A 71,874-nucleotide genomic window follows, 5' to 3' on the forward strand; every position below is an offset into this window, starting at 1 on the left:
TGTACAAGAATATAACTACTATAATCCTGCCCCCTATGTACAAGAACATAACTACTATAATGCTGCCCCCTGTGTACAAGAACATAACTACTATAATGCTGCCCCCTATGTACAGGAATATAACTACTATAATACTGCCCCCTATGTACAAGAATATAACTACTATAATCCTGCCCCCTATGTACAAGAATATAACTACTATAATACTGCCCCCTATGTACAAGAATATAACTACTATAATCCTGCCCCCTATGTACAAGAACATAACTACTATAATCCTGCCCCCTATGTACAAGAACATAACTACTATAATGCTGCCCCCTGTGTACAAGAACATAACTACTATAATACTGCCCCCTGTGTACAAGAACATAACTACTATAATACTGCCCCCTGTGTACAAGAACATAACTACTATAATACTGCCCCCTATGTACAGGAATATAACTACTATAATACTGCCTCCTATGTACAAGAATATAACTACTATAATACTGCCCCCTATGTACAAGAATATAACTACTATAATACTTCCCCCTATGTACAGGAATATAACTACTATAATACTGCCCCCTATGTACAGGAATATAACTACTATAATACTGCCTCCTATGTACAAGAATATAACTGCTATAATACTGCCCCCTATGTACAAGAATATAACTACTATAATACTGCCTCCTATGTACAAGAATATAACTACTATAATACTGCCCCTATGTACAGGAATATAACTACTATAATACTGCCCCCTATGTACAAGAATATAACTACTATAATACTGCCCCCTATGTACAGGAATATAACTACTATAATACTGCCCCCTATGTACAAGAATATAACTACTATAATACTGTCACCTATGTACAAGAATATAACTACTATAATACTGCCCCCTATGTACAAGAATATAACTACTATAATACTGCTCCCTATGTACAAGAATATAACTACTATAATACTGCCCCCTATGTACAAGAATATAACTACTATAATACTGCCCCCTATGTACAGGAATATAACTACTATAATACTGCCCCTATGTACAAGAATATAACTACTATAATACTGCCCCCTATGTACAAGAATATAACTACTATAATACTGCCCCCTATGTACAGGAATATAACTACTATAATACTGCCACCTATGTACAAGAATATAACTACTATAATACTGCTCCCTATGTACAAGAATATAACTACTATAATACTGCCCCCTATGTACAAGAATATAACTACTATAATACTGCCCCCTATGTACAAGAATATAACTACTATAATACTGCTCCCTATGTACAAGAATATAACTACTATAATAATGCCCCCTATGTACAAGAATATAACTACTATAATACTGCCCCCTATGTACAGGAATATAACTACTATAATACTGCCCCCTATGTACAAGAATATAACTACTATAATACTGCCCCCTATGTACAAGAATATAACTACTATAATACTGCCCCTATGTACAAGAATATAACTACTATAATACTGCCCCCTATGTACAGGAATATAACTACTATAATACTGCCCCCTATGTACAAGAATATAACTACTATAATACTGCCCCCTATGTACAAGAATAGAAGTGTAATAATACTTTTAGTGTTAGAATAGAAAATCTGGACATGAATCTCCTGAGATGTGGTCCTGCATGGTTGGTCACACATGTAATCATCCAGACATGACAAGTATTGGTTCTGGTTCCGGTGCTGACTTCCTGTTTGTATAAACATTGACAATTTTAGTTGCTTATCCAAATCTATAACTAACTCTATAAGCAGAGGTGTAATTCTCCAATTTAGGCATTATACAGTCTTGCTGGGGAGCGGCTCCATACGCCCTCTGCAGGGGGAATGCAGCATTTCACGGTCATGTCTAATTATATGTATGTATCAACACCAGGGGATAAACCATAGGAGCATGGAAGAGGGCTGGGGGGTTACACTATAGTGTGAGATAATAGATAATCCCTGTACTGTGACATCACTGCGTGTATTATCCCTGTACTGTGACATCACTGCGTGTATTATCCCTGTACTGTGACATCACTGCGTGTATTATCCCTGTACTGTGACATCACTGCGTGTATTATCCCTGTACTGTGACATCACTGCGTGTATTATCCCTGTACTGTGACATCACTGCGTGTATTATCCCTGTACTGTGACATCACTGCGTGTATTATCCCTGTACTGTGACATCACTGCGTGTATTATCCCTGTACTGTGACATCACTGCGTGTATTATCCCTGTACTGTGACATCACTGCGTGTATTATCCCTGTACTGTGACATCACTGCGTGTATTATCCCTGTACTGTGACATCACTGCGTGTATTATCCCTGTACTGTGACATCACTGCGTGTATTATCCCTGTACTGTGACATCACTGCGTGTATTATCCCTGTACTGTGACATCACTGCGTGTATTATCCCTGTACTGTGACATCACTGCGTGTATTATCCCTGTACTGTGACATCACTGCGTGTATTATCCCTGTACTGTGACATCACTGCGTGTATTATCCCTGTACTGTGACATCACTGCGTGTATTATCCCTGTACTGTGACATCACTGCGTGTATTATCCCTGTACTGAGACATCACTGCGTGTATTATCCCTGTACTGACATCACTGCGTGTATTATCCCTGTACTGTGACATCACTGTGTGTATTATCCTTGTACTGTGACATCACTGTTTGTATTATCCCTGTACTGTGACATCACTGTATGTATTATGCCTGTACTGTGACATCACTGTATGTATTATGCCTGTACTGTGACATCACTGTGTGTATTATCCCTGTACTGTGACATCACTGTATGTATTATCCCTGTACTGTGACATCACTGTGTGTATTATCCCTGTACTGTGACATCACTGTGTGTATTATCTCTGTACTGTGACATCACTGTGTGTATCATCCCTGTACTGAGACATCACTGTGTGTATCATCCCTGTACTGTGACATCACTGTGTGTATCATCCCTGTACTGTGACATCACTGTGTGTACCTTCCCTGTCCTGTGACATCACTGTGTGTATCATCCCTGTACTGTGACATCACAAGCCACTTACTATAAACTCAGGCAATTCTAGAAATTGGTGATGCTACTCTTTAAGCCCGTTAACCTACAGAACTTCCATATGGGAGCACAGAGTCGCCTCTGTGTATGTAGCACAATGGAGGCAGCTATTGTACCAGTACTTACCTGCGCAGCATGGGCAGTCAGGGTGCATTCAGACGGCCGTGTGCTCGCCCAGTCTGGATCCTGGGCGAGCAGAGGACCGGGATTAGGAGGACTGAGCGCTCTTTACCCCTCCTCCCTCCCTTGGCAGAAAAGAGGCCCTGCCACAGTATGTCATTTTGTGGCGCGGCCACCGCCCCCCGAACGGTCGTGTAGAAGAGTCCTTATACAGGACACAAACAAGGATCCCGTGGACCTCTCAATGCACGCCGTGTGTCATCCGTGGGTAAACTCCGCTCACACACCAGTGACCACTGAAAATGGCCCAGGACGCTAACACCTGCTCTATCTTTTGCCTCACGGGCAGTCAGTTCATGCGCCGGGCTGTAAAATCCACGGACCGATGTATGACCCCATAGACGCAAATGAGGACGTGTGCAAGTTGTGGTAACTACAAGTAGCCCACGCCCTCATTTCCTCGTCGGGTGAAAGTGGCCTTAATGATACTAGGTTTCAGCGCCTGAACGCAAAGAAGAGTGATTCCATTCTATGACAGTGAGCAGAGTTCCTAAAAACGCCCATGAATTAATATAGTTAATGTTACATTATGGTGCTGCCAGGAAAAGTCACAGCTGAAGGTGTGGTGTCGTAATAATGGCCATGAGCCCGGAGGAGAGCGCGCACCTGTAGTATAATATACATTATTACATACATTAGAGGACTTAAAATGTATGTCACCCTATCACCACCGGTGCTGCAGGGACACTGAGGGGCATCTCCTCCATCACTGGGTGCAGCAGCACCTCTGCTCTTCCTCCACAGACATCACATTACTGCTGACAAGTCTCTCCCCGGCTCCTGCCATTACATGAGGATAAATCCAGGGCGACACCAGGCCACGCCCCTCCGCCCGGAAGGCGTCACGTGGTCGGCTGCTTCCCTTGCCCCGCAGCACGTGACGCGCCTCCTTTACTCACACACACCCTCGGCCAACCGGCTGACGACTAGTAGGAGGCCCCTGCGTGGTGATTTCTCATTGGCCAACGTCGCGTCCAATCAAAACTAGCCATCTGGGTGCCTTGAATGGCAGAATACGCTGCCCAATCAAAAGCGGACACCGGTAACGGAGCGGCCAATAGGAAGGCTCCTGCAGGGAGGGTACGCTGATTGCATATAAGAGCGGTGGTCGCGCAGTCCGCCGTGCTCAGTGGTTCTTCTTCTCCGCTGGTGACAGGTCTCTCAGGGCGGCAGCATGGCCCGCATCGTCCTCCTCGCCCTCCCTCTGCTGGCGGCGCTGCTCTGTGTCTCCGCAGACCCCAATGTCTTATTCAAAGAAGAATTCGCAGATGGAGGTAAGAAAATAAAATTGCAATGACTACATCTCCCATCATGCTTTGTCATGCGTTCCTATTGCAGGGAATTCTGGGATTTGTAGTTGTTTTGTCTATATAACTGTATTTGCTTAATAATAGGTTGTAGCTGGTGAGATTGTTGTGTGAGCCCCAGGAGGGCAGGGGAGGGCACTGGGGGTAATTAGTCAGGTGTAATAACAGTAATTCTGCTTGATGTTAATACTTCCGCTGGGGGTTATCCTGCGCCTCTTATATGTATATACTGGTTATTCTACTGCTTTTAGTGGCCTCTATAACCAGGGTACAGATTTGAGCTTCTTATTGGCTTTGGATGGTTGTCTGTTCTCTAGTCTCCTTCCAATCTGTGTTAATGTTGCAGCTTTCCCAGTATTTGCATGTAATCCAGTATTCTGGAAGCTTCCGGCTTCATCCCAGAGGCTGATACGTATAGCTATTACATATGCAATGTCTGGGTGACATCACAGTGCTCTGTGCAGGGTGTAGCCCCTCTGTACATGTCTCTGTATTCGCCATGTTACAATAGAGGGAGTTTCACCCCCAGGATGCAGTCTAGGGTCCCCCAGTTGGAGCAATCTGTCTGACTGGTTCTTTCCCTTCTCCTGTGCAGATGTATGAAGTAGTTGAATCTTCTGGAAGCCGGAGGGGGAGGGAGCATGCTGCTGCAGCGTCTGCTTCTCCCCCTCCTCCCTCCATAGTCGTATAGAAAGGGAAAGCAATGCCGGGGGATCACGCTGCCCTGGACTTGTAGTTTGCAGGAAGTGCACATATGCCGCACCTACTACAACTCCCAGCATGCTCTGAGGTATTAGAATAGGGAGTTATAAGTTTTATTTATTATTATTTTATGTATTAAAGGGCTTGTCCAGGGTTGATGCCCATCAAGCAGATTAGTTAGGGGTCCCCCTTAATAACCAGTTTGGACGTCTGAACTCTGCATTGATCTCAATGGGTACAATGGTGTCACTCCCTGTTCTCCACTCCATTCAGTTACACAGCGGAGGCCATATTGGGTAATGCCCCCTCCCTCCAGGTGATGGCGTTACTGATAAATCTGCTTACAAGGTGCAGTCTCTTATGATTTTGTCTAATGTCTTGCAGATGATTGGCAAAAGCGCTGGGTACAGTCCAAGCACAAGGAAGACTACGGCCTGTTCAAGCTGAGCGCCGGCAAGTTCTACGGAGACGCCGAGAAAGACAAAGGTGAGTGATGCAGCACAAGATGGAGAGATTTGCCTTTTTTTGAAACTACAACCCCCATGTTTCATAGATTGTCCTGTTGTAATACATTGGTCTTCCCTCCTCAGGACTGCAGACCAGCCAGGATGCCCGTTTCTACGCCCAATCTGCCCGCTTTACCCCTTTCTCTAATAAGGACAAGACATTGGTCATCCAGTTTAGCGTCAAGCACGAGCAGAACATTGACTGCGGAGGTGGATATGTGAAGCTCTTCCCCAGCAAGCTGGACCAGTCTGACATGCACGGGGAGTCCGAGTACAACATCATGTTTGGTAGGTGGAGTCTATACAGAGGGCTGGCCACTCCCACTAATAAGTCCACATTGGAGACTAGTAATAATTTGTAGGATATGTCACTAATAGCAGGTTTGTGAGTCAGTGTGCTGGGAGGGGAGGGAGGGGTGTTCACATTTTTTACAAATTTCCCACTATGGATGCATCTGGAAACCAAGTGCCCTCTCATAGAAGTAAGTCTTTTGGTGAGCCAGGAAAGACTCTATGCTACATGTTGTGATGTCATCTTCTAGCTCTGTCTATGGTGTGAAACAGCTTATCTTTGGGGTGCAGCACCCACATGGGATGATTAGGTTCCTAGTAGTTTTAGTGTAGGAAATGCCTTCAACTGCTTTTAGATGGCTCAGTTCAGCTGTCTAGTGTATAGGGGTCTTCAGAAATTCTTAGAAAATAAGATGGGGTTCAGTGGTGGCTTGCTTCCCTTCATAATGATAACTGTTAGTGTCTTTAGCTGAACACCATGGTTCTGGTTGGCCCCTTGAGAACATGTCTGCAGCCTATGTGACTAAATAAGAATTGATTACATATCGAGCGTCTGCAGAGGCCTGGGGCACCAGTGGTAGACTGGCATTACGGCACAGTTTGTACCAGCACCACTACATTATTAATGCCCTGGTTACATAGAACTAGTGAGGCCAGAAGTATTATTCTGTCTGATATGTAGCTCAGGAGGAGGTGTGATTCTGCTCCACCAATAGTGGCAGTGATTTAGGACTTTTCCTTTAATTCATCTTAAGATCTATGTGACGTTTTGCAGGTCCTGACACTTGCGGTCCTTCTACAAAGAAGGTGCATGTAATCTTCAACTACAAGGGAAAGAACCTGCAGATCAACAAGGACATCCGTTGTAAGGTGAGTGATGGCCCCTTGTAATGGGTACTAGATGGTGGTTTGGTGGGTGGAGAGATGTAGGTTATGCATCTGTTTTCCCTTTAAAACCCTAACTTGGCACATGTCCACATTGGAAAAGCCTTGAAATAATTGCAATTCCCGTCACACAGCCATGAAATGCTATTAATTTCTTCATATACTAACTGGATGCAGAGTGGGAAGGAGCTATAGCACCATCTGCACCAGGCTCTGCCTTGCTTAGAATTGACCAGCAGCACAGCTGCCTCCTGTATCCTCCTGATAAATCCATCTATGGTGCCAGGCTAACATCTCATGTTGGCGCTCATTGCACTAGCATACTATAAATCTTCCTGATTGGCTCCATCCGCTGTAGAAAAACTCTGCTTGTGCCCCCTAGGATGATGTCTTCACCCATCTGTACACCCTGATTGTGCGCCCTGACAACACCTATGAGGTGAAGATTGACAACAGCAAAGTGGAATCTGGAAACTTGGAAGATGACTGGGACTTCCTTCCCCCCAAGAAGATCAAGGACCCTGAAGCCAAAAAGCCTGATGACTGGGATGAGCGCCCCAAGATTGATGACCCAGAGGACAAGAAACCAGAGGTGAGTTGTGGACTCCTCCTGTAGTGAGGTCATAGGTTCTCTCAATGTAATGGGGGCTGATGACCTTCTTGTACAAACCTTGTAGGACTGGGACAAGCCTGAACACATTCCTGACCCAGATGCATCCAAACCTGAAGACTGGGATGAAGAGATGGACGGAGAGTGGGAGCCCCCTGTAATCCAGAACCCTGAGTATAAGGTGAGCCCGGTCATATACTATACTATGGCATTCATTAGTATGACACAAGGCTCTTATTGACCTTTCATACTAATAATGTATAACTTGTCCCTACAGGGAGAGTGGAAACCCCGTCAGATTGATAACCCTGACTACAAAGGAAAGTGGGTTCACCCAGAGATTGATAACCCAGAATACACCCCTGATTCTGACCTGTATTTCTACGAGGACTTTGGTGTGATCGGCTTGGATCTCTGGCAGGTAAGCCTATAGATGAGCGTTGCCTCCCACTCCTGGCACTGCTGCTCTTTATCCCATAGTAATAAATCTCTGCTCCTGCAGGTGAAATCCGGAACCATCTTTGACAACTTCCTGATTACACACGATGAGAAATATGCGGAAGACTCTGGCAACCAGTCATGGGGGGTCACCAAGGTGAGGTCTCGCTTGGCATCATGTGTCATTTTAGTAAATTTTTGGTGTTGTAAAGGATACATCCTCAATGCTGGTAATAGATTCATGATAATGTGAAAGATCCTATTGCTGACTGTTTCCTTCCCTAATACTTAGGAGGCAGAGAAGAAAATGAAGGAACAGCAAGATGAGGAAGAGCGCAAGAAGCAGGAGGAAGAGGAGAAGAAGAGGAAAGAGGAAGAACCCCAGGAAGAGGAAGCTGAAGATGATGATGAAGACGATGATGAAGAGGAAGACAGAGAAAAGGAGGAGGAGAAGGAAGAGGACGAGGATGAGGAGGACACTCTTCAGAAGGATGAGCTTTAAAGATGAAGACTTGTTTCTGTCCTCCCTACCAGCGCTCCCCTTCCCTGGGCGTCACGTCTTAGATAGGAGAGGGGAAATGGGATCGTTCTGTCTCTATGAGACTCTAAATTTATATATATTTTTTACAGTTTTTGTTTTAACCCCTTTATTTGGAAGACGGTCTGTCAATCTCTCCCCTTCCCACCCTCCTCCCCCATCTCCTCTCTCCTCTGATTTGCCTGTCCTCTTCTGTCACCCCCTCTACCCCCTCCTCACACAAGTTTCCATTGCAGTAAATGTGTCCTGACTGCAGTACTTGGTGGTTCCACAGGAACTGCTCCCCCTCTGTTCCCTGTTTTAACAATCTGAGGGGCTTGAGGTGCATAGAGCAGTCATGGCACCTGGTGTGTGCTGCCAAATTCCATTATCATTCCATGAACCCCCCCAAGACCCGGGTCATTGCAGTATCAAGGTTATTCAGTGTTCTGCCCTATGTGCTTAGGGCTTCTAGCATTAGTCAGACCTGCAGTGGGGATGCCAATCTATCATCACACCATGCACTAGTACCCAGGAGAAGGGCTGCTTCTTATGGGCCCGAATGGTTCCCCCACCAAGGTGACAGGTTGGCTCTAATTTTTTTTTGCCTACCCTTTGTAGATCATCAGGACTTGGCATTTGATCCACTCTTTAAATGCCAGCCCCGCAGTAGAAGAGCTTGCTCTCTATTTGTCAGCAGTGTCGAGCTGACATCTCAATCTAAGACTTTCCACCTCTTGACATCTGACCACAAGTGTTTAATTTGACTTGCCAACACATTGCCCCTCTGTCCTGTGATGTGGTGAGTCCACCCTGCTTCGGGCTGTGTGCTTCTAATTTATATTGATGCAGGGCTCTACGCCAGAATGTATGAATGGGTTATGTTTTGGAATGTACAGATGTCAGTAAAAAGAAACAATTTCTAATTAAATACATTGTGTCCAAACTGTGTCCCTGCGTGTTTAAATAAAATTCAGACGAAACCCTTTGGGGAAGTTGGTGGTAATGCTGAACCTGTGTGACAACTCTCTGCAGCAGCTGTAATGTGAGGTTGTCCTGTGGATGTTACAGCGCCCTCTAGTGGCTGGTCATAAGGTTTTAAACTTAATGCTTTTGCACTTTGGTAAAATCATGTAGCACAAGTTTACCAGAATTTGACACTTGATGAAACAACCACAAATTTTTGAAGTAGAAATGGGAGGGTGAGGTAACATGGGATGAGCTGTGTAGCAGACCATACAGAAAGTTACAGTAGTCTTCTCAACCTCCAATATCAAGGATTATTGGGTTTAATATTTGAGGATGACAAAGATTTCAACACCTACAGGGAATTGTCCCTTTAACTTGCCCAAATATTGCCCTTTAATCTACAGTGCCCCAGCAAAGCCCTGACTTCATCCCCTTATTGGACTCCTCAGATAGATGTAAAAGCTGTGCCTCAAGGTTATCGCCTCAATGCTTGTGTTGTAGCCAGCGATGGTATCTGCATGTGGGTTCGATTACTAGTATTTGTAAGTTGTGGTTGGCCTAGGTTAACAAGGGCAAATCCTGCAGGGCTGCCATCGGGGTGGGGTAACTGACTCCAATAATGGGCTCCAGACACAAGTGGCCTGGAGTCAAACTCTTCTGTTGATGGCTGTAATGTCAGTACTTCCCTGTGATGAGGAGCAGCAGATCATTGAGCTAGATGTCAGCCCCAGAACATGGAGCAGATGATGCTGCTGGATGGTTAGCCGTGTGATCTAGGGGGGGTCTTCAGCCTCTGCACAGGGGAGGAGGTCCGGTGCTTTGTCACCTCTGTCTGTGTAAAGTCATTAGGATTATACTTTTGCCTGGCTGTTATCGAACATCACATCACCTGTCCCTCCTGCGCTGGGCCAGTACATGGCATTACAGGACCAAAATCCCTGCCTAGCGATGCAGCATCTTGGGTATCCTGAACTCCCATCCTAGACTGAGTCCATGTGTACATTGAGTAAAATCAGGAGTCCAAGTCGTCAGTCGCCTGCTGTGATGTGAGAAATATGCCATGTTATCTGGATTTCATAGCAAAATATTACTGAGTCGCTCCATAGCGCTGCATAACATTTTGTAGGTCTCCACTTCTGCAATAGCCGCCCCCCCCCTTACTGAAGGTAAGCAGTATCTTATCCTCGTATTTACATCGGATGTGACTAGACATTAATTTTAAGTGTCAGGAACTGCTTTGTTGACAGCACCCCTGAGGCCCCTTATCTTGTTGCAGGGGGTGCTGCCTGAGGCGAGAGGCTCAACTGGCCTCATGGCTGGTGCACCCCTAGCTGCACATCTCTGACACGGTATGGAGGGCAATGCGGCTTTTCAAATGGATGTAGTAGCGGCGTAGCACACGGGCAAACAACATTTGTGTACAAATGGTCATAGGGTGCATTTGGTTCACTTTGCTCTCCATAAGATAAGAAGGCGTAAAAAAGGTCTCAGCGCCATTCGCTGGTGGACATTTTGTTTATATATTTTGTAGAGCCCAATTGACACCTCTCTGATTCTTTGGGTCATTACAATCCAAATTTTTTAGTTTTTGTTATAGGTTAATACCACATTTTTTCGAACTGGATGATCTTTTCATCACTTTTTATTGAGGTGAAATTATGGTGTTCACCAGATGGGATAGTATTTAATATTTTCATGCTCCTGGCATTATGGGATGCTAATTTTAAATGATTTATTATGTTATTTTAGTTTTTATCTCTGTTCTATAGAAAGTAGGATGATTTGAGTTTTTTCCCACCATTTTTTTAACTTTTAATATTGTTTTACTATGTTTTTTTTTTTTTTAAGGCCCTTAGGGTGTTGAGTCACAAAAGGGGTGACACAAAATTCCTAGTAGTGCTCCTGAATTCCTGTAACATCACATATGATGCTGACACATGGGTGGTACACAGCCACCTAGTGGCTACATTCAGTACTTCACCCACTTACCAGCTAGTTAAGTGGTTCTCAAACTTTATAAAAAGGAGGACCCTTCCGCCCCTCCAGAACTTACTTTCTTTAGGACCTGCATTTATCCTCTCTATTTGGTATTTCTTCCTATATTCTGCTTATCCCCCTAATGCGGACACTGAGGACAGCAGTTAAAGGGGTTGTTCAGAATTTGAAAGACATGGCTGCTTTCTCCCAAAAAATAACGGTATTGCAGTTCAGCTCCTTTAATTAAAGGCGTTGTCCGGAGATTGAAAATACAGCTGCTCCCCCCCCCCTCCCCCCACAAACAGCACCACACAGGACGCTGGTGTGTGCTGGTATTGCAGTTCAGCTGTACAGAGAGGATTGAAGCCGAGCTGTAATACCACACATAACAAGGAGCTGTATTTGGAAAGCAGCCATGTTTTTCAACCTGTGGACAACCCCTTTAAGTGTAATTGAGCTGCAATACTACACATCAGCCATGTATTAATAATCCTGTCCAACCTCTTTAATGTAATTTGTGGCCAAGGGAAGCTTCTAGTGCTCTGTGGGGCATGCGTTGGACAGGACCTGCAAATATTCTCCCATGCAACAGACTGGATCTGCAGTTATTGGTGCATGCAATGGTTCTTCAATGGTTAATGCATGTGCCAAAAAGCACCTGCAATGACTGATTAATGCGCTAGACAGGACCTGCAGTGATTTATGCAGGACCTGCAATTATTGGAGCATGCAGTGGACATGACCTGCAGTTATTGGGACATGCATTGGACAGGACCTACAGTTATTGGGACATGCATCGGACAGGACCTACAGTTATTGTGACATGCATCGGACAGGACCTACAGTTATTGTGACATGCATCGGACAGGACCTACAGTTATTGTGACATGCATTGGACAGGACCTACAGTTATTGGGGCATGCATCAGATAGGACTTGCAGTTATTGGGGCATGCATCAGATAGGACTTGCAGTTATTGGGGCATGCATCAGATAGGACTTGCAGTTATTGGGGCATGCATCAGATAGGACTTGCAGTTGTTGGTGCATGCATCAGTTAGGACTTGCAGTTATTGGGGCATGCATCAGATAGGACTTGCAGTTATTGGGGCATGCATCAGATAGGACTTGCAGTTATTGGGGCATGCATCAGATAGGACTTGCAGTTGTTGGTGCATGCATCAGTTAGGACTTGCAGTTATTGGGGCATGCATCAGATAGGACTTGCAGTTGTTGGTGCATGCATCAGTTAGGACTTGCAGTTATTGAGGTATGCATCAGATAGGACTTGCAGTTATTGGGGCATGCATCAGATAGGACTTGCAGTTATTGAGGTATGCATCAGATAGGACTTGCAGTTATTGGGGCATGCATTGGACAGGACCTGCAGTTATTGGGGCATGCATTGGACAAGACCTGCAGTTGTTGGCGCATGTGTTGGAAAGGACTTGCAGTTGTTGGTGCATGCATCAGACAGGACATGCAGTTATTGGGGCATGGGGCATACATTGTACAGGACCTGCAGTTGTTGGCAAGTGTGTCAGGCAGGACCTGTGGTTGTTGGTGCATGCATCAAACAAGACCTGCAGTTATTGAGGTATGCATCAGGTAGGACTTGCAGTTATTTGCGCATGTAGCGGACAGGACCTGCAGTTATTGGCGCATGTAGCGGACAGGACCTGCAGTTATTAGGACCTGCATCAGACAGGACCTACAGTTATTGGGGCATGCATTGGACAGGACCTTCAGTTATTGGGGCATGCATTGGATAGGATCTGCAGTTGGCGCATGTGTTGGAGAGGACCTGCATTTACTAATAAAACTAAAACTGCACTATGTGCGAATCCAGCTCACCCTTCTAGCTGCTGTAGCCTTCAATTGTATGCAATTACTGGGGGTATTGTGTTGGAGAGGACCTGCAGTTACTGGGGCTTGTGTTGGAGAGGACCTGCCGTTACTGGGGCTTGTGTTGGAGAGGACCTGCCGTTACTGGGGCTTGTGTTGGAGAGGACCTGCCGTTATTGGGGCATGTAGTGGACAGGACCTGCAGTTACTGGGGCTTGTGTTGGAGAGGACCTGCCGTTACTGGGGCTTGTGTTGGACAGGACCAGCAGTTATTGGGACATGTAGTGGACAGGACCTGGCGCTATTGGGGCATGTAGTGGACAGGACCTGCAGTTACTGGGGCTTGTGTTGGAGAGGACCTGCAGTTATTGGGGCATGTAGTGGACAGGACCTGCAGTTACTGTGGCTTGTGTTGGAAAGGACCTGCAGTTATTGGGGCATGTAGTGGACAGGACCTGCCATTATTGGGGCTTGTGTTGGAGAGGACCAGCAGTTATTGGGACATGTAGTGGACAGGACCTGCAGTAACTGGGGCTTGTGTTGGAGAGGACCTGGCGTTACTGGGGCTTGTGTTGGAGAGGACCTGGCGTTACTGGGGCTTGTGTTGGAGAGGACCTGCAGTTACTGGGGCTTGTGTTGGAGAGGACCTGCAGTTACTGGGGCTTGTGTTGGAGAGGACCTGCAGTTACTGGGGCTTGTGTTGGAGAGGACCTGCAGTTATTGGGGCATTTAGTGTTGGAGAAGACCTGCAGTAACTGGGGCTTGTGTTGGTGAGGACCTGCAGTTACTGGGGCTTGTGTTGGAGAGGACCTGCAGTTACTGGGGCTTGTGTTGGAGAGGACCTGCAGTTATTGGGGCTTGTGTTGGACAGGACCTGCAGTTGCTGGGGCTTGTGTTGGAGAGGACCTGCAGTTATTGTGTGTTCCGCTTATCTGTACTGCTACTGTTGGCACATTGTTCTGCGGATGCAGAGGTATCAGTCACAAAATCAGTCAGAAATGCAATTACTGGGGTATTATGTTGGAGAGGACCTGCAGTTACTGGGGCTTGTGTTGGACAGGACCTGCCGTTATTGGGGCTTGTGTTGGAGAGGACCTGCAGTTACTGGGGCTTGTGTTGGACAGGACCTGCCGTTATTGGGGCTTGTGTTGGAGAGGACCAGCAGTTATTGGGACATGTAGTGGACAGGACCTGGCGTTATTGGGGCATGTAGTGGACAGGACCTGCCGTTACTGGGGCATGTGTTGGAGAGGACCTGCTGTTACTGGGGCTTGTGTTGGAGAGGACCTGCCGTTACTGGGGCTTGTGTTGGAGAGGACCTGCCGTTACTGGGGCTTGTGTTGGAGAGGACCTGCAGTTATTGGGGCATGTAGTGGACAGGACCTGCAGTTACTGGGGCTTGTGTTGGAGAGGACCTGCCGTTACTGGGGCTTGTGTTGGAGAGGACCTGGCGTTACTGGGGCTTGTGTTGGACAGGACCTGCCGTTATTGGCGCTTGTGTTGGAGAGGACCAGCAGTTATTGGGACATGTAGTGGACAGGACCTGGCGCTATTGGGGCATGTAGTGGACAGGACCTGCAGTTACTGGGGCTTGTGTTGGAGAGGACCTGCAGTTATTGGGGCATGTAGTGGACAGGACCTGTAGTTACTGTGGCTTGTGTTGGAGAGGACCTGCAGTTATTGGGGCATGTAGTGGACAGGACCTGCCGTTATTGGGGCTTGTGTTGGAGAGGACCAGCAGTTATTGGGACATGTAGTGGACAGGACCTGGCGCTATTGGGGCATGTAGTGGACAGGACCTGCAGTAACTGGGGCTTGTGTTGGAGAGGACCTGGCGTTACTGGGGCTTGTGTTGGAGAGGACCTGGCGTTACTGGGGCTTGTGTTGGAGAGGACCTGCAGTTACTGGGGCTTGTGTTGGAGAAGACCTGCCGTAACTGGGGCTTGTGTTGGAGAGGACCTGCAGTTATTGGGGCATTTAGTGTTGGAGAAGACCTGCAGTAACTGGGGCTTGTGTTGGAGAGGACCTGCAGTAACTGGGGCTTGTGTTGGTGAGGACCTGCAGTTACTGGGGCTTGTGTTGGAGAGGACCTGCAGTTACTGGGGCTTGTGTTGGAGAGGAGCTGCAGTTACTGGGGCTTGTGTTGGAGAGGACCTGCAGTTACTGGGGCTTGTGTTGGAGAGGACCTGCAGTTATTGGGGCTTGTGTTGGAGAGGACCTGCAGTTATTGTGTGTTCCGCTTATCTGTACTGCTGCTGTTGGCACATTGTTCTGCGGATGCAGAGGTATCAGTCACAAAATCAGTCAGAAATGCCCCCACAATCCGACCCACAGGGGCAATGCCAATAATGTACAAGGTCTACCTGCCCACCCTCAGGGGCTACACTGGGGCCCCACCTTCCTGTATGAGATACTTATGATAGTAGAGGGGTTTTCATGCCACCTATGGCCCCCTGTAGCTCTGCTGCTGAGCTCTGCGGTGACACAAGTGATGTGAAGGAGTTAATGCCGTGCGGTCTGTCCGGCCCCTGCATCCTGGAGAATCCGGTTCGGGAAGTTTTCTGAAAATACAATGATCGGGAGAAGAACGGAGTGAAGACACCTGTAACATGTGACCAGGGGCAGAGTGCACTACACCACCCAGCGGGGGAATATACATATGGTATATCATAGCATCAGTTATATGTATTGTATTATACACATATTACAGAGCATATGGGGGCCAATGTCAGGTGATCATATGACCTGAAGCGGCACACTGTACAGCTACACCCCTGCAATCCAATACACATGTACCCTATACAGCTGCACCACTGCACCCTATATACCTGCACCCTATACACCTACACCCTATACACATACACCCTATACAGCTGTACCCCTGCACCCTATACACATACACCCTATACAGCTGCACCCCTGCACCCTATACAGCTGCACCCCTGCACCCTGTACACCTACACCATATACAGCTGCACCCCTGCACCCTATACAGCTGCACCCCTTCACCCTATACACATACACCCTATACAGCTGTACCCCTGCACCCTTTACACCTACACCCTATACAGCTGCACCCCTGCACCCTGTACACCTACACCATATACAGCTGCACCCCTGCACCCTGTACACCTACACCATATACAGCTGCACCCCTTCACCCTATACACCTACACCATATACAGCTGCACCCCTTCACCCTATACACATACACCCTATACAGCTGCACCCCTGCACCCTATACAGCTGCACCCCTGCACCCTGTACACCTACACCATATACAGCTGCACCCCTGCACCCTATACAGCTGCACCCCTTCACCCTATACACATACACCCTATACAGCTGTACCCCTGCACCCTTTACACCTACACCCTATACAGCTGCACCCCTGCACCCTGTACACCTACACCATATACAGCTGCACCCCTGCACCCTGTACACCTACACCATATACAGCTGCACCCCTTCACCCTATACACCTACACGCTATACAGCTGCACCCCTTCACCCTATACACCTACACCCTATACAGCTGCACCCTATACACATACACCCTATACACCTACACCCTATACAGCTGCACCACTGCACCCTATATACCTGCACCCTATACAGCTGCACCACTGCACCCTATACAGCTGCACCCCTGCACCCTATACACCTACACCCTATACAGCTGCAGCACTGCACCCTATATACCTGCACCCTATACAGCTGCACCCCTTCACCCTATACACCTGCACCCTATACACCTATACCCCTGCACCCTATACACTTACACCCTATACAGTTGCACCTATACAGCTACACCCTATACAGCTGCACCCCTGCACCCTATACCCCTGCACCCTATACACCTACACCCTATACTGCTGCACCCTTTACACCTACACCCTATACAGCTGCACCCTATACATATACCCCTGCACCCCATCAGTGACTGGTACTATGGGGCATGCTCCGTACACATTACATGCAGCACACGTGCCTGTGTCATACATGACTCCCCCTACATACACATTACATACATTCCTGTCTCCTGGCAACACATTACAGCTTACACCTGCACAGCTCCGGGGGCGTGGCTCTCACCTGGACGCTCTACGTGTCACTGGGCGTGGCGGAGGGCAGCCCCTCCCCGGCACAGGTGTCAGTGGGCGGGGCCGCGGCACAGCAGGGAGCAGGATCCTCGGGGCAGGCGGCGTGTGATGTGTCATGTGTGGCGGGGGCTGATCACCTACCTGAGCGCTAAGTAGTCACACACTGCTCTGCCGCCCGGCCGCATTGACTCCTCTAAGGACCAGACTATGATGTGGGTAATATCACCTGTCCTATGTCTTCTCCATTACTGAATGTTCTGCTTTCTGTTACAATCTGTCAGTGTGAAGTTTGTTGTTAAAGGGATTTGTCCTGCACCTCCTGACCCTGATCCACAGACACCACAAACACCTCTATGTCTGGATGAGTGCGGATTTCTATAGCCACCAGCTGTGATCTCCATTACATCCTGCCACTCCTGTTATTCCTGATACATCTCCCTCCTACCCTGCTACACAACCTGCCCTCTCCACACCCAGCACCACTACAGCAGGGTCACACATCACCCAAATACCTGACATTCACTGCACAGGGAATGATGTCACATGTACCCAGGTAACCCCGCACCTCATCTCCTGTACATCATCTTATTACAGTAACCTGGCTCCTGATCCTCCTATTACCCCTGTAACATCTTATTACAGTAACCCGGCTCCTGATCCTCTTATTACCCCCGTAACTTCCTATTACAGTAACCCGGCTCCTGATCCTCTTATTACCCCCGTAACTTCCTATTACAGTAACCCGGCTCCTGATCCCCTTATTCCCCCTGTAACATCTTATTACAGTAACCCGGCTCCTGATCCTCTTATTACCCCTGTAACATCTTATTACAGTAACCCGGCTCCTGATCCTCTTATTACCCTGTAACATCTTATTACAGTAACCCGGCTCCTGATCCCCTTATTCCCCCTGTAACATCTTATTACAGTAACCCGGCTCCTGATCCTCCAATTACCCCTGTAACATCTTATTACAGTAACCCGGCTCCTGATCCTCTTATTACCCTGTAACATCTTATTACAGTAACCCGGCTCCTGATCCTCTTATTACCCCTGTAACATCTTATTACAGTAACCCGGCTCCTGATCCTCCTATTACCCCTGTAACATCTTATTACAGTAACCCGGCTCCTGATCCTCTTATTACCCCTGTAACATCTTATTACAGTAACCCGGCTCCTGCTCCTCTTATTACCCCTGTAACATCTTATTACAGTAACCCGGCTCCTGGTCCTCTTATTACCCCTGTAACATCTTATTACAGTAACCTGGCTCCTGATCCTCTTATTACCCCTGTAACATCTTATTACAGTAACCCGGCTCCTGATCCTCTTATTACCTCTGTAACATCTTATTACAGTAACCCGGCTCCTGCTCCTCTTATTACCCCTGTAACATCTTATTACAGTAACCCGGCTCCTGATCCTCTTATTACCCCTGTAACATCTTATTACAGTAACCCGGCTCCTGATCCTCTTATTACCCCTGTAACATCTTATTACAGTAACCCGGCTCCTGATCCTCTTATTACCCCTGTAACATCTTATTACAGTAACCCGGCTCCTGATCCCCTTATTACCCCTGTAACATCTTATTACAGTAACCCGGCTCCTGATCCTCTTATTACCCCTGTAACATCTTATTACAGTCACCCGGCTCCTGATCCTCTTATTGCCCAGTAACATCTTATTACAGTAACCCGGCTCCTGATCCTCTTATTACCCCTGTAACATCTTATTACAGTACCCCGGCTCCTGATCCCCTTATTACCCCTGTAACATCTTATTACAGTAACCCGGCTCCTGATCCTCTTATTACCCCTGTAACATCTTATTACAGTAACCCGGCTCCTGATCCTCTTATTACCCCTGTAACATATTATTACAGTAACCCGGCTCCTGATCCTCTTATTACCCCTGTAACATCTTATTACAGTAACCCGGCTCCTGATTCTCTTATTACCCCTGTAACATCTTATTACAGTAACCCGGCTCCTGATCCTCTTATTACCCCTGTTACATCTTACTTGGCGTTTTGTTGGTTTGTTCTGTTTTTCAGTGTTTATTGTATTAGATATGTAATGACCCTTCATTAATGATTATATGTGTGAGACTTTTTCATACTCCACCATCAGTAAACATGGGTGATACCCAGGAACGGATTAAGACTGCCATGGGCCCTGGGCTGTATGAATATTATAGCCCCATCCAGTCTGCACTTCACATTATAAAATATGGTTGTGGAATCAAGTTTTTGGGGAATGGAGGATGTGTCGCTTCTGTCTGCTTTCAATATGTGGTTTTAGGACCTTCAAACGTCCTGAAATGGTTCTTGGTTGAATATCTAATAAGATTCCTTGACTGACAATTGATGACTTTTATATAACTTTATGATTTCGCTGCTTATATTGAAAGTCGGGATGTTCCCACAGATGGTCGGGGTATGAAAGCGTCAGTAATGTCTCAGAAATGTCTCTTGTGTTATTAGTAGCAGCAGTAGTACTAGGACAACTACTAAAACAAGTTTTATATCCAATTTGGTAACTTCTCCACATGTACCTTTATGTCCTCACACTGCTGTGCTCCCAGATCCTTGTTTTATGCTGTTCCACTTCCGCCACAGTAAATGGTGTAGTACACAATTGTGAACCTGACACAACTTTTACCAGTGAAAAGTGCGCAGCAGTGTGAGCCTAGTGCGCAGCAGTGTGAGCCTAGTGCGCAGCAGTGTGAGCCTAGTGCGCAGCAGTGTGAGCCTAGTGCGCAGCAGTGTGAGCCATTTATACAGTATTACCATTACAATCCGCCTTTTCAAGGGAACCACAGAGCTGAACATGTACAGGCAGTCCCCGGGATACATACAAGATAGGGTCTGTAGGTTTGTTCTTAAGTTGAGTTTGTATGTAAGTCAGAACTGTATATTTTATCATTGTAATCCCAGATAGAACTTTTTTGGTCTCTGTGATAATTGGATTTTAAAAATGTTGGGTTGTCATAAGAACCAGGATTAATAATAAAGCTTCATTACAGACGCCTGTGATAACTGTTACAGCTGATTATTGTAGCCTAGGACTAAAGTACAGTAAATTACCAACATCCAGGGCTCCGTTTGTAACTAGGGGTCGTATGTAAGTCGAGTGTTCTTAAGTAGGGGACCGCGTGTAGTTAAATAACCTGAGACGCCTGCATTGCCAATATATGACCACATGCAGCAACCAGTGGTGGCCGTGGCCCCCACACAGTAGCCAATGGGCACCTTGGCCCTACGCAGTGGCCAATAGTCACCAACTTTAAGTCTATACTTTTCTGTAGTCCGATCCTTTATAATAGTCCATTTTCTATAGCCCCTTATATAGAATGCCCCACTTTCTGTAGACCCCCCCCCCCCCTTCAATGTATGTGAACCCTATTAAAATTCCCTACATTAAAAAATAAAACACATTCTCTTTACCTGTTCCCCCGAAACAGCAGCGCCATTTCTGACAGTTCTTCTATGCATTTTCTACTATGTGTGGCTGTAGGAGGCTCTGAAGCCGGCAGATAGAATGACCTCATCAAATTGTGTCTAAAAGTTTAAATAATTCCCCTTTTCCCCAGAACTGAACTAAAAATAAACGGACAAAAACATGTCCGAAAAAATTGTGCCCAAAGGTCCGGATCAACCCTATTGCACAGCGCACAAAATTTTTTAATGAAGACAAGCTGGACAGTCTCTAAAATACTAGCAATGAAAACACTAGCTCCTCCCACAAAAATGACACTGGAGTGTGAAAAGATTTAAAATATATCAAAAAATAATAAAACCTGTATCAATCAGAGGAGAATATAGAGGAGATGTCATTTGGAGCGCACAGTGAAAGCCGTAAAATCAAATCCAACAAGAAAATGGCGCAAATGCGTTTTTAAAAAAAATATATATATATATATTTTTTTATATATCAGTTGCACTACAGCTTCCAGTACACAACATTGGATATAACACGGTGACTTATGGCTTTTGAGCAAAAAAACTGATAAGTAAAATGAATAAAGGGCATCTGGGGGGGGGGGGGAAGGGGTTAAACAAAGATCTGCTCACCAGGGACAATAACTAACACTGTAATCTGCATGGTCAACATTTGACACATTCCCTTTAAAGCAAACTTCCCCATATTGACTTAGTTGCCTTTCGGACTCTCTCTAAGTTCTCGTTTGCACATAATCTATGTAATGATTATATTTGTAGAGTATAAATTCACATAATGCTCGTCAGTAGAGTTCCCCTTTAAGAGAACGTGTTGTTTGATGTCTACAGGGCTAACATGGACCTCTCCCGGGACCTCGCTGACTGTATGGACGCTCTGAATCTGTTCCTGAACAACCGCTTTAATGAAAGTCTGGATCTCCTGCAGCCAAGGTGATGGAGCTCAAGAGATGCCGTAAAGCAAATCTCTGAACTGCTGTAAACCAGCAAGATGGCCGCCTCCATAACCTGTACAGAAAACAGGACCCAAAATAATAATAAAAACAGATAAAATAATAAAACATCCTTCCTAACATGACCCTCTCGCTTCCCGTAGGGCTAAGGACAGTATGTACCACAGCCTGGTGTACGGCACTATCCTGGAGATGCAGGCCATGATGACCTTTGAACACGATGACATCATCAACGCCGGGCAGGTCATGAAGGAGGCACAAGAAATATGTCAGCGGTAAAACTTGTTCATTTTTTTTTCGAGGGGAGCTCCACTTTCCAGTATGTGATTGCTCTTTGTCTTATGGGGATGAGTTTCATGTTTCAGATTCCGGAAAAGAAGTTCCCTCATTAATAAATCCGGAGCGGAAACCTTTACAGAAGGTGAGATGTTTGCTACGAGATACAATGGTGCAAATCCTCAGCTGTGGGTAGGTTGTACAGGTCACCCCCGATTCATCACGGATTGTAAGCTCTTGCGAGCAGGGGACTCATCCCTATCATTTCACCTGAGGACTATTTATGACTCTGTAATTATCTTGTCTGTATAAGTGCCCCTTGTCCTGTACAGCGCTGCGGAATATGACGGCGCTATATTAATCAAGATTTATGTATTGTTTATAGTGGAGGCACACGCAGAGGTTTGCTATGCCGAATGTTTGCTACAGCGAGCGGCTCTGATCTTCCTGCAGGTACGTCATGATGTTCTTCAAGTAAAACTCTTTTTAAATTCTTTGAGTGTCATCTATGAGAGAACAACCCAAAAATACAACTTCATGTGTTTTTTATCTCGAGAAATTCATGTAAAATGCTGAATAATGATTCCTTAGCTTGGATTCTGCTGTATCATAATGTTCCTCTTATACTTCAAGACAAAACTACTATAATACTGCCCCCTATGTACAGGAATATAACTACTATAATACTGCCCCCTATGTACAAGAATATAACTACTATAATACTGCCCCCTATGTACAAGAATATAACTACTATAATACTGCCCCTCCATGTACAGGAATAGAACTGCTATAATACTGCCCCTCCATGTACAGGAATAGAACTGCTATAATACTGCCCCTCCATGTACAGGAATAGAACTGCTATAATACTGCCCCTCCATGTACAGGAATAGAACTGCTATAATACTGCCCCTCCATGTACAGGAATAGAACTGCTATAATACTGCCCCTCCATGTACAGGAATAGAACTGCTATAATACTGCCCCTCCATGTACAGGAATAGAACTGCTATAATACTGCCCCTCCATGTACAGGAATAGAACTGCTATAATACTGCCCCTCCATGTACAGGAATAGAACTGCTATAATACTGCCCCTCCATGTACAGGAATAGAACTGCTATAATACTGCCCCTCCATGTACAGGAATAGAACTGCTATAATACTGCCCCTCCATGTACAGGAATAGAACTGCTATAATACTGCCCCTCCATGTACAGGAATAGAACTGCTATAATACTGCCCCTCCATGTACAGGAATAGAACTGCTATAATACTGCCCCTCCATGTACAGGAATAGAACTACTCTCCTTAAGTCCATAATTATAACCCCTGTTGGTTTCTTTATACAGGATGAGAATATGATCAATTTTATTAAGGGTGGAATGAAGGTTCGAAACAGTTACATCATCTACAGGTAAGATCTGTGATTGAGAATAGCGGGTTTATTATTCTGTAGCGCCTCCAGGTGGTGGGGGGTTTCTGCTTGTGGTGATGATCTTTGGTCCTCGGGGGTTATTAAAATAAAATTTATTTCCAGGGATCTAAATAACTTCATCCAGTCTAATGGCTTCCAAAAGGGCGATTCCCACGTTCACCTGCAGGGCGGCGTCTCTTTGGGCATTGGAGCGTTTAATCTGGTGAGTATTGTCCATCCTGGATAATGTTTGTGTGGATTGTTGGATTCAGGAAATTGGGGGAGATTTGAATAATTTAGGAAGTTGATGATTCTGGACCCGGGTTTGTTGGGTCTCTATTACTTCTTATACTTTTCTTCTTATTCTTTTGCTGCCAGAGGAGTTTTATTCTCAGGTAATTATATGTATGTGGTACATTACAGGGAAAGGGGGTAAGTGTAACCCATTACAAGCCCCCATTAAGGTGCCTGGATTTGGGAAATCACAGGGACTTACCTCTATGTACTTAAAACTTCCTATGGTCCTAAGATCTCCAGTGATTGCTATATCCAGCTCTGCCTATTGTATGTTACTTGGTTTCTGACTAATAATATCCGGAGCTGTAATCATAGTTCTGCTAGTTGTAAATTGAAATAATCTGCAGGATGTTTAAGATGCCCCAAAAGATTGCTGTGCTGCTATAATGAAGACTGGAGAGTTAAAGTGGCCGCACACCCTCCGATATTCCCTTCCCATACTTACCCTATTGTAAGGTGACGGGTCTTCAATAGGAAGGAGCATAAATCAGGAGACTAAACCACTGACAGACCCCCTCCACCTTAAGGGGAGGAGACTAAAGCACTGACAGACCACCCCACCTTAAGGGGAGGAGACTAAAGCACTGACAGACCACCCCACCTTAAGGGGAGGAGACTAAAGCACTGACAGACCACCCCACCTTAAGGGGAGGAGACTAAAGCACTGACAGACCACCCCACCTTAAGGGGAGGAGACTAAAGCACTGACAGACCCCCTCCACCTTAAGGGGAGGAGACTAAAGCACCGACAGACCCCCTCCACTAAAGGGGAGGAGACTAAAGCACCGACAGACCCCCCCTAAAGGGGAGGAGACTAAAGCACCGACAGACCCCCTTAAGGGAAGGAGGCTAAAGCACTGACAGACACCCCCCCACTAAAGGGGAGGAGACTAAAACTCTGACAGACCTCCCCCCCCCTTTAAGGGGAGGAGACTTAAGCACTGACAGACCCCCCCCCCTTAAGGGGAGGAGACTAAAGCACTGACAACCCCCCCCCCTTAAGGGGAGGAGACTGAAGCACCACCAGAACCCCCCTAAAGGGGAGGAGACTAAAGCACCCGACAGCCCCCCTTAAGGGGAGGAGACTAAAGCAATGACAGACACACACACCCATAAGGGGAGGAGAGTAAAGCACTGACAGACCTCCCCCTTAAGGGGAGGAGTGCAAAGTACCACCAGCCCCCCCCCCCATCCCCATCTAATAAGAAAGTGACTAGATCACCGCTGGACCCCCTAGTGCAGTGGTGGCGAACCTATGGCACGGGTGCCAGAGGCGGCACCCAGAGCCCTTTCTGTGGGCACCCAGGCCATCACCCCAGCACACCAGACAGGACATATTTTAAAGTGATACTTACTTCGCTACTTGGGACTGTAGGAAGAGGGAGAATGAGTAGACGGGGCTGAATTATCTTTGGAGGACCTCCTGCTGGCCCCACAATTCTCTGTGTACAGAGGGACACTGGAAAGAAGCTACAATGATGCAAATTTTCCATCTTGTTCTCAGGAGGCCAGTATGATCGAACGTTGTTGAAAAATAGGGAGAAATAAGTTACTGCTTTAATTTTTGGTTGGCACCTCGCTGTAAATAAGGGGGGGTTGGGGTTGCAATTTTGGCACTCGGCTGCAAAAAGGTTCGCCATCACTGCCCTAGTGGGTAGGAGAATCAAAGCCCTTGGTGAGTTATGTCTCTTAAGAACAAAATATTGGGCATGCTCACCCCTTCTTTCTCTGGCATTGGGTCAGGATAGAGGAATCCCCATACACACTAGTCTGGGCACGCGCCTGGCGTACAGCCGAGTAACCCAACTGCAGTGACTGAACAAGCAGGGAATCCTCCGAGGTTTCAGCTCTGAAGCTTTCAGAATTGTTAAAGCAGCTCTGGATCATAATGGACCTTGTACCTCAGTGCACAATGAGTAACGTCTGTGCGTAGTGCGCCGTCCGTATATGGGTCTAGCGCCTTCATCCTGCTCACTGCTTGTCTTGGTTCCCCGCAGACGTTGTCCCTCTTTCCTCCGCGGATTCTGAAGATCCTGGAGTTTGCCGGATTCTCTGGAGATAAGGTCTCTTCATATTATACTTCCAGGGGTCCTGGTATTGTATATAAGGAGAATAAATTGTGGTAGAGTACTGCCCGGCCGTACATGGGCACACGTGACCTTGTGGTGAGGCCCAGCCGGTCTCCTGTCTTACTGTGTCCTCCTTCTTCTTAGGAGTATGGTCTGAGCCAGCTCCATGAAGGCGCCACGTCTTATAACCTGCGCTCCCTGCTGTGCTCCATGCTTCTGCTCTGCTACTACACCTTCCTGAGCTTCATCCTGGGTGAGTCTCCTCTTGTTGGGCTGTAGTAATGTATGGAAGAATTGAGAAGGTGACTGCTGACACTAGAGGAGCTTCTGCTCACCACCAGGAACCTCCCTGAGAAGTTCTTGGACTGTTATGGCCTCTTGTATGGGCCCCAGAACAAAACTTATTTGCTCAATCTCCTTCTATATTTGTGAAACTGTGATGAATAGAAGTTCCGTGACTGTAACCCAAGATTTATTCTGAACCCAGACCCAACCCCCAACTCAACTTGGACCACAGATATGTCCTCTCAATGATCAGACTCCATGGTCTTCCCTCAGAACTATTTAGTGTACAGTAGAATTGGAGCAGCTCCGGCTGATCTCCTGTTCCGAAATAATTCCTGAACCCAGACCTAATCCCAGATTCTTCCAGGCGTGGTCTTCCTGCATAACCATGGAGGTGCCATCATCACATGCCCAAACATCAATGTACGACGATTGCAATTGTATTCAGGAGGACTAACGTTTTGGTAGTCTTTTACAGAAATGTCTGGACATGTTGTCTTGTGTCTTACAGGAAACGGTGAGGATGGTGTCACAGAGGCGGACTCCCTTCTTCAGCCTTACCTCAGTCGATATCCTAAGGTGAGAGAAGATCTACAGAGATGGAATTTTAAGTATGAGTAAACATGGAAGGTATTTACAGAACCTTCCGAGTTCTTACACCTCAGCGTAGCGACCATCAGCTTAAAGGAACCTACTACAAACACTGTGACAGGTCCTACCATTGCCTCCTATGTAGGTCCTTATCTCTCATAGCAGAGAGGTTTTAGGACCCAGTATCAGTCACTATCACTTACTAATCAGAAGACATTCCTGAAGTTCTGTCCTCTCTGCTGACATCTAGTGGGCGCAATAAAACCGAATAATTTACAGTGACAATTTTTTCCCCCTGAGTAGTTTATTATTTTTTTTTTTTTTTTTTGCTGAAAGAGTCACTTTCTGACGGTAAGCTCTTCTGCACGTGTCCTACATTACCTCTACTGTACATATAACTGATAGATATGTTATCTCATTACAGAGCGCCATCTTCCTGTTTTTTGCAGGAAGGATTGAGGAAATTAAAGGCAACATTGATCAAGTAAGAAACCCCGGCAAATAGTGTCATACAGACATTGAGGGTCAAACCGCAAGATATTATGAAAGTGAAAGACAGAGAAACTACACACAGTGATGTCGTAGTACGGTCATAATGCACACAGCAACGTCACAGTGCAGGCATAATGCACACTGCAGCATCATGGTACAGGCATAATGCACACACCGCTGCCACTGTAGAGGAATAATGCACACTGCGGCGTCGGGGCACGGGCGTGATGCACACTGCGGCGTCGGGGCACGGGCGTGATGCACACTGCGGCGTCGGGGCACGGGCGTGATGCACACTGCGGCGTCGGGGCACGGGCGTGATGCACACTGCGGCGTCGGGGCACGGGCGTGATGCACACTGCGGCGTCGGGGCACGGGCGTGATGCACACTGCGGCGTCGGGGCACGGGCGTGGTGCACACTGCGGCGTCGGGGCACGGGCGTGATGCACACTGCGGCGTCGGGGCACGGGCGTGATGCACACTGCGGCGTCGGGGCACGGGCGTGATGCACACTGCGGCGTCGGGGCACGGGCGTGATGCACACTGCGGCGTCGGGGCACGGGCGTGATGCACACTGTGACACAATTCACCCCTTCACTACCGTAGATTATACATTTTGATCTGATAACACTGGTAGTTGGGTTCCTCGTGGCGTCTCTTCGGCCTCCTGGTGCACTTTGGCCTCATTCTTGGTTCCTTCTCTCAGGCCGTCCACTGGTTTGAGCTCGGTTGCTCTGTGCAGCAGTCATGGAAGCAGTTTCACCACATGTGTTACTGGGAGCTGATGTGGTGCTTCGCCTACAAGGGGATGTGGAAGGTGGCCTACTTCTACGCCGATCTCCTGAGCAAAGAAAACCGCTGGTCCAAGGTATCCAGATACCTCCTCCTACCCTTCCTCAATCCTTCTCCTTAACCTACCTGTCCCTCTACTCACTGCCACTTACCCGCACTGCCCAGTGTAGGAGCTTCGGTAGAAGCCTCCATGACGGTGCCTCAGCTCTGCCCCCTTGTGGTGGTCACACTTTTGTCTTTCCCCCAGGCCATGTATGTGTACATGAAGGCGGCCTTCCTCAGCATGCTCCCTGCTGACGACCCACGACCTTTCGGCGAGAGTGAGGTGGAGTTGTTCAGGTTCGGTTCCTACAGTCATGGGTTCCTCCTTAGATTTAAAGACCTGACAAACCATTAACCTTTTCTCTTCCATTACCCCTTAGGCTTGTGCCCACGTTGAAACAGAAAATAGCTGGAAAATCTCCACCCACTGAGAAGTACGCCATCCGCAAGGCGAGGAGATACCAGGACAAGGATCCGGTCCGCTTACCCGTCCCCGCACTGGTGGGTACAATGTTATTGTGGGAAGTCCAGGAAGTTCCAACTTTCTCTAGATAAGTACCTTATAGCTACTTATCTGCCCTGGCATAGAAGTAATTGCCCCACTGAGTGAGCAGGATGGAAAGCGTAACAGCCATTGTATGTGTGTGATGAGCTTAAAGGGGCTCTCCAGGTATTTTAATAATTACAGGTCCGTGTGCATTGTTCCAATGATTGAAGTTGAGCCGCATTACCAAGCACAACCTCTATACAGTGTATGGCGCTGTGCTTGGGATGAAGCATAGGGGCTGCTGCATTTATCTGAACTTGACCATCTTGTTGGGGTGCAGAGTGTCAGGCACCCACCAATCTTTAATTGTTAAGGCGAGGTAGTCGTTAAAAAATAAGAATTCTGGTGATGCCTTTAAGAGGTAAAACAATGGATTTCAGGGCTTATTAATAAATCCTTATTTTATCTTTATGCGGCAGTCACAGTAACATTTCTTGGACCCTCTGGCCCATCCGAACTACAATCGTGGGCTGTTCTTTTGTAAATTTTTCAAATTTAATACCAGGATGAGGGTTTGTTTTTTGCTGTACATAATATATTTTTCAATTGGGATATTTCTGGGAACATATAATGTGTCACCTAGCCTTTATTCATCTTTTAGGATAAGAAATAATGCAACTTTATTGTATGTTTTGGTACGACTGCGAGGATACTGATCCTGCTTACTTGTGAGGGGTTTTATGTTCTTGTGGACTTTATAAGGAACCTGTCATAAGGTTTTATCCCACTAAACTATTAGTCCTCTCAGGTCAGGTCTGAAATGTCCTTTTTCTAAATTCTCTTGTTTATTTGAAATCTCACTTGTTTACCTATAGTAAAAAAAAAAATCCCCCAAAGTCAGGCAAATATGACTCTTCTCATTCCACTTTCACACGAGATGAGTCAAGTTTAGTGGTTGCAGGGGGCGGATCACTTCAGATGCCTCTATTTTCTATTCTATAACACCTACATGCTACATGCTTTTTGAGTCATATTAAAAATAAGAATCAGGCTTTACCCTTGTGAGCTACAGAACCGGAGATACAGACAGCTATAGACTTTGTAGGAAATGCAAACTGCAGATAAAGATCTCTGGTTGTGTAGTTCACAAAGAGAAAGCCTGATTCTTATCTTTAATAAGACTCCACAAGCTTGTTTCTAGGTGCTGTCAAACCAAAGATGTGACACTACCCCTGCAACCAGTAAAATTGACTCATCTCATGAGAAAATGGGATGAGAAGAGTCATATTTTCCTGACTTTAGGGGAGATTTTTTAGGGCAATTCTACATTCTACAAGGACATCTCATCCCCCCTCTCTGCAGGGGCTGGTAGATCAATGGGATAAAATCCGCTGACAGGTTCCCTTTAGGTAGTGATGGATCTCTTCTGTCCTGCAGGAGATGATGTACTTGTGGAATGGATTCTCTGTGCTGGGCAAAGACCCGCAGCTGACAGAAGACGCTCTGAATATACTGTGTGTGGCGGAGAACCGCCTACTGCAGCAGCCAGGTAAGCTGTGTGGAGGTTGTGGGGGCTCGGATACATCTGCACACTACTCGGATCCATGCATCACTCTATGGTCTCCTCTACAGTGAACGAGTACCAGGACGACGACCACTGCTCCATTTTACTTCTGAAAGGTCTATGTCTGAAGCATCGGGGAAGACTGGGACAAGCGGAACAATGCTTCACCCACATCTACCAGAGGTCAGGAGACACCAACCTGCAATCATTCTTAAAGGGGTTGTCCAACTGCTGTCCTATTCACAAAAAGAATTGTCCCGTATGACTCCCAAGCCCAATGACTCCCTAATGACTCCCACTGCTGCTCTTGACTCTGTTACATTCCAAGACCCATCATTTTTTTTTTTCAAATTACTGTTAATATATTAATATAATATATAAATCAAACCTTGTTTTTTGCACGATGAGTTGCAGTTTTTAGTGGCGCCATTTTAAGGTTTAAAAAAAACAAAAAAAAAACACTTGCAATTCATGATACATATTGTATTTACAGCCAGTCCGAATATTTATAAACTTCATTATGAGTCACGGTTTTGTAAGAGCTCAGTTGATGTACAATACTGGTAATAAGGGCTTGTTTTTTGCACAGTGCACTGTAGTTTTCATTGGTAGATTCATTCTGGTGTAGATTGGACTTGCTGCTTCATTCTTATTTCTCAATGTATTTTTGTTCGTGTTTTCCATGCAATTTAGATCCCAATTTAGATGAACGGATCAAATGATCTAATTCATAATTTTTTTGTGGCTACACACAATGGAGGAAATCTGCTTTTCACTTGTCGCCAAAACAACATTTTTGTGAGCGCACTTGTGACATAGGGTCCAAATTCCGTGTATACGTATATAAGATTGTAAATGTAAAGATGCCTATCCCTGTGCACACTCTTATACACGGTTTCCCATGACCTGAATCATTTATTGTGGGTTAGTACAATGGTCGTGTTTGTGTAGCTTACGTATAAGGTCACTAGTTGAAGGTGGATAAACAGTTTGTGTAGGTTATTCAGTAATAGGTTGTTGTCTGAATGGGGGATCTCTGGAGTAATTGTCAGGGGTCTCTAATTGGATGACCTTCTAGATGAGGCTTTTTTTTTGTCCAGATGTCCTTGTGATATAAACCCGGAGTTTGTGGGGAGATGATCTGCAGAAAGCATGGAGACCATTTCTTCCAAAATTCTTTATTATTTTCAACATTCTAGAACAAGTTCTAGATTCCTCCTGAAGGACATCTTACATAGAGGTTCTATGGAGAGGGGAGGGGGCAGTTAGATGGAAGTGCATGGACTACTGATTCTTGGTGCGGTAGCTAAAGATACTGTTATGTCATCCCCTGCAGTGAGAAGAAGATAAAGTACGACCACCACTTAGTACCCAACTCCTTGCTGGAACTGAGTCTCCTGTACATGCAGCAACGCCGAGGAGAAGACGCCATCCCGCTCTTACGACGTGCCAAGTAAGAGCCTCCGCATCTGAACGCCTGCTGCGGCCGCTGCTGTGTGCTGTCTAATACGTTTACAGCTGGCTCCCCCTAGTGGTGACAGATTAGTTCATAAACTGCCCCTCTGTGACCACTAGGGGATCCACCTGTGGGCTTGTCTGAACCTGCTTAATATTAACCTCGAGATTGTTTCAGGATATTGGCTATTTAGTATCCACTAAAGGAAGTGTCAACATTTTTAAATTTTTTTTTAAAGTAGTGGGGGAGAGCTCCTACTGAAGCCTTTAGCCTTACAGTCACTGTGATCCGATGTAGGAATGAGGAAAAAAATAAAGTTACGGAAAGGGGATTCTTCATCGATTTCTAACAAATAAGATTTCACATTGGTGATTTCTCGAACTCCAATCTGTTGTTTTTTTTCCTTCAGAAACAATTACAAGAATTACTCCATGGAATCGCGCACGCTGTTCAGGATTCACGCTGCCCTCTCAAAGCTCAAGGCCCCGGACTCGGAGGAGAACAGCACAGATGGTGCCACCTCCTTATGACCGGCCTACACAGATACCCCAGATACAACCAATAGGAAGCTGCCAGCACTTTGTTCAGGAGACTTTGTTGCGCTGTATTGGTTGCTCCTGGTAACGGCCAAACTTCACTGATTTGACTCGTGCAGGTCATAATATGACGTGTAATATGTTTTATATAATTAACTGGTGCAGAAAGCCCAAATAATAAGCGTGACGATAAATAATGTGGTATAGGAGTCACTCCAAGGAATTACGGAGGAGCTTGTTGTCCTTCTCTGAAGCCAATCAGATGATTTGGTTTCATTTTCTAAACTGAACTGGGAAAATGTTCCCCCAGACTGTGGATGTGATGGAGAGGACGGAGGACTCTGGTTTTATCAGGCACAGTGACCACAGCGTGCGCCCCACATCACTGGCTACAAGTGTAATAAATTTGTATATTTGTTGTAACCTTTTGTACTGTGTTTTTTTTATTGTGTACTGTCTGAGTACTGACACCGACAAGAGGGAGGAGCTATGTGACATGGAGTCTGCTCCTCCCACCACAAGGTGATATAGGTAGGAGGGAGGAGCTATGTGACATGGAGTCTGCTCCTCCCACCACAAGGTAATATAGGTAGGAGGGAGGAGCTATGTGACATGGAGTCAGCTCCTCCCCTCCTACCTATATCACCCCGTGGTGGGAGGAGCTATGTGACATGGAGTCTGCTCCTCCCACCACAAGGTGACACAGGAAGTAGAGACTTGTTATCTGCCTCTACCACATTCTGCTTATTATATAGGATATAACTTTTATTTTCCATTGTTAGAACCTGCTGGATTAAACAAGTCCCAAAGGCCTGGACCGATCTTGCCAAAAAAAAAATTTTTTTGTTTAAGTGTCTGTATCACAGCCAAGCCCTGGCCTGTTCTATGATGTGGTGTTGTTTGTTGTTGCCAGGATTTGCAGGCATCATACAAACTCTTTTATATAATGCCGGACTGGGGCAGAACATAAGTGGAGGCCAACATTACAGGGGTTGAAGGATTTTAAGGGGAAAGCGGAGGATTATGGACCATTGTTACTAATAGAAGGGAGGGGATTGTGGTAGCAAGTGCCATAGATGCAAAGCCCGGAGAGGTTTCTATTGTTGTACCAGTTACAGGTGATGTCTGCACATTGTGGTCCTGGGCGGCTGGAGGAGCAGGTTCAGAGATTCTACTAGAGGGTCGATGGGGAGCTTCCGGTGCAGCCGCCAATCACCTCAGAGGACCTCAGTGTGTGCTACTTTGCTCCACATTCGCATGCCAGAGGGTATGTGCCGCCCCTCCACCTAAAGCTACTAGGTCGGCATGCGGCTGGAAAGGCCGTGTGAAGTGCGTGGATAGGCGCACAGAAAACCGCTCTGGATGTTGCGCCAGAATTATCACAAGCTACAACCATCTGTGATAAGGTAACTTCCTGCCTCTTATTAATCACTTTAACACAGTACAGGCGCAATTTTGGCGCAGTTTAGGCACAATGTTAGATTCAGGCAGTTACATGTGATCCTGCTACAAGCTCCTCTCTGCTTCTCCCACAGCCCAGAATGAGGATAACACTCACAGCAGCACCCAGGTGTGTGACACCCAGTACCCAGTGATCTCCTCAGCAGGGGCTTCTCCTGGAGGGGATCCCCCAGTGCTGGTCTCCTGATGCACCCCTGTAATTCTGCACAGTATCCTCCTCAGACACCAGTGGGGTCATCCTGCTACACGGGGGACACTTCTCTGTTGTATCTGAAAAATCCTGCAAACTTCTCTCCTGTCCTGCTCTGAGCTGTGGCTTCTGCAGATTGTTTACAGTTCATGACCTTCTATTTACAAACAGAGGCTGCAGGTAGTGTCTGTATTATCTGTACCAGTGTCTGTATTATCTGTACTAGTGTCTGTCTAAGCTCTGCTGCTGGGGATGAGCTGCTCTGCACAAGGGCTCAGTGCTTACTTCTTAGTTAACGTCACCTTCAGGCTGGAGTGTTTTTGCGCCTAAATGAAAAGTTGCAAGTGATAAATATCATTGGGTGCAACAAAACATCTGGGTTGGTAGGATACATGAGGGAAACCTGGTTATTTTTGCTGCACGGCTAGTTTTGCCTTTAGTCGCTAAAACAACAGAAAAAACGAGTGATACATGTGGCCCTATGATTTAAAAGCATTGCCCTTATCCCTAAGGCTGGTGCTTTGTCTGCGCATGCAAACAGGGAACGTTTGCAAATCGGGAACGAGCCGCCGGTGTTTTGCGTTAAACTAACGCAAAACACCGGTGGCTCGTTCCCGATCGCAGGCGCTTCCATAGAGTCCTGCATAGTAAATCTTACTTGCATTGCTCCGCCTCCTTGTTCCTGATTGAGACATTTTGCTGTATGGAGAGCTCTGTTGCATCATTGGGCACTTAAAGTCATGTGACCACGATGACAATCTAAAGCCCTGTAACAATTGCAACATCTACCTCATTCAGGTTTGCTAATGTTAGGAGGCTAAAGGACCTGTGATGATGTCACCCTGGTCACATGACATGCTAAGAAGAGACATTGGATGGAATAGATGGGAGGGATAGTACAAGCCTTCTCTCATGCCAGAGAATATAACAAAGGTGATTGATGTGGATGTAAGTAAAACCATTTTTAGCTAACAAAGGTTTAGGGGAACCTGTCAGTAGGTGTATGTGTGAAAATGTGGTGACAGGTTCCCTTTAAATGGGTCTTTTTCAAGTTTAAGGTTTAATTTTTAAAAATATATATTTATGTCCCTATTTTACATATAATATAGATGTAAGGTTATGCTCTCATCCTAAAGAAACAAAGACTACAATTATATACTACATGGTAAACCCCCAGGTAATCTCCACCGATGACAGTAGAAAAGACTGAGGCGGCTCTTAAACAGGGATGTGAAAATCCCAGCTGTGTGCGTGATCCCACTGAAATACAAGGGTTCAAAACATTGGGGCACATCTACTAAGGGTCCGCACACAGCATTTTCCGTCGGATTTCCCGACTATTTCCGATATCTGCTGCATTTAACAGGGGGGGCACCGGCTTTCATGCTACATAAATCGAGGGGCAGGCCGTCCAACAACCCGACTGCTTTGGACTAAGTGCAGGATTTAAAATTCAAATTGCGTCGCAAGACAAGAGGAGAGGAGGTTCTACCGTCACCATAGACAGGGGGCATCCTCTACACCTAGAGGAGAGGAGGTTCTACCATCACCATAGACAGGGAGCATCCTCTACACCTAGAGGAGAGGAGGTTCTACCATTACCATAGACAGGAGGCATCCTCTACATCTAGAGGAGAGGAGGTTCTACCATCACCATAGACAGGGAGCATCCTCTACACCTAGAGGAGAGGAGGTTCTACCATCACCATAGACAGGGGGCATCCTCTACACCTAGAGGAGGTTCTACCATCACCATAGACAGGGGGCATCCTCTACACCTAGAGGAGGTTCTACCATCACTATGGACAGGGGGCATCCTCTACACCTAGAGGAGAGGAGGTTCTACCATCACCATAGACAGGGAGCATCCTCTACACCTAGAGGAGAGGAGGTTCTACCATCACCATAGACAGGGGGCATCCTCTACACCTAGAGGAGAGGAGGTTCTACCATCACCATAGACAGGGGACATCCTCTACACCTAGAGGAGGTTCTACCATCACTATGGACAGGGGGCATCCTCTACACCTAGAGGAGAGGAGGTTCTACCATCACCATAGACAGGGGATATCCTCTACACCTAGAGGAGAGGAGGTTCTACCATCACCATAGACAGGGGATATCCTCTACACCTAGAGGAGAGGAGGTTCTACCATCACCATAGACAGGAGGCATCCTCTACACCTAGAGGAGAGGAGGTTCTACCATCACCATAGACAGGAGGCATCCTCTACACCTAGAGGAGAGGAGGTTCTACCATCACCATAGACAGGAGGCATCCTCTACACCTAGAGGAGAGGAGGTTCTACCATCACCATAGACAGGGGACATCCTCTACACCTAGAGGAGGTTCTACCATCACCATAGACAGGGGACATCCTCTACACCTAGAGGAGGTTCTACCATCACCATAGACAGGGGGCATCCTCTACACCTAGAGGAGAGGAGGTTCTACCATCACCATAGACAGGAGGCATCCTCTACACCTAGAGGAGAGGAGGTTCTACCATCACCATAGACAGGGGACATCCTCTACACCTAGAGGAGGTTCTACCATCACCATAGACAGGGGGCATCCTCTACACCTAGAGGAGAGGAGGTTCTACCATCACCATAGACAGGGGGCATCCTCTACACCTAGAGGAGAGGAGGTTCTACCATCACCATAGACAGGGGGCATCCTCTACACCTAGAGGAGAGGAGGTTCTACCATCACCATAGACAGGGGATATCCTCTACACCTAGAGGAGAGGAGGTTCTACCATCACCATAGACAGGGGACATCCTCTACACCTAGAGGAGGTTCTACCATCACCATAGACAGGGGGCATCCTCTACACCTAGAGGAGAGGAGGTTCTACCATCACCATAGACAGGAGGCATCCTCTACACCTAGAGGAGAGGAGGTTCTACCATCACCATAGACAGGGGACATCCTCTACACCTAGAGGAGGTTCTACCATCACCATAGACAGGGGGCATCCTCTACACCTAGAGGAGAGGAGGTTCTACCATCACCATAGACAGGGGACATCCTCTACACCTAGAGGAGAGGAGGTTCTACCATCACCATAGACAGGGGGCATCCTCTACACCTAGAGGAGAGGAGGTTCTACCATCACCATAGACAGGGAGCATCCTCTACACCTAGAGGAGAGGAGGTTCTACCATCACCATAGACAGGGGGCATCCTCTACACCTAGAGGAGGTTCTACCATCACCATAGACAGGGGGCATCCTCTACACCTAGAGGAGGTTCTACCATCACTATGGACAGGAGGCATCCTCTACACCTAGAGGAGAGGAGGTTCTACCATCACCATAGACAGGGGGCATCCTCTACACCTAGAGGAGAGGAGGTTCTATCATCACCATAGACAGGGGACATTCTCTACACCTAGAGGAGAGGCAGCTCTACCATCACCATAGACAGGGGGCATCCTCTACACCTAGAGGAGAGGAGGTTCTACCATCACCATAGACAGGGGGCATCCTCTACACCTAGAGGAGAGGAGGTTCTACCATCACCATAGACAGGGGATATCCTCTACACCTAGAGGAGAGGAGGTTCTACCATCACCATAGACAGGAGGCATCCTCTACACCTAGAGGAGAGGAGGTTCTACCATCACCATAGACAGGGGGCATCCTCTACACCTAGAGGAGAGGAGGTTCTACCATCACCATAGACAGGGGACATCCTCTACACCTAGAGGAGAGGAGGTTCTACCATCACCATAGACAGGGGACATTCTCTACACCTAGATGAGAGGCTATTCTACCATCACCATAAACAGGGGGCATCCTCTACACCTAGAGGAGAGGTGGTTCTACCATTACCATAGACAGGGGCATCGTCTACTCCTAGAGGGGAGGTTCTACCATCACCATAAACAGCGGCATCCACTACACCTAGAGGAGAGGTGGCTCTACCATCACCATAAACATAGGGCATCCTCTACACCCAGAGGAGAGGAGGTTCTACCATCACCATAAACAGGGGGCATCCTCTACACCCAGAGGAGAGGCAGCTCTACCATCACCATAAACAGGGGGCATCCTCTACACCTAGAGGAGAGGCAGTTCTACCATCACCATAAACATGGGCATCCTCTACACCTAGAGGAGAGGAGGTTCTACCATCACCATAGACAGGGGACATCCTCCACACCTAGAGGAGAGGAGGTTCTACCATCACCATAGACAGGGGGCATCCTCCACACCTAGAGGAGAGGAGGTTCTACCATCACCATAGACAGGGGGCATCCTCTACACCTAGAGGAGAGGAGGTTCTACCATCACCATAGACAGGGGGCATCCTCTACACCTAGAGGAGAGGAGGTTCTACCATCACCATAGACAGGAGGCATCCTCTACACCTAGGAGAGAGGAGGTTCTACCATCACCATAAAGAGAGGGCATTCTCTACACCCAGAGGAGAGGAGGTTCTACCATCACCATAAAGAGAGGGCATTCTCTACACCCAGAGGAGAGGAGGTTCTACCATCACCATAAACATGGGGCATCCTCTACACCCAGAGGAGAGGAGGTTCTACCATCACCATAGACAGGAGGCATCCTCTACACCTAGAGGAGAGGAGGTTCTACCATCACCATAGACAGGGGGCATCCTCTACACCTAGAGGAGAGGAGGTTCTACCATCACCATAGACAGGAGGCATCCTCTACACCTAGAGGAGAGGAGGTTCTACCATCACCATAGACAGGGGACATCCTCTACACCTAGAGGAGGTTCTACCATCACCATAGACAGGGGGCATCCTCTACACCTAGAGGAGAGGAGGTTCTACCATCACCATAGACAGGGGACATCCTCTACACCTAGAGGAGAGGAGGTTCTACCATCACCATAGACAGGGGGCATCCTCTACACCTAGAGGAGAGGAGGTTCTACCATCACCATAGACAGGGAGCATCCTCTACACCTAGAGGAGAGGAGGTTCTACCATCACCATAGACAGGGGGCATCCTCTACACCTAGAGGAGGTTCTACCATCACCATAGACAGGGGGCATCCTCTACACCTAGAGGAGGTTCTACCATCACTATGGACAGGAGGCATCCTCTACACCTAGAGGAGAGGAGGTTCTACCATCACCATAGACAGGGGCATCCTCTACACCTAGAGGAGAGGAGGTTCTACCATCACCATAGACAGGGGGCATCCTCTACACCTAGAGGAGAGGAGGTTCTACCATCACCATAGACAGGGGATATCCTCTACACCTAGAGGAGAGGAGGTTCTACCATCACCATAGACAGGAGGCATCCTCTACACCTAGAGGAGAGGAGGTTCTACCATCACCATAGACAGGGGGCATCCTCTACACCTAGAGGAGAGGAGGTTCTACCATCACCATAGACAGGGGACATCCTCTACACCTAGAGGAGAGGAGGTTCTACCATCACCATAGACAGGGGACATTCTCTACACCTAGATGAGAGGCTATTCTACCATCACCATAAACAGGGGGCATCCTCTACACCTAGAGGAGAGGTGGTTCTACCATTACCATAGACAGGGGCATCGTCTACTCCTAGAGGGGAGGTTCTACCATCACCATAAACAGCGGCATCCACTACACCTAGAGGAGAGGTGGCTCTACCATCACCATAAACATAGGGCATCCTCTACACCCAGAGGAGAGGAGGTTCTACCATCACCATAAACAGGGGGCATCCTCTACACCCAGAGGAGAGGCAGCTCTACCATCACCATAAACAGGGGGCATCCTCTACACCTAGAGGAGAGGCAGTTCTACCATCACCATAAACATGGGCATCCTCTACACCTAGAGGAGAGGAGGTTCTACCATCACCATAGACAGGGGACATCCTCCACACCTAGAGGAGAGGAGGTTCTACCATCACCATAGACAGGGGGCATCCTCCACACCTAGAGGAGAGGAGGTTCTACCATCACCATAGACAGGGGGCATCCTCTACACCTAGAGGAGAGGAGGTTCTACCATCACCATAGACAGGGGGCATCCTCTACACCTAGAGGAGAGGAGGTTCTACCATCACCATAGACAGGAGGCATCCTCTACACCTAGGAGAGAGGAGGTTCTACCATCACCATAAAGAGAGGGCATTCTCTACACCCAGAGGAGAGGAGGTTCTACCATCACCATAAAGAGAGGGCATTCTCTACACCCAGAGGAGAGGAGGTTCTACCATCACCATAAACATGGGGCATCCTCTACACCCAGAGGAGAGGAGGTTCTACCATCACCATAGACAGGAGGCATCCTCTACACCTAGAGGAGAGGAGGTTCTACCATCACCATAGACAGGGGGCATCCTCTACACCTAGAGGAGAGGAGGTTCTACCATCACCATATACAAGGGCATCCTCTACACCTAGAGGAGGTTCTACCATCACCATAGACAGGGGGCATCCTCTACACCTAGAGGAGAGGAGGTGCTACCATCACCATAGACAGGGGGCATCCTCTACACCTAGAGGAGAGGAGGTTCTACCATCATAATAGACAGGGGGCATCCTCTACACCTAGAGGAGAGGAGGTTCTACCATCACCATAGACAGGGGGCATCCTCTACACCTAGAGGAGAGGAGGTTCTACCATCACCATAGACAGGGGGCATCCTCTACACCTAGAGGAGAGGAGGGTCTACCATCACCATAGACAGGGGACATCCTCTACACCTAGAGGATAGGAGGTTCTACCATCACCATAGACAGGAGCATCCTCTACACCTAGAGGAGAGGTGGCTATACCATCACCATAGACAGGAGCATCCTCTACACCTAGAGGAGAGGAGGTTCTACCATCACCATAGACAGGGGGCATCCTCTACACCTAGAGGAGGTTCTACCATCACCATAGACAGGGGGCATCCTCTACACCTAGAGGAGAGGAGGTTCTACCATCACCATAAACAGGGGGCATCCTCTACACCTAGAGGAGAGGTGGCTATACCATCACCATAGACAGGAGCATCCTCTACACCTAGAGGAGAGGAGGTTCTACCATCACCATAGACAGGGGGCATCCTCTACACCTAGAAGAGAGGAGGTTCTACCATCACCATAGACAGGGGGCATCCTCTACACCTAGAAGAGAGGAGGTTCTACCATCACCATAGACAGGGGGCATCCTCTACACCTAGAGGAGGTTCTACCATCACCATAGACAGGGGGCATCCTCTACACCTAGAGGAGAGGTGGCTATACCATCACCATAGACAGGAGCATCTTCTACACCTAGAGGAGAGGAGGTTCTACCATCACCATAGACAGGGGGCATCCTCTACACCTAGAGGAGGTTCTACCATCACCATAGACAGGGGGCATCCTCTACACCTAGAGGAGAGGCGATTCTACCATCACTATAGACAGGGGACATCCTCTACACCTAGAGGAGAGGCGATTCTACCATCACCATAGACAGGGGGCATCCTCTACACCTAGAGGAGAGGCGGTTCTACCATCACCATAGACAGGGGACATCCTCTACACCTAGAGGAGAGGAGGTTCTACCATCACCATAGACCGAGGGCATCCTTTACACCTAGAGGAGAGGTGGCTCTACCATCACCATAAACAGGGGGCATCCTCTACACCTAGAGGAAAGGAGGTTCTACCATCACCATAGACAGGGGGCATCCTCTACACCTAGAGGAAAGGAGGTTCTACCATCACCATAGACAGGGGGCATCCTCTACACCTAGAGGAGAGGCAGCTCTACCATCACCATAAATAGGGGGCATCCTCTGTACCCAGAGGAGAGGAGGTTCTACCATCACCATAGACAGGAGCATCCTCTACACCTAGAGGAGAGGAGGTTCTACCATCACCATAGACAGGGGGCATCCTCTACACCTAGAGGAGAGGAGGTTCTACCATCACCATAGACAGGGGGCATCCTCTACACCTAGAGGAGAGGAGGTTCTACCATCACCACAGACAGGGGGCATCCTCTACACCTAGATGAGAGGGGGTTCTACCATCACCATAGACAGGGGGCATCCTCTACACCTAGAGGAGAGGCAGCTCTACCATCACCATAAATAGGGGGCATCCTCTACACCTAGAGGAGAGGCAGCTCTACCATCACCATAAATAGGGGGCATCCTCTACACCTAGAGGAGAGGTGGCTCTACCATCACCATAGACAGGGGGTATCCACTACACCAAGAGGAGAGGAGGTTCTACCATCACCATAGACGGGGGGCATCCTCTACACCTAGAGGAGAGGAGGTTCTACCATCACCATAGACGGGGGGCATCCTCTACACCTAGAGGAGAGGAGGTTCTACCATCACCATAGACAGGGGGCATCCTCTACACCTAGAGGAGAGGAGGTTCTACCATCACCATAGACATGGGGCATCCTGAGCCCTCTCTGTGGGCACCCAGGCCATGACCCCAGAATGAAGTTCACCAGACAGAACTCAAAGAATCTTCCTGCAGAATCTTCCTACAATGATGGATGAATTTGCCCTCCTCTTTTCAACTACGTTGGTGTCCTTAGGAGGCTGAATGATTGAAAGTTGTCAATGAACAAGGAGAAATACATTACTGCTTAAAGTGCTGCGCTGGCAATAAATAAGTCGCTTTTGGTTGAAGTTTGCGCACTCAGGTTCCAAAAGGTTCGCCATCACTGCTCTACACCTAGAGGAGAGAAGGTCCTACAATTGCTCCCCAATTCATGAAAATTAAAAACGTAAAAAAATAAATAAATTTAAACTTTCAAGTGCTAATTTTATTAGAAATCAGACGCTGTCCATATATACAGGTGGTGTGAGCGATGATATACCGCACTCACGTAACGGGTGCCGCCACCTCTTATGTCACGTGTCTGACCACAGAATGACAAGACTGAAAGAAGCCAAACCGATGGCCGCGGGGAGGAGCCGCTCCACCATAGAAGGTGTCAGGGTAACAAGTCCCAGGGAGGAGCCATCACGCTTTGCTGTCAGTGGCTGGAGACGCCGGTTTTGTTGGTGTGGGGATGGCATTCAGCACCGCCGCCATGGCTGCCCTCTCTTCCTCCCTTTGTTGCTTCTTCAGGGCCTTCATTTTCTTCCTCTCCTCCTTCTCCAGCTCCTTGACCATCTCCTGGAATTTGGGGCTACGGAAATCTACGTGGATGCCGAACTTCTCACGAGCGAGAGCCAGCAGGCGTTCCTTGCGGGCTTTCTCGTCTCGTGCCTTCTGCTTGGCCTCCTTCTTAGCTCTGCGCCACTCCTCCACCATCTTGGGCATTTTGGCCATGTTGGCCGCGATCAGCCTCTCCCTGAGACAGAGAAGACACGTCACATGTCATCATCAGCCATTACATCAGTATTCACACGCGTCACATTACACGGAAATACAAGGCGTCCGGTGGTACAGCGAGGATCTGCAGGAGCCCCACAACATGCACAGGATTAAAGGGGTTGTCCATTATTGGTAACATTTGTGTAAGGAAAACTTCTACTATTTTCCAAAACACTTTCTGTATCGATTTCTCAGTTTTACTAGATCTCAAGTTTTTTGTCATCCTGTAGGAAGTTTAATTGTTTACTTCCTATGGATAAACACTGGTCCCAGGTCATGTGATGTCACACAGGTGCACAACTCATTGTATCACATGACCAGGGCTATAACGAGCCGCGCGCCTGTGTGACATCACATGACCAGGGCTATAGAGCGACGTGCACCTGTGTGACATGACCAGGGATATAACTAGCTGTGCGCCTGTGTGACATCACATGACCAGGGCTATAACGAGCCGCGCACCTGTGTGACATCACATGACCAGGGCTATAGAGAGACGTGCACCTGTGTGACATGACCAGGGATATAACTAGCTGTGCGCCTGTGTGACATCACATGACCAGGGCTATAACGAGCCGCGCACCTGTGTGACATCACATGACCAGGGCTATAGAGCGACGTGCACCTGTGTGACATGACCAGGGATATAACTAGCTGTGCGCCTGTGTGACATCACATGACCAGGGCTATAACGAGCCGCGCACCTGTGTGACATCACATGACCAGGGCTATAGAGAGACGTGCACCTGTGTGACATGACCAGGGATATAACTAGCTGTGCGCCTGTGTGACATCACATGACCAGGGCTATAACGAGCCGCGCACCTGTGTGACATCACATGACCAGGGCTATAGAGCGACGTGCACCTGTGTGACATGACCAGGGATATAACTAGCTGTGCGCCTGTGTGACATCACATGACCAGGGCTATAACGAGCCGCGCACCTGTGTGACATCACATGACCAGGGCTATAGAGAGACGTGCACCTGTGTGACATGACCAGGGATATAACTAGCTATGCGCCTGTGTGACATCACATGACCAGGGCTATAACGAGCCGCGCACCTGTGTGACATCACATGACCAGGGCTATAGAGAGACGTGCACCTGTGTGACATGACCAGGGATATAACTAGCTGTGCGCCTGTGTGACATCACATGACCAGGGATCACTGTTTATTCACAGGAAGTAAACAATGAAGCTTCCCATAGAGTGACAGCAAGCAGAGATCTAGAAAACTTTAAAAAAAATTCTATAGCCATTCATTACATAATATCAATTATTTGCTGCAAGTGAAAACCCCTTCAAGAGTGACAGGAGTGGAGTTCCCTCTAGGAGTGGCAGCACTAGGTGGCGCTCTCCACATACCATCCTCTACCCATGGAGATGCAATTACAACAGCGCCACCCGGTGTTCACCGCTGTATATACTGACACCCGATGCATGCTGGGAGTTGTAGTCCTCTCACCGCTCCCTCTGTGTCTTCTCCAGCTCCCGGTCCTTGGCCTCCAGCCGCTCCTGCATCTCCCTCAGGCTGGGCTGCCATTCCTTCTCCTCGTCCTCCAGCGCCTGCAGCTGCTCAGGGCTCGGCCACAGACTCTCAGGACTGACCCCGGAGGCGCTGCCAAAGCGTCCATACAGCTTGGCCTCATAGGCCGGGCCCTTGTGCCAGTCCTTAGTGTTCGGGTCATTGGGGTCCGGCTTATAGATGGTATCCAGCCCCCAGATCCTGGGCCGGGCATGGTAACCCGCTGCAGGCCAGGGTAAGGTCACTGCCCGCAGCCTGGCCCAGCACCTCTGCATGGGCAGCGCCATCTTTACACACCCTTACGCCGGCAAGACGGGGGCCTCAAGAGGTGGCGGAAGTACTGCCACCGCGCGGCCTCTATGTGGGTCCTTCCATAGCTGTCCTCTCCTTTGCCTGCATAAGCCGCTGGTGACAGCCGGGGTAGTCCATGGCGATGCCTGTGTGATTCTAACTAATTACTAATTATCTGTAATAGATGAGAGGGGAGGGGTGATCCAGGTGTGATAAGGAGGCCTCAGGGATGGCAGGCTGATCCTCTCACTGACAGGGGTGCAGGCAAAAACTTCCAAGAGGTGAATAATAATAAAAGTATATATATTTTACTATTAGAATTAAGTTTTAATTAAGTTTTATGGGGTGTTCTGAGCTGCTCAGGTAAAGAGATACCAGCAGAGTAGGCGACGTGACCTGAAGTCATTATATATATATATATATATATATATATATATATTCCTTAGGTTATGTAATAACGCATTGTGGTGAGTAGTCAGGTAGCGGATCAGCCGTTCTGTCCTCTAATAATGATAGAAAATAGTCCTCAAAGTTATCTGAGGCCGTGTTCACACATGGAGTAGTGTTTTTGACTTTTGTCTTGTAAAGACGATCCTGTTCCATTTAAATGCGTTTGTTTACGGACTTTCTGTCTCTGTTGTGTTTGGCATTTGCCTATTTGAAAAGCGCACAAACTTCTAGTTGCGTCACATTATGTGATGTGTCTTAAGACTTTGCTGTTTGCTGGGAAGCAGTTCCCCTGAGGCTGCGTTGACACGTTGCGCTTTCATTTTGTTTTAAAACATATTACAACAGCTGAGGAGAGGTGATTTGCCTAATTACATTACTGTTAACATTTGTTAACACTATGTTGATGCATGCGTTAATATTGCATTTACCAGGCGTTTTGTAAATGCCAATGTTAGCAGTAATGTAATTGGGCAAATCTCCTCTCCTCAGCTGTTGTAATGCGTTTAAAACTCATCCAAAATGCCACATGTGAACGCAGCCTGAGTGTGCATTCCCAGAGCAGCTGAGAACATGAGATTTGCCTAATAACATTGCGTTTACCAAATGCATGCGTTTACAATGTTAACACACATTAACATGACTTTAATGCAACATTGCATTAACACAAGCTGTTTAAAGGGAACCTACCACCCAGATTCTACCTATAAAGGTAGAAGGGGTGGTAGGTGGATGAATGGGACGTGAGGAGAGCCCTTTTTTGGGCTAATCCCTACGTCCCGGCTATCTTTAAGAAAACTTTAATCGGCTGATATGTATATATTTTTTTTAAGCGGCTACTGGGGCGTAGCTGTGCACCCTCGTCCGATTACCCATGCGCAGAACACTGGGTATTAGGACGAGGGCGTACAGCTACGAGGAGCTGCACGCCGAAGATGCAATGGTAGACGGAGAAAAGAGGCTACTGGGGCGTGGAGTAGCCGCGACTAGTAGCCTCATGTCCGGCTACTCCACGCCCCAGTAGCCCCCCCCCCCCCAAATAAATATACATATCCGCCAATTAAAGTTTTCTTACGTGAGGGCGCGTTTCATTGCGTTTTAAAACTCATTACAACAGCTGAGGAGAGGTGATTTGCCTAATAACATTACTATTTACATTTGTTAACGCTATGCTAACGCATGCCTTAACAAAACGCATGCGGTAACAGTAATGTAATTCGGCAAATCGCCTCATCTCAGCTGTTGTAATGCGCTTGAAAATGCAACCAAAGCGCAACGTGTGAATGCGCCCTGAGGATTGGCCCAAAATAGGGCTCTCCTCACGTACCATTCATCCACCTACCACCCGATCTACCTTTATAGGTACATTCGTGGTGGTAGGTTCCCTTTAAACAGGCAAATCTCTTCTCAGCTGTTTTGATGCGTTTGAAACCACATGCGTTACTGCCACGTGTGAACACATCCTCGGGGTACGTTCAGTTTTTCAGATGCAGCTTTTGAAGCCAAAAGTAGATGTGTTTTATAATGAGAATAATTTTGTTTGTCACTCGAACTGTGCAGGGCCTTGTTTTTTGCATGAAGACTTGTAGTTTTCTTTTTTAGACATTCCGGGGTGGTTTCCCATGTGGCATTTTTATCCCATTTTTAAATGCTTCTAAAACTCAGGTGGGAGGGGATTTTTCCAAGAAAAATGCCACATGGGAAATCGCCCTCAGGGTCCATAAAGCTTTTTGATTGCGTTTGATAACTTTTTGTTATTACTAAACTGGGTTGATGTGTAGGGGGGGCATACGTCTGGCACGCTGGAGAGGGGCGACCCCCTACCCTTTCCATATAACTGTATGACCCTGCACATGGGGTAAGATGGGTTTACTCTGTATCAGACATGTAATCACTTGTACACGGAGATCCTCATGCGGTGCACTGTATTATACTGTCAGCTCCTGGCAGCCGCTGTATTGGGCTGTGCCTCAGCCATTGCTTACTTGGATTATAAGGCCTGGCTGCTGTTTGATGCCATTACCACCTTGCGATTTCTTTTGCAGGGAGACCAAAGGAGCCCTCACCTTCTTCACACACTTGGATATTGTGGTTCATGTGTCATCTAAAGTGTTAAAAACCCAGGATCGGGCTTTGCCGATCCCGGGTTTAATACACATACAGTAATTTTATTAATATATATATATATCTCCATCTCAAACATGAATAGGGGAACTCACAGAAAAAATTGCCCGATGTAAACTATAATATATAGCAGCAAAGGGTTCCCTGTCACGCCAAAGTAAGGCAACTAATAGTGATGCAAGGAATACATTGTTTTATAAGAGTCACAGACAGAATTACAATGAATAGAGGGAAAGCCACATATTATGCATATAAGTAAAGAGATCACATACAGACCGTAGGTAGTGTGCAATGGCCCCGACACGTGTTTCGCCAGGAAACTGCTTCGTCTGGGGGGGCTCAGTAGTCTGGGGTCAGTAGCCCACTGACCTCACCCCCGTTTTCCTTTTGGTGATCCCGGGTTTTAGTTCCAGTGCTGGGCTTTGATTATCAGATGTACACTAAGTGACTGCCATGATATGACGGTCGGCAAGGAACCTGCTGGACCCATTAAACCACCAGAATCCCTTTATACATCTGAAAATATTCAGCTTGCCTCTTACCCATTGGAGCATTGCAGTAAAATCCTGGTGTAGAGATGTAGTTGGTCCTGTGAGGCTCCGGCGCGTGCACAGTGCGTGCCTGGCACCCAATCTTCAGGGCACCTGGTACTGGAGGCTTATGACCACTTTGCATTTGTTCTATTTGTCTTCCTTTATAAGGGCGTGCGCGCAGGTTAAAAGGTCCCCAACTGGGTAAAATGACATCAACGACCAGGGTGAAAGACTGTATGCAAATGAACCTGAGGGGCTCCATGCTCCATTTACACCTATAGAGCCTGGAGCCCCGCAGGCTCATTTGCATACAGTCCTTCATCCTGGTGGTAGTTGCCCTTTAAGTTGTAAATTTGCAGGGCATAATGAGATCCCACAGCTTTGGATACCTGCTGGATGTTGAGGTCCCTCAAGGTCATCAGTAACATTGTCATGTGGCAACGATGCTTGTCCCTGGACATGGAGGGTTTTTACTTTATAATACTCAAAATCCATGAATAAATCAGGAGCTAAACAACTTCCATGTCCGTAAACATCCTGTAGTTGCCCTTGGAGACACGGTCGGCAATTTAGTTCCACTCCGTTGTGAACACTATGACCTAATGTGTCAGCACTTACTGTGTCACTACCATCTGATCGCCCACAGGGCTGAAGTTAGGGTTAGATGCCCGTCTACTGTACGTCAGGTGCTAACTTGGCTCTTTTGAATTTACAGAGTTGCAATACCTCATACAACCTGCAGACAGGTGTGGCGCTGTTTCTGTTGGAAATTATTTTTGCCCTTCTAATGCTTGACATGGAAATTGGGGGCAAACAATGTGCCCTGATAATTTGATTTTGGGTCTAGTAAGTAATTTTATGGTAAATCACATTTTTTTATAAGTGATGACTCCCCTCTGGCTGCTGGAGATGGTTTGGTCGGCTGTGCACATTATCTGTCTGTGTGGGTCAGACTTTATTTCTTTAACAGTCTTACACTTGGATGCAAAGTTACATGAAGGCGCTGAGAGGGAATCTGTAGGGAAATCAGTTATTGCTATAGGATTATAACAATTTTGTGTGTGTTTTACATGTATTTTTGGTGGGATTCTGGACCTTCAGATTCTGTCAGTATGGGAGCGCTCACAGGGCAGCGCTGGTGACAGCTGAGACATTGGGGAGAATACACACACAGGTGTACGGCCACTTTACACCCAGCCCTGTATACTCAGCCCCACACAAGTAGGTGACAGTTTCATCCTGTATCCCGGTATCTGACCTCCAGTACATCTCGTATGGATCTCCCATCCATATCTTAGTGATTATAGCGTCCGACTACTAGAACTTCCACCATTCATAAATATGGGGTCCCGTTTACCCTAATAACTGTAGTGGCAGGACAATTGCCCAACTTGCTGCTCCATACAATCTCTATGGAATTGTACTGTATCCTAGTCCCGTAAGCTGCAAATGGTGTGGGATCCCTATTCTCGGGGTATGTGGGAGGGTCACAGCATTTGGGTCCCCACAGTCGGCATGTGGTGAATCGGGAATGATATTTTGTCTTGGGGCAACCCCCCATACAGGCCTGAGCTACAGAGAATAGCCCGGAAATGGCTGAACTAGACTTGTCGCCTATAGGAACCAATCACAGCTCAGCTTTCCTTTAAGAAGTTAAACTTGCTCAGTGATTGGTTGCTGTGGACAACAAACAGAGACCGTCTATAGTGGGCAGTAGCACTCATCCATGACATTGGGGTCTTGTATTCCCAAAATCAGATGTCAAAAACTTTTGGAAAGTTTAGTAACTCATCAATCCAGTATTTAGGGTTAGACTCCTGGTACCTCTAATGGTGATCTGAGTGAAGGTGCTGCGGCACTCAAGTGCCTTACATAGTGTAGTGGCTGTGCCTGGTACTGCAGTTGCTGTGTTGCTCTCTGCCAGGGTAAACTATTAAGGGAACACTCCAGGCAAAGCTAATCTATTGAATAATGCATGGCCTGTAGGGAGGAGCAGGACTCATTATATTCCTAGAACCTGGAGTCCTGTTCTTCCCTACAAAGTATAATTCAATGAGTGTTCCTTTAAGGACCTTCTATGCTGCATTTCAGACCACCATAAAATATTGCTAACTGCTCCTTGAATAAACCATCATTGATAAGGGGTTTGCCCACGAAAGAAAATTTTTAATCTCTAACCCCCTAGTCATGTTTACAAAAGATAATTTTTTTTTAACCGCTTATGTTACTTTTACTCAGTGTTCTTGCTGTTTTAGCTCCTATCACTTAGTGATAGTCAGTGTAATATTCCAGAATGTGAGTGGGGACTCTAAGCAGACACTTCAGGATCCGTCTGTGCTATGAGATGCTGTGTGCTGACAATGTGCTTAGATTATATGAGTACAGGGTGTAGCTACACTTTTAGGAAGTGCTTGTGTCCGAGCTGGTCTTGTAATGTAGGGGGTGAGTGCAAGAGGCGGCACTGAATTGTGCAGACAGTAGAAGCTATTCATGAGAAGAATCCGACCATGGTCGGAAGATTAATGGTCGGATCCAGGGGCAACCAAAAACTGTGTACACTAGGACTGATGGGGACCAGGTGGAATTATATCTGTGAAATGCTGTACTTTTCTTAATAACGGTAAATAAAAAAGTGTTATTTTGTTATCCTTAGTATTTTAAGAATCTTGTCTTTGTGGGAATACCCCTTTAAGGAGCCATTATAAGATATTATTTAAGATATTTAAGGTAAAAACACCTTAAAGGTTCAATTTAAATCACAATGAATCTTAAATTCATTAGTTTTATCCCAATGCCTCCATGTTGTGCCAGTCACTCCCTGTACACTCTAAAACACAGTGACTTCTCTTGTGCTGCACGTTTTCTCTGGAATGTGCTATCCTCGGCAGTCGGATTAACTATAGATTTAATGGCTGCTGTCTAATACCTGGCTCTTGCAACTGTGTGCGCTGCCGGATTCTTTTAAGAAGGTTGGGCTGTAAAAACAAGCAGTTTTGGCTTATGTTGCACTAATTCCTTAGTTTGTAAGATCAGGACCCCCACACCAAGTACGATGTCTCTAGTTGTCGAGTGCGTAACAGTGTGCCAGTTCTTCAGATGTGAGCAGTACAGCGGCAGTCAGAGTAGATGTGAGCAGTACAGCGGCAGTCAGAGTAGATGTGAGCAGTACAGCGGCAGTCAGAGTAGATGTGAGCAGTACAGCGGCAGTCAGAGTAGATGTGAGCAGTACAGCGGCAGTCAGAGTAGATGTGTGCAGTACAGCGGCAGTCAGAGTAGATGATGTGTGCAGTAAGTCGTTAGGTGTCTGGGATGGAATTAATCAGCATAAATTATTCAGGAATTAAAAGGAATGAATTACTCGTCTATCCCATTGATATTTAAATGTGTTGTGTGAACGCTGTTGTCTCTCCAGTAACAGAAGATACCGGGGAGTAATAGAAGTGGCTAATTTGTTACAAGGGCTGATCATTAGCTCTACATAATGAGTTGCTGAACATTGTAACGAGTTTATGAGATTAGAGGAGCGCTGCTCTGGAGAAGTCTATTGTGCTCGTCTGATAGTGACAGGAGACTGAGGTGCGCTGTAATGTCACAAGAGCAGCAGACACTCGTGTACTGGCACGGCGGTCGTCCCTTTAACTTGGGGTCGGGTGCTAGACCATCTGAAATTCTGGACTATTTGGTATTGGATATGAGACGTCGACTCTTTTCCTTCTCCATCCAATCGGTCAAACACACATAATAGTGGATTATGGCTCCATCAAACATAGAGAAGGTTCATAACTTTAACAATACGCTACAGTATTTGGGTGTATACCCCCCCCCCCCTCCATGTGGGGTCCATGCTAGTATAACCACTTATTGCCACCCCATCAAATGCAAAAGATATCCTGCCAAATTTAGGGTCTCAAAAAAAAAAAATAAATAAATAAAAATATCTTGACGTCTAAAAACTTAGGGGTTGGTCTGTGTGTTATATAATCGTACAGGACCAAACTAAACCTCCCTCAAGACTGGGCCGCCACTGTGATCAGAACCGCAACTTCCGTACTGGTTTCGACTATTGATCAAATGAGCAGATCCCCTTCTCCATTATCCCCGTAGACTTTGTATGGAACGGTCATCCAGTTGGATGTAAGTTGTAATCCGGTAGCTCTCAGCGGCTCTTGTACTTTACCTTTGGACAGGGGACGCTGGGGACATGTAAGAAACTTGTACAGTGTGTGAATAATGGAAATGATGATCCAGAAATTGGTTGCCCGTCGATGGTGAATGGATGACACCTGCAGAGTGACAGAGCTGAGCCGTCTGTACACAAGATATTCCCACTAGACGCCCCATCACCTGTCTTCTATGAAACTCAAACAGGTCTGATTAACCGAAACCAGATCCCTGTTCTTGGCAAGGCAAACCAATATTTTTGTTTTCTTTTTGCTCGGACAGGTGTGAAGAGCGTGGAAGATTCCTCTCTGCTTCCAAGTTTCCCAATCTTCAGACCCTGAATCCTTCTCCCACCTCGGGGTATATAAGGCAATGCTATCTCTGTGGTTGAGAAGGTAAAACCATCATATGACTCCAGGGTCCTCTTCAGGCCCTTAAGATTGACGACAAGGAACAGATCCCCTGACTGTTCAGCCTTTGGCCTTACTACTGAAGAAAATGCTCCTGCTCTTAGTAATCCTGGCTGCCTCCTCTGTGAGGCCAGCTCCATTCTTTGAAGACATGGAGGAAGAGGAGGAGGGATCTACCTATCTACGTCTGGACACAGATCATGGTGGACCTCAAGTGACTTCTGTTTCTGGGAATCATAGAGCTCCTCCTCTGTCTTTCCTCAACAATCCTTTTATTAAAAGGGACCAAGCTGATTCCTTCAAGCCAGTTTTCCAAGGAGCAGCCAGAGATCCTTCAAATGACGACATGGAAGAAGAAGCCATGAAAAGGAAACTTGTCTGGGAGAATGCCATCCGGAAGGAGGAAAGCAGGTCGCGCCCTGACCAGGTGCTGCCAATCGAACAAGATGCCCTGAAGAGATCAAGGTGCAACGCCCTGCCCTTCATACAGGTAAGAAAGTTACTTTTTGGATTTGCCTACTCCACATCTTTGATGCCAACTTATTGTGTTTTTGAGTTAAACTACTAAATAATAACTTATTGTCCGTGGGGTTGCATTGCGATCCCAATGGTTGGAGAATGCCAACCTGGCTGTATTTCTACATGACCACGTTGGCCAGCATCCGTGGCAGCTGGTAGTCCATTGGCAAATTCTGTAGTGCGTAGTCCGTAAGAGGAATCGAGGCTGTAAATCGAGCACAAGTAGATGATCATCTTCTTCATCGATCTCCTTGTTTTCAAGTCAACACCATGACCAATATGGCTCCTCGCTATCCATGCACTGTGGAATATTACAGGACCCCAACCTTTACAATGTATTTTTATCCCAATCTTTGACCTGTCCATAAAATAGTCCTATCCTATGGTATAGGTAACTCTGCAAATTTTACACCCTCCATTACAACCGGCAGCTGCATCCTCCGCCTCAAACAAAGCTATAATTTGCTTCCAGGATGGGTCAGACTTTCTAAGCTAAGGTCAAGGCTTCTGAGATTGGCCAGGAATACTACTGCCCCCTAAAGGATGAAATTCTATGATAGTCTATCCTTTCATTATCTAAGGTTATCATGATTGTTCTTGATAGTCATTGGTGGCTCTTCACATAAACCTTTGAGATTTTTTTTTTTTGTACATAATTTATAAAGTTGGTCTCAATAATATGTTGTGCCTTTTTTCCATTCCAGAACATCTTCAGGAAGAACTGTGCTCCCGTGCGGATCCCCAATAAGTTCTGCTTCGGTCAGTGCAATTCCTTTTACGTACCCGGTTGGCCTTCTGGTTTATCTCAGCCCTGCACTTCGTGTGCCCCCACCCGCTCCAGGCGCATCACTGTGCCCCTGCACTGTCGTGGAGGCAGGCTGTCGTGGGAAGAGGTGGTTCTCATAGAAGAATGTGACTGTGAGACCCGATATGACCGGATCGGCAGTGACGAGGGTTTTCTGCCAGTGTCCTCAGAACAAGACTAAATGAAAGACTCCTCCTGACGCAGGGCCTCTATAACGGCCTCTGAACCTCAAGTCCTTTTGCCACAGGAAAAGTGGGACCCCTCCTGACCCCTGGTGACCCTCCGACATTGTCTGAGACAGCCAGATGATATTTTATTTATTTTTTTATACAGTTTTTTTGACATTGCTCCCTATAAAGGGGGATACAAAACAAACTTCAACAATGGAATGTGTTTACATTCTGTATCTAGTTTTTAATGTAACCTTTTTTTATATATGTATTTTATACATTCCTTAATATAAAGGTGGTTCTCTGTTTTATGGTTTTCTTGGGAAAGCTGGTGTGGGAGGGATAATGGAGCCCCCCATCGGTCACGAGACAAGGGCTTCCTCCTTTGTACTGTAGATGGAGTGGTGGTCGTGCAGGCACGTTGTCATTCCATAACCCTATAAGGGGCGCTGATGGGAGGAGTCCAATGTTCGGCTATCCAGACCGTCTTGTAGAGCTGAATGCACCAGATGGAGACCAGGGTCTCGCATTCTATTGATCAAAGGTGTTCTAGAACCTTTTCCTAATTTGCATAAAACAAGAGAACGTCTTTATATATTGACGCCCGACCCTCTTGTGCCACGTACAGGTGCACAGGGCGTTGGGATTCTTAAGACTATTCATTATTGCAGATGTTTTTTAATATATCTTGCAATGTTTTTGACTTTCTCTTTAGAGACAGGGCAGATATTGTCTGATTCCGGTTTGTAAATTCCTTCTTTATCCCTATTCTTCCAGCGCGTTGCTGGTTTGCGCTTCCGGGACATGACCAAGGGAAGCAAACCCAGTAGTAGATGAGCTGAGTGCCAGTGTAGCCCGTGACTGCCATCTGCGGCTATGCCATAGTGACTACCAGCCACTATTACCAATGGTCTGGTCCTGAGCCTCGCAGCTATAGGTAGTAATACACCTGAGCTGTAGCAGTCTCTGCCCCCTCCCCTGGTAGCCAATCTTTGGGGGACATAATTCACTGCTGCACGGCTCACTTCCTGCACATCACCTGAGCAGCCTGTTGTATAGGAAGTGATGCCACAGGGAACATCTCAGCACATTATATTTTTTGTTGCACCAAACCTGTTTCTTGTGTATCTGCTGTCTGTATCTAGGATTTGGGGAAAGGTCTGTATGATCTCCCCCTCAGCTGTAACTGACTGACCAAATGTGGGTGTTATCACCCGATCCGGAATAAAGAGATTTTATTCATATTTTGCCTCTTTGCTGTGGTTCATATAATCCATTAATCTGAGCAAAACTCATCAGAAAACAGCAGCTACAGATTCCTCCAATACAGACCTTTACTGGACACGTCACATATTTAGGGGTAAAATGATCTTTTCTAGAACTGCCTGATAATCCGACATCTGTCATGTTATGTCATTGTTGTAATGGGGGTACTTTCACCCACACACAGGAAGCGAGTATATGCAGGATAACAGAAGTGCAGTGCACACATGCATATAGTAGTGGTAGTATTGTGCTCTGCTAACATATACAGGATAGGAGTAGTAGTAGTACTGTGCTGTGCCCATATATACAGGATCGGAGTAGTAGTACTGTGCTGTGCCCATATATACAGGATAGGAATAATAGTACTGTGCTGTGCCCATATATACAGGATAGGAGTAGTAGTACTGTGCTGTGCCCATATATACAGGATAGGAATAATAGTACTGTGCTGTGCCCATATATACAGGATAGGAGTAGTAGTACTGTGCTGTGCCCATATATACAGGATAGGAATAATAGTACTGTGCTGTGCCCATATATACAGGATAGGAGTAGTAGTACTGTGCTGTGCCCATATATACAGGATAGGAGTAGTAGTACTGTGCTGTGCCCATATATACAGGATAGGAATAATAGTACTGTGCTGTGCCCATATATACAGGATAGGAGTAGTAGTACTGTGCTGTGCCCATATATACAGGATAGGAGTAGTAGTACTGTGCTGTGCCCATATATACAGGATAGGAGTAGTAGTACTGTGCTGTGCCCATATATACAGGATAGCAGTAGTAGTACTGTGCTGTGCCCATATATACAGGATAGGAGTAGTAGTACTGTGCTGTGCACATATATACAGGATAGGAGGAGTAGTACTGTGCTGTGCCCATATATACAGGATAGGAGTAGTAGTACTGTGCTGTGTCCATATATACAGCTTAGGAGGAGTAGTAGTACTGTGCTGTGCCCATATATACAGGATGGGAGGAGTAGTACTGTGCTGTGCCCATATATACAGGATGGGAGGAGTAGTACTGTGCTGTGCCCATATATACAGGATAGGAGGAGTAGTACTGTGCTATTTCCATATATACAGGATAGGAGTAGTAGTACTGTGCTGTGCACATATATACAGGATAGGAGTAGTAGTACTGTGCTGTGCACATATATACAGGATAGGAGGAGTAGTACTGTGCTGTGCCCATATATACAGGATAGGAGTAGTAGTACTGTGCTGTGCTCATATATACAGGATAGGAGTAGTAGTACTGTGCTGTGCCCATATATACAGGATAGGTGTACTAGTACTGTGTCCATATATACAGGATAGGAGTAGTAGTACTGTGCTATTTCCATATATACAGGATAGGAGTAGTAGTACTGTGCTGTGCCCCATATATACAGGATAGGAGTAGTAGTACTGTGCTGTGCCCATATATACCGGATAGGAGTAGTAGTACTGTGCTGTGCCCATATATACAGGATAGGAGTAGTAGTACTGTGCTGTGCCCATATATACAGGATAGGAGTAGTAGTACTGTGCTGTGCCCATATATACAGGATAGGAGTAGTAGTACTGTACTGTGCCCATATATACAGGATAGGAGTAGTAGTACTGTGTCCATATATACAGGATAGGAGTAGTAGTACTGTGCTATTTCCATATATACAGGATAGGAGTAGCAGTACTGTGCTGTGCCCATATATACCGGATAGGAGTAGTAGTACTGTGCTGTGCCCATATATACAGGATAGGAGTAGTAGTACTGTGCTGTGCCCATATATACAGGATAGGAATAGTAGTACTGTACTGTGCCCATATATACAGGATAGGAGTAGTAGTACTGTGTCCATATATACAGGATAGGAGTAGTAGTACTGTGATATTTCCATATATACAGGATAGGAGTAGCAGTACTGTGCTGTGCCCATGTATACAGGATAGGAGGAGTAGTACTGTGCTGTGCCCATGTATACAGGATAGGAGGAGTAGTACTGTGCTGTGCCCATGTATACAGGATAGGAGGAGTAGTACTGTGCTGTGCCCATGTATACAGGATAGGAGGAGTAGTACTGTGCTATGCCCATATATACAGGATAGGAGTAGTAGTACTGTGCTATTTCCATATATACAGGATAGGAGTAGTACTGTGCTGTGCCCATATATACAGGATAGGAGTAGTAGTACTGTGCTGTGCCCATATATACAGGATAGGAGTAGTAGTACTGTGCCCATGTATACAGGATAGGAGGAGTAGTACTGTGCTGTGCCCATGTATACAGGATAGGAGTAGTAGTACTGTGCTCTGCCCATGTATACAGGATAGGAGGAGTAGTACTGTGCTGTGCCCATATATATCGGATAGGAGCAGTAGTACTGTGCTGTGTCCATATATACAGGATAGGAGTAGTAGTACTGTGTCCATATATACAGGATAGGAGTAGTAGTACTGTGCTGTGCCCATAAATACAGGATTGGAGTAGTAGTACTGTGCTATGCCCATATATACAGGATAGGAGTAGTAGTACTGTGCTGTGCCCATATATACAGGATAGGAGTAGTAGTACTGTGCTGTGTCCATATATACAGGATAGGAGTAGTAGTACTGTGCTGTGCCCATGTATAGTAGTGGTAGTATTGTGCTCTGCTAACATATACAGGATAGGAGTAGTAGTAGTACTGTGCTGTGCCCATATATACAGGATCGGAGTAGTAGTACTGTGCTGTGCCCATATATACAGGATAGGAATAATAGTACTGTGCTGTGCCCATATATACAGGATAGGAGTAGTAGTACTGTGCTGTGCCCATATATACAGGATAGGAATAATAGTACTGTGCTGTGCCCATATATACAGGATAGGAGTAGTAGTACTGTGCTGTGCCCATATATACAGGATAGGAGTAGTAGTACTGTGCTGTGCCCATATATACAGGATAGGAATAATAGTACTGTGCTGTGCCCATATATACAGGATAGGAGTAGTAGTACTGTGCTGTGCCCATATATACAGGATAGGAGTAGTAGTACTGTGCTGTGCCCATATATACAGGATAGGAGTAGTAGTACTGTGCTGTGCCCATATATACAGGATAGGAGTAGTAGTACTGTGCTGTGCCCATATATACAGGATAGGAGTAGTAGTACTGTGCTGTGCACATATATACAGGATAGGAGGAGTAGTACTGTGCTGTGCCCATATATACAGGATAGGAGTAGTAGTACTGTGCTGTGTCCATATATACAGCTTAGGAGGAGTAGTAGTACTGTGCTGTGCCCATATATACAGGATGGGAGGAGTAGTACTGTGCTGTGCCCATATATACAGGATGGGAGGAGTAGTACTGTGCTGTGCCCATATATACAGGATAGGAGGAGTAGTACTGTGCTATTTCCATATATACAGGATAGGAGTAGTAGTACTGTGCTGTGCACATATATACAGGATAGGAGTAGTAGTACTGTGCTGTGCACATATATACAGGATAGGAGGAGTAGTACTGTGCTGTGCCCATATATACAGGATAGGAGTAGTAGTACTGTGCTGTGCTCATATATACAGGATAGGAGTAGTAGTACTGTGCTGTGCCCATATATACAGGATAGGAGAAGTAGTACTGTGTCCATATATACAGGATAGGAGTAGTAGTACTGTGCTATTTCCATATATACAGGATAGGAGTAGTAGTACTGTGCTGTGCCCCATATATACAGGATAGGAGTAGTAGTACTGTGCTGTGCCCATATATACCGGATAGGAGTAGTAGTACTGTGCTGTGCCCATATATACAGGATAGGAGTAGTAGTACTGTGCTGTGCCCATATATACAGGATAGGAGTAGTAGTACTGTGCTGTGCCCATATATACAGGATAGGAATAGTAGTACTGTACTGTGTCCATATATACAGGATAGGAGTAGTAGTACTGTGATATTTCCATATATACAGGATAGGAGTAGCAGTACTGTGCTGTGCCCATGTATACAGGATAGGAGGAGTAGTACTGTGCTGTGCCCATGTATACAGGATAGGAGGAGTAGTACTGTGCTGTGCCCATGTATACAGGATAGGAGGAGTAGTACTGTGCTGTGCCCATGTATACAGGATAGGAGGAGTAGTACTGTGCTATGCCCATATATACAGGATAGGAGTAGTAGTACTGTGCTATTTCCATATATACAGGATAGGAGTAGTACTGTGCTGTGCCCATATATACAGGATAGGAGTAGTAGTACTGTGCTGTGCCCATATATACAGGATAGGAGTAGTAGTACTGTGCCCATGTATACAGGATAGGAGGAGTAGTACTGTGCTGTGCCCATGTATACAGGATAGGAGTAGTAGTACTGTGCTCTGCCCATGTATACAGGATAGGAGGAGTAGTACTGTGCTGTGCCCATATATATCGGATAGGAGCAGTAGTACTGTGCTGTGTCCATATATACAGGATAGGAGTAGTAGTACTGTGTCCATATATACAGGATAGGAGTAGTAGTACTGTGCTGTGCCCATAAATACAGGATTGGAGTAGTAGTACTGTGCTATGCCCATATATACAGGATAGGAGTAGTAGTACTGTGCTGTGCCCATATATACAGGATAGGAGTAGTAGTACTGTGCTGTGTCCATATATACAGGATAGGAGTAGTAGTACTGTGCTGTGCCCATGTATACAGGATAGGAGGAGTAGTACTGTGCTGTGCCCATATATATCGGATAGGAGCAGTAGTACTGTGCTGTGTCCATATATACAGGATAGGAGTAGTAGTACTGTGCACATATATACAGGATAGGAGTAGTAGTACTGTGCTGTGCCCATAAATACAGGATTGGAGTAGTAGTACTGTGCTATGCCCATATATACAGGATAGGAGTAGTAGTACTGTGCTGTGCCCATATATACAGGATAGGAGTAGTAGTACTGTGCTATGCCCATATATACAGGATAGGAGTAGTAGTACTGTGATATTTCCATATATACAGGATAGGAGTAGTAGTACTGTGCTGTGCCCATATATACAGGATAGGAGTAGTAGTACTGTGCTGTGCCCATATATACAGGATAGGAGTAGTAGTACTGTGCTGTGTCCATATATACAGGATAGGAGTAGTAGTACTGTGCTGTGCCCATATATACAGGATAGGAGTAGTAGTACTGTGCTGTGTCCATATATACAGGATAGGTGTAGTAGTACTGTGCTGTGTCCATATATGCAGGATAGGAGTAGTAGTACTGTGCTGTACCCATATATACAGGATAGGAGTAGTAGTACTGTGCTGTGCCCATATATACAGGATAGGAGTAGTAGTACTGTGCTGTGCCCATATATACAGGATAGGAGTACTAGTACTGTGCTGTGCCCATATATACAGGATAGGAGTAGTAGTACTGTGCTGTGCCCATATATACAGGATAGGAGTACTAGTACTGTGCGGTGTCCATATATACAGGATAGGAGTTCTAGTACTGTACTGTGCCCATATATACAGGATAGGAGTAGTAGTACTGTACTGTGCCCATATATACAGGATAGGAGTAGTAGTACTGTGCTGTGCCCATATATACAGGATAGGAGTAGTAGTACTGTGCTGTGCCCATATATACAGGATAGGAGTAGTAGTACTGTGCTGTGCCCATATATACAGGATAGGAGTAGTAGTACTGTGCTGTGTCCATATATACAGGATAGGAGTAGTAGTACTGTGCTGTGTCCATATATACAGGATAGGAGTAGTAGTACTGTGCTGTGCCCATATATACAGGATAGGAGTAGTAGTACTGTGCTATGCCCATATATACAGGATAGGAGTAGTAGTACTGTGATATTTCCATATATACAGGATAGGAGTAGTAGTACTGTGCTGTGCCCATATATACAGGATAGGAGTAGTAGTACTGTGCTGTGCCCATAAATACAGGATTGGAGTAGTAGTACTGTGCTGTGCCCATATATACAGGATAGGAGTAGTAGTACTGTGCTGTGCACATATATACAGGATAGGAGTAGTAGTACTGTGCTGTGCCCATATATACAGGATAGGAGTAGTAGTACTGTGCTGTGTCCATATATACAGGATAGGAGTAGTAGTACTGTGCTGTGCCCATATATACAGGATAGGAGTAGTAGTACTGTGCTGTGTCCATATATACAGGATAGGAGTAGTAGTACTGTGCTGTGTCCATATATACAGGATAGGAGTACTAGTACTGTACTGTGCCCATATATACAGGATAGGAGTAGTAGTACTGTGCTGTGCCCATATATACAGGATAGGAGTAGTAGTACTGTGCTGTGCCCATATATACAGGATAGGAGTAGTAGTACTGTGCTGTGCCCATATATACAGGATAGGAGTAGTAGTACTGTGCTGTGCCCATATATACAGGATAGGAGTAGTAGTACTGTGCTGTGTCCATATATACAGGATAGGAGTAGTAGTACTGTGCTGTGCCCATATATACAGGATAGGAGTAGTAGTACTGTGCTGTGTCCATATATACAGGATAGGAGTAGTAGTACTGTGCTGTGCCCATATATACAGGATAGGAGTAGTAGTACTGTGCTGTGCCCATATATACAGGATAGGAGTAGTAGTACTGTGCTGTGCCCATATATACAGGATAGGAGTAGTAGTACTGTGCTGTGCCCATATATACAGGATAGGAGTAGTAGTACTGTGCTGTGTCCATATATACAGGATAGGAGTAGTAGTACTGTGCTGTGCCCATATATACAGGATAGGAGTAGTAGTACTGTGCTGTGTCCATATATACAGGATAGGAGTAGTAGTACTGTGCTGTGTCCATATATACAGGATAGGAGTAGTAGTACTGTGCTGTGCCCATATATACAGGATAGGAGTACTAGTACTGTGCTGTGCCCATATATACAGGATAGGAGTAGTAGTACTGTGCTGTGCCCATATATACAGGATAGGAGTACTAGTACTGTGCGGTGTCCATATATACAGGATAGGAGTACTAGTACTGTACTGTGCCCATATATACAGGATAGGAGTAGTAGTACTGTGATGTGCTATATATACAGGATAGGAGTAGTAGTACTGTGCTGTGCCCATATATACAGGATAGGAGTAGTAGTACTGTGCTGTGCCCATATATACAGGATAGGAGTAGTAGTACTGTGCTGTGTCCATATATACAGGATAGGAGTAGTAGTACTGTGCTGTGTCCATATATACAGGATAGGAGTAGTAGTACTGTGCTGTGCACATATATACAGGATAGGAGTAGTAGTACTGTGCTGTGCCCATATATACAGGATAGGAGTAGTACTCTGCTGTGCCCATATATACAGGATAGGAGTAGTAGTACTGTGCTGTGCCCATATATACAGGATAGGAGTAGTACTCTGCTGTGCCCATATATACAGGATAGGAGTAGTAGTACTGTGCTGTGCCCATATATACAGGATAGGAGTAGTAGTACTGTGCTGTGCACATATATACAGGATAGGAGCAGTAGTACTGTGCTGTGCCATATATACAGGATAGGAGTAGTAGTACTGTGCTGTGCACATATATACAGGGTAAATGACCACATTTAGGGGTATTAAATCAAAAGTTTTTTTTCCTTATTTCCAGGTGTTCCATGCAATATTTTGTCCTTTATTGAGGTGAAATAAGACCTTCATTGATTTTTGTGTAATATATATACAGGACAGGAGAAGCAGTTCTGTGCAAAACCCAATTATACACTATGTCTGATTTAAGTTTTTGGGGGTCAGTGTCTAACTGCGTGAGATCTGTGTCTTGACTGTATTGTGGCCATCTAGGACCAGCCCATAAATATGTCCAATATCAATCTGATTTTTGATACTTTTTTTTTTTTTATTGCAGGACCTCCTGTGACCACATGGTGGTGCTGCAGCACTGCACACATTCCCATGTCTCCCCTCACGTTTTCTAGGACGTGACCTCCAGGGTTTGACCACGCTTTGCCCTGCGGCGTGCAGGAGTCTAGTCTAAGGCAATGCCGCCCAATAATATGGGTTATACCGCCTGGATCCACTTCAGCACATGACCCGATTACATTGTTTATTTTAAAGGTTTTGCACACATTTTAATTATCCCTTAAAATAAAAAAACAAATGTATTACAACCACAACCCCAAATTTTGTAATGTAAAGAAGGACAAAACTTCCCGGTTCACTAACCCTACCCCCAAAGTATATGACCCTGCACTGCTCACACTCCCACCCCCTCCCCGTCCTTCATAATGCCCCCTTTTCTGTAGCACCCCCCATCTATAAGGCCCCATATTTGCAGCCTTCATGTTCCAGATGACCCCTTTGGACCACTGACCTTTCGACTGTGGGGCAGAAATACAAACTTTCACAGCTCAGATGCTGAGATTGAAGAGCACGGGGCTATGGACTCTGTCCAGACCCCAAATCCTTGCGTCCACAATAATCTTATGACCATGAATCATCTTTCCTTGTAACGTCGCTCTGTTACTCCCCTGAAAAATGTGTGGGTGCTTGCAAACTCTCAAATTGGCCAATCCGTTGTGATTCTTAGTATTGTACCCTTGGCCATGGTGAATGGTGACCCAACCTTTCCAGGAGGAATAACAGAGGAGCGACACAATGTGGATGAGCAGAATTATGGGGAACACAAGTAATATGACTGGTTTGGTGATACATCTCCCTGACAGTGAAGAGGAGCACATGTCCATCCCCTCCTTCGAAGTCTTGCTATGGCCTTTTGTTTAGTTTGAGTGTTACCTTCTAAGGTGCTTGCTGATGGCTTCTACTTGGACATTGGGTTTCAGGGGTGGATTATCACTGCCATGTGCCCTGGGCTGTATGAATATTATGGCCCCTACAAGTCTGGAATCACTTGCTACATCTAATACTAGAATCGGCTTAGGGAATGGAGGATGTGTCCCTTCTGTCTGCTGTTTCAGGACATTTGGAGGACCTTCAAAGGTCCTAAAATGACTGGTGTTATGAGAGCAGGAACAGATGTCTGAGGATTTCTTGTGTGAAGGTCCTCTTCAGTATAAAATTTAGTGGGTGACCATTGGCCCCCTAGGAGGCTCCAGGCTACCGCACAAACCACCTATATTATAATCCATGACTACTGGGTTCATTCACTCTTTGTTACTGGATGGACTTTGTCCAGTTCTGGGCTTCTGGACCCAAGTACAGAGTGCTGCTTTCTTAGGATTTTTACACTGTATAATTTTGGGTGTGCCAACCAATCGACCAATATTGACGAAAAGTGGAGTCTTGCTGTAAATAGTCTGCAAGGGAAAGAAGAAAAGGCCCACAGTGCTGGACAATAGGCCGGGTGCGGCAGTGCCAAGCGTCCCATTACACGCCACCCTACTGCCCATACACATAGCTACACCCTGACCCGCATACACAGGTACACCATGGGCATTGCCCCTGCCAGCCTCCCCCTGTTTTCATTTCTGAAGATGCTTCGGGGAGTCCTGACAGCCATTAAATATTTACCGAACCAAATGGAAGTTTTGGCAGGATCGCAGAGAGCACTCTTCCCTCTAACTCCATGGAGGCGGAGAGCCCGCAGAGCGTCGCTAAGCAGAGACTTACTGAGCCAGAGAAGATTAACCCCTTCGTGTGCGGGATGGGCTCTAGTGCATCTCAAACCTGACAAAGAGGGGCATTGGACCTTGGCCTTCAGATAGAGGTCCAGATCCCTGATTTATGAAGAATCCTATCGTCTTTCCGGGAAAGAGACAAAAATCCTGCAGCAAACCGAGAGGAAATTGGTTAAAATCGAACAAGTATTTGAAATTATTTGAATTTTAGAATTTCCCTTTAAACCTAATTTTGAGTTTTTTTGTTTTGTCTTATCCAGTGTAATTAGTCTTTCCCATTGGGCGCAGAGCGTTTGCATAATCATCTCTACCTCTCCATATATAATTGTTGTGCGCGCAGCACACGCTCCCAGATGTCTATTATTGTATCCGGTATGATGGATAACGTCGATCCTGAGACATGTCGGTTCGGGGGAAAGACGGGCCATTGAGGAGACCAAGAGAAATGATGGCATTGGGGTTTGGGCGAGGGATTACGGCAGGTGCGGAATATGGCTTTCCAGTGCGATACATTTAGTGCGGATGGAACGAAATTGGTGTCTTTCTGCGTGTAGGAAGTAATCTGCACCGTGCCACCTGCCTTCATGTGAGTGCCCTCCCGAGGGGCTGGCTGGTGGCTTGACATTTGCAGCTGGTGCAATACAGGTGCCAGGTCTTTTTGGGGGTGAGAGGGTTAAGTGCTGGCTCCGTAATAACCACTTTGTGGAAATAGGGAAGGAGAAGGGGGGAGGGAGGGTGGGTGCAGGTGGCATGAAGGCTGGCATGAAGGCATTGAATAGGGAATGCCAACACCATCTGTTAGAAATAGCGCATCTGGGTCTTGCTGTGCCCCCGTCACCCTGCCTTACAATTAGGAGCCTGGCATCTCTATTATGGCGGCAAGAGGGGAACCCTGACGCAGACACTGGCGCAGACTCGGAGGAGCAATGCATAGAGCATGTGCCAAACTTATTACCGTGCGCAGAGCAGCGTGGCGTCCATGCCAAACATATCACCTTGTGCAGAGCAAGATGCTCCGCTCGCTAATGTTATCACTTTGTGAAGACGTTATGTAACTGTGTGCCAGCCTTTGTGCGCTAGAGCAGGGCACAGGCCAGACAGGGGGCTCACTAAATGCACAGCTCTTAGCACATTAGGCTCCCACTATCTCCAGAATATAACATGGGGCAGCAGCTGCCGGGGCACTGGCTGACTGGTGGGTCACCTTTACCAGGAGCGCAGCACTTTGTGGGAGTTAATGAGATTGGCAGGCTGGGCAGCGGGCACTGCACAAGGTAATGCTTCTGGCACAACGTTATCTCCACATCATTTGCAAACCATATTACCTTATGCAGGGCCTTGTGTGCCTGCAGAGTGCCAGCTTTGTGCAAAGTATGCCAGCCCTGTCTGAAATGTTGTGTGCACAATGTGCCATCTCAACAGACACAGAATGAGCCCAATCACATCACTTCCTTATGTCCCTGCACTTATTGGCATTGGCCACTGTGTGTCAGTATCTATCTACCCATCTAATAACGATATATTATGTATCTAGCTATAGTATATATGTATTTCACTAGAGTATTAAGAGGCTCAGGAGCTGAGTAACTATAGTAGGATATAAGAGTACTAGGAGGATCAGGAGCCGGGTCTCTGAAATAAGAGGATCAGGAGCCGGGTTACTGTAATAAGATGTTACAGGGGTAATAAGAGGATCAGGAGCCGGGTTACTGTAATAAGATGTTACAGGGGTAATAAGAGGATCAGGAGCCGGGTTACTGTAATAAGATATTACAGGGGTAATAAGAGGATCAGGAGCCGGGTTACTGTAATAAGATGTTACAGGGGTAATAAGAGGATCAGGAGCCGGGTTACTGTAATAAGATATTACAGGGGTAATAAGAGGATCAGGAGCCGGGTTACTATAATAGGATGTTACACGGGTAATAAGAGGATCAGGAGTCGGGTTACTGTAATAAGATGTTACAGGGTAATAAGAGGATCAGGAGCCGGGTTACTGTAATAAGATGTTACAGGGGTAATAAGAGGATCAGCAGCCGGGTTACTGTAATAAGATGTTACAGGGTAATAAGAGAATCAGGAGCCGGTTACTGGAATAAGATGTTACAGGGGTAATAAGAGAATCAGGAGCCGGGTTACTGTAATAAGACGTTACAGGGGTAATAAGAGGATCAGGAGCCGGGTTACTATAATAAGACGTTACAGGGGTAATAAGAGGATGAGGAGCCGGGTTACTGTAATAAGATGTTACAGGGGTAATAAGAGGATCAGGAGCCGGGTTACTGTAATAAGATGTTACAGGGGTAATAAGAGGATCAGGAGCCGGGTTACTGTAATAAGATGTTACAGGGTAATAAGAGGATCAGGAGCCGGGTTACTGTAATAAGATGTTACAGGGGTAACAGGGGATCAGGAGCCGGGTTACTGTAATAAGATGTTACAGGGGTAATAAGAGGATCAGGAGCCGGGTTACTGTAATAAGATGTTACAGGGGTAATAAGAGGATCAGGAGCCGGGTTACTGTAATAAGATGTTACAGGGGTAATAAGAGGATCAGGAGCTGGGTTACTGTAATAAGATGTTACAGGGGTAATAAGAGGATCAGGAGCCGGGTTACTGTAATAAGATGTTACAGGGGTAATAAGAGGATCAGGAGCAGGGTTACTGTAATAAGATGTTACAGGGGTAATAAGAGGATCAGGAGCCGGGTTACTGTAATAAGCTGTTACAGGGTAATAAGAGGATCAGGAGCCGGGTTACTGTAATAAGATGTTACAGGGTAATAAGAGGATCAGGAGCCGGGTTACTGTAATAAGATGTTACAGGGGTAATAAGAGGATCAGGAGCCAGGTTACTGTAATAAGATGTTACAGGGTAATAAGAGGATCAGGAGCCGGGCTACTGTAATAAGATGTTACAGGGGTAATAAGAGGATCGGGAGCCAGGTTACTGTAATAAGATGTTACAGGGGTAATAGGAGGATCAGGAGCCGGGTTACTGTAATAAGATGTTATAGCGTAATAAGAGGAGCAGGAGCCGGGTTACTGTAATAAGATGTTACAGGGGTAATAAGAGGATCAGGAGCCGGGTTACTGTAATAAGATGTTACAGGGGTAATAAGAGGATCAGGAGCCAGGTTACTGTAATAAGATGTTACAGGGTAATAAGAGGATCAGGAGCCGGGTTACTGTAATAAGATTTTACAGGGTAATAAGAGGATCAGGAGCCGGGTTACTGTAATAAGATGTTACAGGGGTAATAAGAGGATCAGGAGCTGGGTTACTGTAATAAGATGTTACAGGGGTAATAAGAGGATCAGGAGCCGGGTTACTGTAATAAGATGTTACAGGGGTAATAAGAGGATCAGGAGCCGGGTTACTGTAATAAGATGTTACAGGGGTAATAAGAGTATCAGGAGCCGGGTTACTGTAATAAGATGTTACAGGGGTAATAAGAGGATCAGGAGCCGGGTTACTGTAATAAGATGTTACAGGGGTAATAAGAGGATCAGGAGCCGGGTTACTGTAATAAGATGTTACAGGGTAATAAGAGGATCAGGAGCCGGGTTACTGTAATAAGATGTTACAGGGGTAATAAGAGGATCAGGAGCCGGGTTACTGTAATAAGATGTTACAGGGGTAATAAGAGGATCAGGAGCCGGGTTACTGTAATAAGATGTTACAGGGGTAATAAGAGGATCAGGAGCCGGGTTACTGTAATAAGATGTTACAGGGGTAATAAGAGGATCAGGAGCCGGGTTACTGTAATAAGATGTTACAGGGGTAATAAGAGGATCAGGAGCCGGGTTACTGTAATAAGATGTTACAGGGGTAATAAGAGGATCAGGAGCCGGGTTACTGTAATAAGTTGTTACAGGGTAATAAGAGGATCAGGAGCCGGGTTACTGTAATAAGATTGTTACATGGGTAATAAGAGGATCAGGAGCCGGGTTACTGTAATAAGATGTTACAGGGTAATAAGAGGATCAGGAGCCGGGTTACTGTAATAAGATGTTACAGGGGTAATAAGAGGATCAGGAGCCGGTTACTGTAATAAGATGTTACTTGGGTAATAAGAGGATCAGGAGCCGGGTTAGTAATAAGCTGTTACAGGGTAATAAGAGGATCAGGAGCCGGGTTACTGTAATAAGATGTTACAGGGTAATAAGAGGATCAGGAGCCGGGTTACTGTAATAAGATGTTACAGGGGTAATAAGAGGATCAGGAGCCGGGTTACTGTAATAAGATGTTACAGGGGTAATAAGAGGATCAGGAGCCGGGTTACTGTAATAAGATGTTACAGGGTAATAAGAGGATCAGGAGCCGGGTTACTGTAATAAGATGTTACAGGGGTAATAAGAGGATCGGGAGCCGGGTTACTGTAATAAGATGCTACAGGGGTAATAGGAGGATCAGGAGCCGGGTTACTGTAATAAGATGTTATAGCGTAATAAGAGGAGCAGGAGCCGGGTTACTGTAATAAGATGTTACAGGGGTAATAAGAGGATGAGGAGCCGGGTTACTGTAATAAGAAGTTACAGGGGTAATAGGAGGATCAGGAGCCGGGTTACTGTAATAAGATGTTACAGGGTAATAGGAGGATCAGGAGCCGGGTTACTGTAATAAGATGTTACTGGGGTAATAAGAGGATCAGGAGCCGGGTTACTGTAATAGGATGTTACAGGGGTAATAAGGGGATCAGGAGCCGGGTTACTGTAATAAGATGTTACAGGGGTAATAAGAGGATCAGGAGCCGGGTTACTGTAATAGGATGTTACAGGGGTAATAAGGGGATCAGGAGCCGGGTTACTGTAATAGGATGTTACAGGGGTAATAAGAGGATCAGGAGCCGGGTTACTGTAATAGGATGTTACAGGGGTAATAAGAGGATCATAAAGTTATTAACGATGGATAAGGTTACGTTCTGAAATTATAACAAACTGCCTGAAAAAAGAACGTTTAAAAATTTCTATATTTTATTAAATTATTTTATAAAAGAGGGGGCTCATGCAACCCAAATACTACAAAAAATCAGGCTTATTGTGTATCCTAACCAAATCGTCTGTGCATAGACGAGTCAAGACGATCCCCTATAGCCAGGTATTACACAATACTAATTTGGGGTGAATATGTGGTGCTGTCACACATCGTGTACCAATGTCAGCCAGATACTAGCTCCTAGAGACACAGAAGCCACCCCGCCACACTTAGAGTTTCATTCATCACTGAGCGGCATTCACACCGGCATTCAGTGACACTGCCTATCCTCCCTGCCTGACGCGTTTCTACATGGACAAATTGTATTTAAACCCATGCGTCATCAGAGGCTTCTAAAGGTAAGTTTTAGGCTTATATCAAACACATGCTGTTGGCTTTTAACATTGGTCTGCCATACTAGTCGTGTCTGACAAACCGGCACTGTAGCTGCCGTAGGCGCCGCGCGCGCAATGCCGGATATTTAACAGTCAAGCCCCTCCCTGCCAGGGCGGTGCTGCGGCGTTCGCCTCCAATCCCACTCCGGATTCCGCACATGACGTGCATTGGAGAGGCTCGCCTCCCGCAGCCAATAGGAATAGCCGCCTATGGTCAGAGTTGAAAGTAAGATGCATCGCATCAATATATTGGTTGTTAGGGATCTAATCGCGGTATACCACGGCCGGGTACGTATACAGAAAAGTCTGTCTAAGAGAAGCTCAAGAATAAATAATAGTGGTCTCACAGGCATCAGATGGATTTTGAGAAATATCGATGAAAACATCCGCATATATGAAAAAGACCATAGAGCAAAGGTCCTTATGTTTAGCATATATGAGACCCATCAATGAACAGTGGGCTTATAGAAAACAAGCAAAATTTACAGAGTCATTCAGCCCATTAGGCTTTTCAGTATCCATCACATATATCCATCTAGCCTCCCGCTGTGTGACGATTTTGTCAATGTCACCACCTCTATAAGGAGGATTGACCAGCTCAATACCTTGGAAGTTGATGGACATATGGTCTCCTTGGTGTGCCTCCCAAACATGACGAGAAATGGGAGTGTCATTGCCATTTTTTATGTCCCTGACATGTTCCCGAATTCGAACTCGAAATTCTCTAATAGTCTTTCCAACGTATTGGAGTCCACACTTGCATGTCAGTAGGTACACCAGGCCGGTGCTTTTACAGTTTATGAACTGTCGATTTTTAAAGACACGTCCAGTGACACTGCTGGTGTAAGTTTTCTTCTGTTGGATGGACTTGCACGCTTTGCAGGTACCACACTTATAAGTACCATTCGGTGGATTCGGTAACCATGTCATATTTGTCAATGGCTCAAGATGGCTATGGACCAATTTGTCCCTTAGATTTAGACCCCTTCTGTACGTAATAGTGGGTCCATTGCCCACCATTCCTCCTATATCCGGATCCAATTGTAGAAGTTTCCAAAAATTGGAAAGGATCTGTCGCACCTCATGATGTCTAGAATCATAGGTCCCGATAATGCGGATTGGGCCAGCATCCGTATCCCTTATGCGAGGAGAGAGAAGTGTCTCCCTTTGCCTCTTCAGGGCGTCATGGTGGGCTTCCTTAAGAACATTAGTCGGGTATCCTCTTTGTTGAAATCTATGCTTGAGATCCGCCGCAGCTGATAGATATTCCGACAGGTCCGAGCAATTCCTCCGAGCCCGAAGATATTGCCCTTTCGGAATCCCCCTTATAAGGGGTTTCGGATGCCAGCTCTCCCAGCGTAGGAGGCTGTTAGTAGATGTTGATTTTCTGTATATACGAGTATTCAATTTGCCTGTTTCGGTTTTCCAGATCAGAAGATCAAGGAACGATATTCTGTGTTTATGGATCTCAGATGTAAGGTAAAGTCCAACAGAGTTTGTGTTCAGAATGTCGACAAACTCATTGAATAACACGGTTGGTCCATTCCAAAG

The 71,874-nt window shown here is 46.3% G+C and overlaps 4 protein-coding genes across 8 annotated transcripts; 3 read left to right on the forward strand and 1 right to left on the reverse strand.

The window, feature by feature from the left end:
* Positions 1-4,385: 4,385 nt before the first annotated feature.
* On the forward strand, positions 4,386-9,482 carry CALR (calreticulin). Its single transcript, XM_072149578.1, has 9 exons — positions 4,386-4,554; positions 5,674-5,775; positions 5,880-6,083; positions 6,862-6,956; positions 7,354-7,563; positions 7,649-7,762; positions 7,859-8,002; positions 8,084-8,176; positions 8,312-9,482. Exons 1-9 carry the CDS (start codon positions 4,455-4,457, stop codon positions 8,519-8,521), a joined length of 1,272 nt encoding a protein of 423 aa, XP_072005679.1. The 5' UTR covers positions 4,386-4,454; the 3' UTR covers positions 8,522-9,482.
* A 7,948-nt stretch (positions 9,483-17,430) lies between these two features.
* On the forward strand, positions 17,431-32,572 carry LOC140128137 (tetratricopeptide repeat protein 39A-like). Of its 3 annotated transcripts, none has more exons than XM_072149582.1 (18): positions 17,431-17,645; positions 21,723-21,824; positions 21,988-22,119; positions 22,210-22,265; positions 22,506-22,573; positions 23,473-23,537; positions 23,661-23,760; positions 25,832-25,897; positions 26,048-26,156; positions 26,700-26,767; positions 27,204-27,263; positions 27,979-28,140; positions 28,312-28,403; positions 28,487-28,607; positions 30,031-30,142; positions 30,226-30,340; positions 31,494-31,610; positions 32,023-32,572. In XM_072149582.1, exons 2-18 carry the CDS (start codon positions 21,730-21,732, stop codon positions 32,141-32,143), a joined length of 1,659 nt encoding a protein of 552 aa, XP_072005683.1. In that variant the 5' UTR covers positions 17,431-17,645; positions 21,723-21,729; the 3' UTR covers positions 32,144-32,572. The 3 variants fall into 3 exon arrangements, with proteins under 3 accessions (XP_072005683.1, XP_072005682.1, XP_072005681.1); XM_072149581.1 differs by having other exon boundaries at positions 17,432-17,641; XM_072149580.1 differs by lacking the exon at positions 17,431-17,645 and adding an exon at positions 17,951-17,982.
* Positions 32,573-42,524: 9,952 nt separating this feature from the next.
* GADD45GIP1 (GADD45G interacting protein 1) lies at positions 42,525-45,063 on the reverse strand. The gene is made up of 2 exons (XM_072149586.1): positions 44,579-45,063; positions 42,525-43,084 (listed from the first exon to the last, which is right to left on the reverse strand). Exons 1-2 carry the CDS (start codon positions 44,923-44,925, stop codon positions 42,751-42,753), a joined length of 681 nt encoding a protein of 226 aa, XP_072005687.1. The 5' UTR covers positions 44,926-45,063; the 3' UTR covers positions 42,525-42,750.
* A 40-nt stretch (positions 45,064-45,103) lies between these two features.
* Positions 45,104-55,342, forward strand: LOC140128138 (DAN domain family member 5-like). 3 transcript variants are annotated; one of them, XM_072149584.1, is made up of 4 exons: positions 45,112-45,210; positions 52,221-52,401; positions 52,477-53,094; positions 53,828-55,342. In XM_072149584.1, the coding sequence occupies exons 3-4, from the start codon at positions 52,693-52,695 to the stop codon at positions 54,107-54,109; spliced, it is 684 nt and encodes a 227-aa protein (XP_072005685.1). In that variant the 5' UTR covers positions 45,112-45,210; positions 52,221-52,401; positions 52,477-52,692; the 3' UTR covers positions 54,110-55,342. The 3 variants fall into 3 exon arrangements, with proteins under 3 accessions (XP_072005684.1, XP_072005685.1, XP_072005686.1); XM_072149583.1 differs by lacking the exon at positions 52,221-52,401 and having other exon boundaries at positions 45,104-45,210; XM_072149585.1 differs by lacking the exon at positions 52,221-52,401 and having other exon boundaries at positions 45,112-45,226.
* The last annotated feature ends 16,532 nt before the right edge of the window (positions 55,343-71,874 follow it).

This window comes from Engystomops pustulosus, chromosome 4 (genome assembly GCF_040894005.1).
Source record: "Engystomops pustulosus chromosome 4, aEngPut4.maternal, whole genome shotgun sequence".
NCBI classification, from domain to species: Eukaryota; Metazoa; Chordata; class Amphibia; order Anura; family Leptodactylidae; genus Engystomops; species Engystomops pustulosus.

Coding starts and splice junctions, on each gene's coding strand:
- CALR (XM_072149578.1), top strand. CDS start 4,455: ATGGCCCGCATCGTCCTCCTCGCCCTCCCTCTGCTGGCGGCGCTGCTC. Junction 6,957..7,353: donor ACAAGGACATCCGTTGTAAG/GTGAGTGATGGC, acceptor TGTGCCCCCTAG/GATGATGTCTTCACCCATCT. Junction 7,763..7,858: donor TCCAGAACCCTGAGTATAAG/GTGAGCCCGGTC, acceptor TTGTCCCTACAG/GGAGAGTGGAAACCCCGTCA.
- LOC140128137 (XM_072149580.1), top strand. CDS start 17,963: ATGATGTCACATGTACCCAG. Junction 25,898..26,047: donor CCGGATTCTCTGGAGATAAG/GTCTCTTCATAT, acceptor CCTTCTTCTTAG/GAGTATGGTCTGAGCCAGCT. Junction 28,141..28,311: donor AAGAAAACCGCTGGTCCAAG/GTATCCAGATAC, acceptor TCTTTCCCCCAG/GCCATGTATGTGTACATGAA.
- GADD45GIP1 (XM_072149586.1), bottom strand. CDS start 44,925: ATGGCGCTGCCCATGCAGAGGTGCTGGGCCAGGCTGCGGGCAGTGACC. Junction 43,085..44,578: donor GAGAAGACACAGAGGGAGCG/GTGAGAGGACTA, acceptor TCTCTGTCTCAG/GGAGAGGCTGATCGCGGCCA.
- LOC140128138 (XM_072149583.1), top strand. CDS start 52,693: ATGCTCCTGCTCTTAGTAATCCTGGCTGCCTCCTCTGTGAGGCCAGCT. Junction 53,095..53,827: donor ACGCCCTGCCCTTCATACAG/GTAAGAAAGTTA, acceptor TTTCCATTCCAG/AACATCTTCAGGAAGAACTG.